Source organism: Amia ocellicauda, chromosome 2, assembly GCF_036373705.1.
Source record: "Amia ocellicauda isolate fAmiCal2 chromosome 2, fAmiCal2.hap1, whole genome shotgun sequence".
NCBI classification, from domain to species: domain Eukaryota; kingdom Metazoa; phylum Chordata; class Actinopteri; order Amiiformes; family Amiidae; genus Amia; species Amia ocellicauda.
In genome coordinates this window covers 9188507-9243419 of record NC_089851.1, presented here as the reverse complement: position 1 = coordinate 9243419, position 54913 = coordinate 9188507, and the positions used below count along the sequence as shown (strand labels likewise).

Here is a 54913-nt window from a genome sequence, read left to right as displayed (position 1 = left end):
ACACAGAGTCACCGATTACAGATTCATGGGGTGGTAGGACCATCTGGTGTTGGGTTCTACATCGCTGTCATTGGACACCTCCATGTCTTTCAAGGACTGGTTTATGGATCGAGGTCTTGACTGGGACTGCCTGAAAGTTTCTTAGATATTACCAGCTTTTTCAGACCACACAACATAAAAACGTCCATTCAGTGCTCTTACAGGACATTCGACAGCTATTGGGCAGCTGGGTCGACCAGCATAGCACAGAGTGACCAGCAAGGGACAAAACAGTTTGGGGACAGGATCAGCAGCCACGGGACATCTGCCTGTGAGAGGAGCTTCGTTTCCAGGAATGAAAACTGATGACGCACTCATTCAAACAGTAATTTGATCAATCGGGGTTACATTTTTTTCAACCTGTACCCGTGCTGAGTGATAAACAAATGGCAGATTTTGGAGAAATACCCTGGGCACTCGTGTATATTCAAGCACGTCATGCAGTATGAAAGTTGTTCCTTATTATGTTACCGTTCACAATGGCTTGTACTGCGTATGCAGTGCTGCTGTAGAAGTGACAGCTGTGCACACTGGAAGCGTTGTCAGCAACAGCAGTTTCCTGCTCTACTGAACCCAAGCTCTGTAGGAGTCCTGCAGTCCCAGCTCAGAAGCATGAGAAACCCTGCCTGCAGCCTTCCAGATGCACGATACTGTGATGACAAAGACAAGTTAGCAAGTGGGTGAAGCAGAGTTCACCACACCCAGTTCGCTGATAGATTGATTCGACACTAAAACTTCAAAGGTGATTAAATTTAAAAAACTGGGTTCAGCAAAATATATTAAGTTTAGGTTTTCAATTATTCCTTTTGTCCTTTTACTGATGTTCCAGCTGGAGTACTTTGGTTGGATTTGTACAACAGTGTTAACTGGACAGTTCTATAACGGTGCTGCTGCTAACTCCTCACCTAAGCCGGAGAGAGGGCCTGGCACTTTCCACACTAGTCAGTCTCTTTGTCTACCTGGGTCTCCCTTTTAATTGTTTCCACGTTTGAACAATGCCTCATACAAAAGAGGGCTCTCTCTGGAAGGTCCATTCAGAAACACTGCTGTCACAATAGCACCCACGTAAAAAGAGGAGCTGGAACGCAGTAGCAGTCTGCCACAACAAGACAGCTTAAGAGTCATAATAACACAGCTTGTTATCTGCAGTCAGTTAATGAGATGCCGTATTACAAATGTCAGTTGCACAAATTGGCTTTGTGGACTTCTATCATTCACCTGAAAGTAATGACCTCTTCACCAGCAGTTTTCTGGACTCAATTAACCTTCTTTATTTCCTACAAGAGAAATTCTCTCAGGATCGCTCTATAGATAGCATACATGTGCTACAATTAGAAGTGTTCAAGGAAAAAAGAGCAAAGGTTTAATAAGTCAAACAAGTGTGGGATATTAATTTAAACTCCACAATCATTAAACTGAATTATTGTCTTACAATAGATGACAAGCCACAGATGAATAGTATTTTCTAATTTTACATTTCATATTGTATTTAAATACTCTGGCAGGTAGCTCAGAGAAACACATGGCTTTAGATATAAATAACAGGAAGGGAGATATAAAAATGCTAAATTAGCAGACTCTCCTTTGATTCTTTTATTAATAAAAAAAAAAATGGGACAGGGTAAACAAAATGCAAAAGCCACTTTAGGCTGTGGAGTAAAATCTTCTCCAAAAGTGAAGACATAATGAAAACGTACTGTATTCTTGGAAGTGTGTTACATCCAAGGGAATTGAGCTTAATCACATTGCTTTATGGCAAAGAATGTGAAACCCATTGCTTCTTTAAAGGGGTTGAGATTTCCTTCTGTGCTCAAGCCCTCAAGAAAACCAGAATGCACTGCACAGCTTTATTCTGTAAAAATACTCAAATACCACCAGCCCACGCGCACACAGCCCACACACAACTGGTTGAGAGTGTGTGTATGTGTTCAGCTAAAATGGTGTTTTGAAGAGCTGCAGGTTCACCATCCGTGGGTGGCAATACGACTGCTAATCAGAAACCCACTGACCCTTCAGAGCTGGGCTGCCAGAGCCCACCAGATCACATACAGCCACACGGATAACATTGGCTACAGTCCCGATGGCAATCACATCCTATACCAGCCAGGAGTTACACAGGAGTTTCTGATTTTCTTTTTTTTCTTTTTTTGCTTCCGTTTTAATAAAATTCACAAGTACTTCCGTTGTCAATTCATCAGTTTGCTGCCTTTTAACCCAATACTTTTAATTATCTTCCAAAAGCCAATTACATCTCCCCTATTTCCCCACAGTGGTCTGCAGATCCCCAGGTGTCACTTCAGTACATACATAAGCAGTAGAAGATTACAAACACAAATAGAGAGATTATCATTCCATTGCTAGGATTATTTAACGCACATTTGTGTAATTTAGTATGACTTTTATTGCGCCCTGCAAACGCATTCTCTGATCTGCTGGCTTTCCTGCCCATATTACTGCTCTCACCAGATTGTTTAGTTGTAAGCAGCTTTCTGACACCTTTTCACACCAGCTTTTCTGTGGCTCGCCTACGCCAGGCATGCTACAGTAAAGATTACCTCTTTGGGGATGTCAGTGCTTTGCACAAATGCTGCACTTGTTAGAATTTCAAGTGGTAATTTAGAGTGATCAGTTTCAACATTCATAAGTGCCTGTTCATGGGAAGAAAAAAATAAATAACATAAAAAAATGGGCTCTGAGAATGCCTACTGCTCACTGTTGCATGAAATCCAGGAACGGAAGCAGGAAATCTAAAATACAATTCTACTGTAAAAACCACTTGTTGTTTTCCTGGAAAAACTGTGATTACTTTCACAAGACGTTCTTACAAGGGTCAGACCATCACTAAATCTACAAACACTGTATTTTGTTAATACAGTGGCATTTGGTAAACTATACAAACGGTCAGACAGAACGTCAAATTCACACACTGTTCTTCACCCTGAACAGGTTGAACAACCTGTGATTTAGGACTCCCAGCTGTTCAAACAAGCATTACAGCTGAACAGTTATGTAATATTTCACTCAGCGACAACAGCACTGTCTTCCACATAAATGCCTTTTATATAAAATTATTAACATGTAAATACTGTTTAGTGCATACAGTACGCAAACAATAAATACATGTTTCATTTTTACATGTAGCTCTGTATTTCAGTACTTATTAAGAGGTTCTGCACTAGGACGTGCCAGGGAAGAACTCCACAATTTTTAGAAAATGTGAGGCACAGTAAAAATGACAGGCTGAAGCTGCGAAATATCTCAAACACTGTAAAAAATCACATTAAAAGATTAACGAGAGGATGTATTTGGGAGTCCGGGGGGAGGGGGGCATGCTGCTCGGACTTACCTTTGCCTCCGGGTACATTTTATCCCTGTAGCTGCAGTAGCTCTTCCCTAGTTAATCTGCAACAAAAGACACGGCACCTATCCCTTCTCCTGCAGACAATTCCTCAGCTGAGCAGCGTCAAGTCTGACAGATTGGCAGGGAACCACGCTAGCACAGCACTACACCACACCACAGCAGCCTCCGTGCGGCCGAGCCTGGCAACTCTGTGGACTGCGCGGGGCTGTGACACACAGCAACGACAGAGCGCCGCTACTTCACATTGTCAGTTGTTGGCTGCTGGCTTAGAAAACACACATACACACACCAACACCTCCTGGCCATGCAGCCGTCTCCAACCCGGTTTTAATGAACTGCGTTATCCTCACAAAACACCCGTCCCACTGAAGAAGCGCCCCTCTACTTGCAGCGACCCTTCCCTTCCTTAGAAGGGATTAGGTAAATCCCAACATAAAAATAGGCATTATTCCTCCCCACAGAGGCTTGAGAGAAATCTATATAAATGTCAGCTTTAATCGCAGAAGCCAGTAAGGGGCCCTAAGGCTCATGGTTATTCCACCCTAGGAGTTAATCCCTTACATCTTCTCAGACCAACAAAGCTGGAACTAAATGAAGCCATGGCAGAGAGACTGATACACAGTGACCCGTCTGATTATTATGTGGGTGCATGGTGGGGGCTGGGCTACAAGGAGACTCAGCCATTTGCATCAACCCAGATTGTCTCAATGATAGCCATTCTTGGAATGAGCGGTCCAATAACCAATTTCGCCCATTAACATGACTGAGGTCAGACAGAGACGCACTACAGGGCCTGATTAAAAGGGTACACAAACACCCCAGCCAAGTTCAGAGGAAAGCACAGTCTTGATCTGGGAATCCTCTACACCAGTATTGCAAGGACTAGGACATGGTTTATGGAAGAGAGAAACAGTGCAACCACAAGTGAAACTGTCAGAGTGCATATTATTAAAATATTTAAATAAATGTGTTGCAGCCAAATTAAGATTGCAAAGATGACAAATGCTAAATTCAATATGGAATCTATTTTCAGTTTTAAAACTTAATTCACGTTTTAAATATAACCGGGCTTAAGTTCTGGTGGGAATTAAGAAGGATCACTGCATTCAACTGCAAATCAAAAGCCCTGCAGTTACCAAGGTAAAAATAAAAAATAAATCCTTATGACAACCCTCAGCTTATGTCAATCCAATTCAACAGTCAACTTAAAAGAGGATAATCTTTCGTTCTTTCACCTCTCCCAAAAGCAGTAATTTCACACAGCAAAAAAAATTAACCCTTAAGATGCTACTGCTTCACTGAATCTGGGGCCAATTTTTGTATTGTAAGTGCAGTACATAGACTTCAAGTAAAGAAAAGCAACCCAAGCATATAAACATTAACACAAGAGAGTCTTCCGTATTCTAGACCACACCTAAATTGTATCAGTATTACTTTAAGTGAGGCACTATAAAGCCTGATGGTTCATTAGAACAGAAGTATGAGTATTTGTATATTCTTGCATGACTAATTCTCTCTCAAAATGTGAGCCAGCAGAACATTTAATTACTGTATTAAAGTGCAGTTTTGCAACATGCAACAGTATTTGTTTCAGATTGTGGTAACACCCTCTATAAATGGATTATAGAGCTGTAAAGCATATGACTCGCGTGAGTACAGTAAAGATTTTAACCACTGAACTCCATGAACATTAGTAGTTTTAAATTAGGAGAGATTGGCATTAGCTAGAAACAATTGCAACCTGCAGTTTTATCCAGACAAATTTGCTTTGAGTTAAACTACAGTACAAACAGAAAATGCTATCATTAACAACTTCAAAGCAAAAGTTCTGTGCTTGGTCAATTTCAAAATATTTATTTAAGAGAAGTGACACCAAAAACACTTTGTAATCACAGCTTCAAATGTATTATTTCATCTTGTTTATTAACACAGAGCTAAGAAGCATTTTTCTTCACAAACAAATGACCCTGAATTATGTATAAGAACACTTGGTTTCTGCAGGAGCCAACCTTTGCTTGATTGCTCAAGACTGCAAACAAAGAAACGGTGTAGACTAACAGCAGAACCACCTCCAACCGAGCAGGTTAGGGAAAGTCTCAGGACCTTTCTTTTTCTGTACCCTAAATTGTTACCTGAACAATAACAGTGTGAAAAACTTTAAGAGCAGGCAAAGGATTCATTGTCAGTGTCTAGCCTGAGTCTATACGATACTTGTTTTGAACAGTGCCACAAATGCAGCCCAGAAAAGCCAGTGTTTTTCTGCCTCAAGGCACAACAAGTTCCCTAGGAGTGTCATCTTAAATATTCAGATTATGAAGGAGAATGACTCTGCACAAGTTTCCGTTTACTAGCGTTTGCTGGTCCCAAAAGCTTACCCATCACTCAAACATGCTGTTCAATGTTTTCTTTTTGACTTTGGAAGCAACAAGAAACGCCTCCAGGCCTTTCCATTATATTTTGTTTTAATCACTGTGAGAGGGGGGCAGATGGAAAAAAAATGCAGGGAAATGACAAAACAAATTAGCCATTGGCATTTCACTCCACACTAATCTTTACTGACAGAGAAAAGGTCTTCCTCCCACTCCTTTTGGTATTAACCAATACTCCAGCAACAACACTTTTCTTTTAGTTAATTATTTTACAATCACCAAATAAACAAATCAAAGATCAGCAAGTTCAGTAAAAGAGGGAAGTCACTGTGCAAGAGTATTCTGTCAGTTTGTGATCATTTTCTTAAGAACCAAGGAAGACTCCTAATGCTGCATTACATTAATCCAGCACCTGTCAGGGTTCAGTGAGTTTAACTGGAATGGAAAGAATACTGAATCCTGACTATTGGTTCCTTAAAACTACAGATTTACCCTCAATTCCTCAGAACAGACAAAGCTTGTGGTGGTTCAACAAAATCACATGGCACAGCTGTAGTAAACCTCCAGAGGCCGGTAAGGACTGAGGTACCACAGGAAATCCCAATTCACTAAGGTGGAGATCGACATATGCCCTCTCAACACATGGCAGTCCCAAGGAATTAACTTGCCGTATTGACGTTTTATGGAGGGTTCCATGCACACAATGACAAAAAGAGCCATTGCATTCAATCGCAACTGAACTCTAAAGAGGGAAACTGAAGCGAATACAGTCGCAGAAAGAAATCACAAATAACTTCTGAAACCACAAACCAGTTCCTGAACTGAATCACACAAGACACAGCGAGAATGTGGTGCAGGAATGACCTGCTCCTGACCAGACCTGAAATTTAACTAGCCGCGCTGTTCTGCTCTCATCCTCCACACATATTTCAACAACAAACAGCTGATGATGAGGTGGAAAAGAAAAGTGAACGCAGCAGCTCCAAAATACTAGGTTCAGATATAGCTAAGTATAAATGTTACTCTGGCAGGAATGTTACCTCAGATGACTACTGCTCTTACGACAGACAAATACCATTAGTGTCAGTCCTAAAAAATTAATTTCTGCAGCGGGGATAACCGTTGAGCTTAACTTTAATCATACAGGAAGTACACAAACTATAGGAAAAAAGGTAAATGAAGGTTAGAAAATGCAACCTTTATCAGGTAAGATACACGTGTATTTATAGTTAAAAGTATTGACTAAAGCAAGTCAAACTACCATTAAAGATCACCCTGCATTCTTCACAAGGGATGAAAAAATAACAGTATGCAAATTTTAAGTGTTTGAAAATATTGATTTTAAAGCCTACTGCTGTGGAACAAAATGAGACCCACAGTTGGTAGTAAAAGACTGCCAAAGGCACTGAACAAACACAGCAGTCGAAGAGAACTAGGTCACCATTTTCTACAAGCAGAAAAAATAAGATAAGAGAATTATACAATGTTGGTTACACTTCTCACTATTCGAATCAATTAACTTAGCCAGCTGGCACTGTGCCATAGCATGTAATTATAAATCCAAAAAGATAATGGTTTGCTCTCACATGGTAGAGACTAGAGCATTCAACCTTGTAGCCAGGAGAAGCAGGTAGAAGAAAAGGAAAATAACAGGCATTGCTGCTGTATTGTAGCAGCCTGTATTGAGGTACGAGCCCCCATTGTGAACCCTGAACGGGTCTCTCAGTGCTCCTCCACTAAATGGTCTCTGGGGCTGAATGGGAAGTGACCTCGCCTTCAGAGCACACAGGAAGTGCCTGGCTACAGAGTAGGCACCAGCCTCCCCTCACGAGCCAATAAAGACAGACGGCCGAAAATGACACTGTCGAGTGGCACTGCCTTACAGCTGCCCACGCTCCTCCCAGCTGGAGTGAGACTTTATAAACAAAAAATACAAAAAAAAAAACTCATAATTAAGCCTGCAGCTCTTCATATACAAGCCAACAAACCACTGTTTTTAGGCAGCACAAATCACAAGATCTAACTGTTCTACAGTCGAATTACTTGCAGATAAGGTGCATTACCCAAAAACCACACAGCCTATATGACTAACTATAGTAAGTATATAATAGACAGAATAGAATCTTCAGATGTTCCTCATAACTGTAATGAAACTGTTGCTAAATAATGCTAGGCCTATTAAACTTTTGTTTTTACAAATTTACAATCATAAATTCAGACCATTACTAAGAAAAACATTAAAAGCCCGGTGAAACTTTCTGGTGTTGCATTTGTTTATGAGAAAAGTTAAATACACAGTGAAAATGCACTACCTAAGCCAAAAAGACAGAGTGCTCCGACTCTCTTGTTTTGGGTACACTGCGCTGCCCGGCCACTGCTCAGCTGGGTGACCCTGGCAAGCCGTCCCCCGTCGGGACACAAAGAGCCGTTCTGTGGAGCTTTCTGAAGTTGTACTGAATGAAAGGTTCCTGTAGAATAAAACCTGCCTTGTGCCGACAGAAGTGCCAGTGAGGGACATCATGCTGCCCGGCACTGAGCTGCAACTGAAGCTGAGAGGAGCAGCTAAATGCAGCTTTCCCACAAGATGACACATGATGACAAATCCAAATAAAATTATTAATGTGTTGTTGTTTTCATATATAGATGATCAAAAACAAAACCATTCTGAACTAAATAGTTTTGTTATGAGGAAGGAATTAAATTCATTCACATTCACAAACTGAATGGATCTTGCAGGAAGTACAAGTTAGTAAATTACACATTACTACTTAACATACCTAAACGAACAACTGTATTCTTCATACTGGTGCAGCATGGGAAATAGCAAACAGGCAGAATAACCAAATACCGTTACAACTATAACAAATATTCAGTTCAGGAAAAGAATGAGAAAACCGAGCCTTTTCTGGTTATGATAAATGAGTCTCGCCAGGTGCTGTCTATAAAACAGGCTGTATCTCCTCCCTCAGGGTGCACAGGGGTGGTGAGATGGGGAAGTAATCTTTGGCATTGACTTTTTTTTCTTGTTGAAAGCGGATACGATGCTTTAACAAATTATGAAAGACGTTGGTTGCATTCCTATTTCACTCCTCATCCACCACATGGAAAAATACTCATCTTATAGGCACTCCCAGCCATTGAATATGATCGCATAAGCGCAACTTTTGCTTTATCACAATGATCAGTTCACCTAGGTTAGCAAAAGCCAGCTGATCTTGTTCAGCCTCTACAAAGCCAAAAAAATAAATAAAAAATATACATAAAACCGTGCAAAAACAAACAAAAATAAGTCAATATCATTCTGAGACATGGTACTCTAATCATTAATAGCACCTTTGTCTTCTTCAGCAAAGTCCTTTATAGCTGTACTGCACGTCCCCCCCACCACCCATTAACTTTCCAGGAGCCAAAATTCGACCAAAAAGCTGAAAACCGATTAAAAAAATCAGGGACAGAGCCGAGATTCATGACATTTTACATGAGTTAGTGTCTATGGTGAGCAATTAAAAACTAGATAATCTCATGTCTTGGGTCTAGCCAGTAATTCACTGATTTAGACCCATGCCGAATCCTCTGCTGATATGACCTAGATTCTATTCATTTTCTCTGGCTTTGTTCTACAGCAGCCGGTTCCTCGGTGCAGGGAACCAGAACAAAGCCACCACAATGGGTCTTAATAAGCAGGGGATGAGAATATGGCATACTTACTGCTGTAGAAACCATTTTGTATTACTTTGCACAACAGAAACTTACAAGGGACCAAAAATAAACTAGAATACGATCGCCTTAGAGCTTGAAGCAGATCTGGGATTTTCCACTTAATGTGGTACAGTGTAGCCGAGCACCAATGACAAAGCTGTAAATCTTATTAAAGGACAAGGCTCAATCATTAACTTTTAAATTTTCTACATACACATCATGGTCAGATGTCATATACGTACATATAAAGAAGGAAAATTATCTGTCTCTTGGTTAAAATTGTATGTTTACTAAAGTGAATTCATTATTTAATGATCATGCATCCTGATACTGTGGTATTCATGCCTAAATAGCTTTAATCTAAAACAAAATGCACAGGATTCAACCTATTTTTCATCCACCAAAAAAAAAAAAAAGTCTGTTGCTGGGCTCTGATGTAACCAAAAGGCTAAACATTTTTTTTTTTCCCCTAAGACATAAAATTTTTCATAAGCCTGTAATTATCTTAAAGAGCTCTAGAACAGAAACACTCCCCGAGGTCAGCTTTCTCACCGCACACACTCCCCAGGTGAACACAGCCCTCAAATGAACAAAGCTGGGCAGATTTCTGCACCCTGTCTGTGTTGCAGCAGGGAAGGGCAGCGTTACTCGGAGGCAGGTACTACTCAGCACTTGACACAGAGGCACAGACCGGGGAAATAAAGCACATTCCAAAGATAAGCCCATGGAAATATGTAAAAGTAACAATAATAATTCTATTCCTAGTATATGTTGGAGAGCAACATGAACTGGGCAATTATCCCTGCTGTTACAATAGAGATCTTTCAGGTAAATTCAACAAAATCTGATTTTACTTTTAGGAGCACATGCTGCAAACAGGGATCTAGAACTCCATTAAAACAAGACAGACATTGTTTTCATGAGCAGCAGTCAGACAGACAGAAGGGAAACTGGAAGGAGACCAGTGTGGGCCCAGCCACCCAATCTCAGCCTCAGTGCGGTTCATACCTGCATGTGCTCCGTGGAGCTGCTACTGAGGTCATCCCCCGACTCCGAGTCGTTGCGGTGCTGTTCAGAGCCCTCCCCCGCGGAGTCGCAGTGCGGGGGGGTCCGGTCAGCATCCAGGTCCAGCGGGGGCCTCCGTCCGATCATGGGAGACCTGCTGTGATTGGGCAGCCTTGGGGGTGGCGAATCAGCGCGCGCCCGCGGGAGAGTGGAGCCGGTGTTATTGTTCTGCAAGTGGTCGGCCAGGCTCTTGCTCTGCCCGGGGCTGCCCAAGTTCTGGTTGGCGTCCCTGGGAAGGGCCGGGGGCGTGATGTGCCCCGGGGGGTGGCGCCCGAAGCTTGACAGCTCCTGGGTTTTGGACAGATTCTCGTTGGACCTCTGCAGGGGCTTGATGTCCAACGCCTTGGGTTTGGTCTTCCCAGACCCTCTGGAGGGCAGGGGTTTCTGTGGAGGCATGAGCGCCTTGCGAACTTCCTTCACATACTGCGCCGGCACATAGAAGGGCTTGGCGTTTTCATCCTTCTTCACCTGCCACCAGTCGTCGTTGGTCTTCCTCACCAGGATGTAACAGTCCCCCTGCTTGATGGTGATGAACCGGTCTTTGGCCTTGTACTCATAGTCATACTCAACCTCGATGTAGACCTGCCCAGGGGCAATGGGCAACTCGCACTTGCTGTCCTTGTCGGCCATCTTCTTTTCAGCTTCCAGGTTCACTGTCTGAAGGAGGTAATAATCCACATGGCTTGTTTCACGAATGTGATTCTGTAACACAACATGAAGATGTTATTAAGCTAATAAGTTAGAATAGACAAAAAAACTATTACATTAAACATATACATTCTGTATGCATATAAAAAGGTAATTCCCAAGTTAAAAAAATAAATAAATTTGAGAATGCAAATTACAACAGTAGAAACATTAACAATATTTAATTAAAACCTCTAAAGGGTATCTTATCAATAAATACATTGACTGTTTAATTAAAACTTATCTTCTTGCACATATTTTCACTTCCTAGATCAACTCCAAAACAAATGTCATGTTCTCTCATGAGGTCACTAGCTGATCTGACTGGCATGAAAGGCAAAAAAATAAACCACTAGAAATGCCCAGTGACTTTTGATCTAATGGGTTCATGGGACAGATACTGTAACACCACCATCAGGAAGAACGCAATAAGAGAGAGAAAAACAGACCTGATACCAACGAGGGAAGCTGGGAGGAACATCAGATAACAAAAAGAAAATGACAATGTATGAGGAAATTGTGCTCTTGTGGCACGATGCGTCAGAGCTCTTTATATACCACCGACACAGAGAAGGTGGCACATGTGTATCTGCATATATGGAAATTAGACTCACTTGGTCTGAATGAAACATTTCAGGTTTGACAAGCTACAGACTCAAAAAATGTTGTTTAAAAAAAATGTATATAAAACATTGTGGATTTTGGAAATGTAATAAAAATCAGTAATAAGTCTTAGGTATAGTTTCAAATATAATAAATAAGGGAAATTCTGGGTGTAATTCCAGTCGCTCCTACCTTGAAGACATGTTTAATGGGAAATTGGGGAGAAACCCATTAGCACAGATATAATCGTCCAATGTTGTGTTTGGAGCTCAGAGAGCACATTTAGACAGAATATCTAAACCTGGAAACCGAGTAAAAAAACAATACATCTTTTTTGTGGAGCTTTATTTCCTTGATGCTGGGTTGTCCATTTACAATTTATAGTATCACACCATCTTTAAACACCTTTAATAGTGCAATTTAAACTTCAACACTAAGAAACCACTGATTATATTTGGTGGCACAATAAACTGGTATCAAAGCGGAACTGGTGTCTGTGTGTTGAGATTGTGGAAGACAGCAAGTTCCCACTCTGAAGCAAATTGCAGTGCTAACTCGTTGCTCTAGAGTGAGCTTTAAGTAGGATTTGGAAATGAATATAAGAGACAGAAATAAATTAATCATTTTATAAATAGGTCAACATCCATCTTCAAGTAAAGCCCATAAACTGCCATGCACCAGAAACTTACATTACAAAAATAAGCAGCAAATTAGAATAAATATGAAAGGGCAAGATTAATGTTGTACTACAGTGGGGGGTTTAAAGCGTGTGGCAATCTCAGTGATCAGATGGCAATGATCTGCTCAGCCTTTGCCCTTGTACATCACCGACTGCTACTTCTCAAAAGCCTTCCCACTGTGTTACTCACTGAGACACACTATACGTCACATGGGGTCCTATAGCATGTTTACATCCCCTCTGTAACCATTTAAATTGCTATTTTCCTGCTCATGCTATTCCACTTAAAAACGTTTCCTCTTCTTTGCCAATTTGTCATCACCAGACGCACAGTAAGAGCCACTTCTCCCTGATCCCTTTCTGTGAAGAATAATGAATAATGTCAATTTTCTGCCATCTACACTTCCAAATACTTATTCAGCTACTGATTTAGTTTTCCTGTAGCTTTAGAAACACAATAATACAGTTATACCCAAGCTGTCAAGCACAACCTTGTCCCAAATAACCTGCATTTAACATTTTTGTTTCTAAATCTGTATTTCACTCCCAATGAACTTCACTCTAAACGAATTACAAAACCTTGACAGAGGGCACAAGCTCCAACAATGGCTATAATAATTCAATGTCCTGGCTGAAAAATCAGATTAGCTCAATGGGTGTGTGTGCCTGGAAAAGAGCACCTCAGGTAAGGTTTGTATAATTCAGCTATATCGGAAAACGAGAGGCCAAATCACTGCTTTTGCTGGCAGGAGAGCACAACATTACTTTATCTCTAGACAAAGTGAATGAGGTTTGTGTTCACATCATTATCTTAGCCAGGTCATCAATCTCAGCACAACGGTTTCCACTGCACATCTTTGGATAATCCGTTTTATTTTAACAAAACAAGATACAGGAGTAAAAGAGTATTGAATTAACATCTTCACATTTAAGTCTTCATTTGGTAAACAAGCTCAATCACAGAACTCCAGATGAGCTTCTGTAACATGTCGTTTACACATTTTTTGACCATGTGTTGTTTCTTAATATGCTTTCCATTTTGCTAACCCTTGCATTCTTTTCTAACCGCTCATATATTCCCCCCCACACACACTGTAAAAACACCCTGTAGTAAAATGGTTTTAGACTTGGGACCAGTGCCTAATGATATATGAACCCCATCTTTAACACTTGAGGTAGCTAACCCCTCCCTGATTCAAAGAAATTCCGGTAAGGATTGTGGGGCCTAAAACTGATTTAGACAAGTCAATGACTACCACTTGCTGTTCTTCAATTCGGTAATATGGCTTTGGCAAATAACATGGGGAAAGAAACCACCAAGAAGTATTTTTTTTAATGCCTTTCATGTGCAACCTCTCTAAAATGTAAACTGATGTAAATTGAGTCCATGTGCCCAAGAATATTACCACCACGGAGGACACATCCAATTTTATGCAGTTATGTTACACCCAAGGTAAACTAAAGGTTTTCATTATAAGGGTTATTTAAATTAAACGTTTTTTTTTTCTTTTCGTTTTTTTAAATAAGAAGCTGTAATGTTTTTGTTTGTTAATTGTTTTACTTTATGAAATGCTTATATTTTTGGGGTGCTGTTCTATATGATATCAGTTGGAGATCAAAATCAATGACCGAAGCTAACCAAGTTTGAGACGAGAGGGAGAAAAAATGAACTGAATTGTTAAACCAATACAATCACAAAGAAAGGTGAAGGAAACTAGATGCTAGTCATAATGTGTGTTCTCCATTCCACAGAAAATCACAACATTAGCCTACATAGGAAAGGATACATTCAGCTAATCTTGATAGTCTTTTGTTTTTTTTCCCCAGTAGAGAATTAATCATAGGCTTTCATTCTGTGAAACCCAGAGAGCTATACCGCCTGGCTCTTTTTTCCTCAGCTCTGACAACTTTGTGCAGTAGCAAGACTGAACTAGAGTGCCTATAGAAAGTCTACACCGCCTTGAACTATTTTCACATTCCGTTGTGTCAGTGCTTCAAAGTTTCTTGCATGTAAATTAATTTTGTATTAAAAATACAAAACTGAAAGATCATAATTCGATAAGTCTCCACCCTACCGAGTTCATACCTGGTGGAAGCATCTTTGACAGCAATTGCAGCTGTGAGTCTGTTGTAATAGGTTTCTACGTCTACTTTGCACACCAAGATTTAAGAATAAACCTGTCGAAGCTCAAGTTCCTTGGGGAGCATTGAAAAAAAATATTACAATAAAAATAACACATTTTAAAACATCCTTGAGACTCTCTTAAGAGTACGCTCTGACAGCGTAAGTTGTTACCAGAGCAACACTTTTTTTTTCCCCCTTCTATTCAAACAATTTCACGTAACAACAAATTGCAGCCTTTTAACATGTTCACATACATAGGTCCATTAAACTATTTCATCTTTGAGAAAAGAACAGCTGCACATTATACATTAAAACACAAACTAGTACTGGAACAAACATTTATAGTAGTGCTTGTCATCTTCAAAACCAAAGTGTTGGAGGAAAACAGGAACACAATTTGCTACCATCAGCAAATGTCACTTTCTTCTGCCAGCAGAAAGCAGTTGTGATTCTACCAAAGAACAGGTCCCAACTTCTTGAATTTCATCAAACTCCCTCACAGCTCTGCAGCTGATCTTTATCTGTAGTGTCGGGCTACTTTACGAGGCCCTCGAAAAGATTCACTGTGCCAACCGTGAAGGTCTCCAATCATTTTGTTTTTGTTTTGCACCAAACTAAACCCAACATTAGACTGCACAAACACATGATAAACAGATTTAAATAACATGAATCTTGACACTTATTATTATCATTCACCTCTCCCTGGCTCCCAATACTATTCCTCCTCTTGCATACAAGACCGCAAATTAACACCAGTAGGCAAAACTGTTTTAGCTGCAAATTATCCGCAGTCAGCCATCCTAGACGTCTCAAATTAGTTTACAGCCCTCTCGATCAAGCAGGCTTAACACCAGCACCTACCCGTGCACAATTATGGCAGTTGCCTCTCTGAGCCCACGGCAGACAACTACTTTCATTTTCTTGGCACTTTGTATTCTCCAGTCTTCTATAGTATGTCAGTAAGTGTAAACACTAACCAAGATTTCCATTAATCTGAACAACTTACAACAGCTTCCAAATGCAGCCACCTGCTCTTCCTCCAAGTGAAATGGTAAATCCAAGTCCTGTGTCTGGCAGCAATTGTGTTGGTTGTGTAACTATTTATCAGTCAGACGTTGTATCAGGATGAAGTCAGTCGTAATCCTGTTGTTCTTTCAGTGACAACAGCTGCTAATCATCCTTACCTGAAAGGTCCATCTCAAGATACAATCTCTCCTTCAGTAGATTGCAAAGAGCATCTGTTCACATGTATACACAGACTACATGGATTTAAGAGGAATTCATTTTTTCCCTGATTCTGGAAGTAATATTTGTGTATCTGTGTGTGCTACTTATTGGCAAACATCTTTACCCCCCTATATATTTTTTGTTTATAGAAATGGCAGCGTTAGATGGTGAAATAAATAGCGTTGCCTCTGGAAGCAATTTCACAATTCATTTGAAAGCAATAAGCGGAGTGTGAGCCCTCAAAGCTCTGCAGAGACAGCAAACTTGCCTGTCAAAAAAGAGTCATAGTAGACGGGTGTCATAATCTTAAACAGGAACACAAGATGACCTTCCTAAGCAGCTGTACTAAAAATACCACATTTCCACCTACTAATCAGATCTTTCACTTTGTTAAACCATTGAATGGCCTATTTTCTTTTTGCTAAATCAAACACAACCAAAGGTGTATATTTTAACCATGATGGCATGCACAGCCGTTGAAAACCCCAGTTCACTACTTCTACACATCCCTCCCCCTTCCTGAAACCACACAGGTAAAGCAGACACCTTACATGGCCAGCAGAGAACACCTCCTTCAGGAACAGATCCCCATGCGTTACTCTTACAGCAGAGATTACAGACAGCACGTACAAGGAGTCAATGCCAATCGGTCTATCTATTACTAAACCGAGACTTACTCATTTCTAAAATACAAAGAGACAAATCGCCAGCTTCCTACCTACACCTGGGTCCTGCAGGGACTTGCCACAGCCCGCTCGGCGCTGCCTCTTGGGCGCAGGAATGCGGAGTGGTGCCGTTTACACGGGAGCGGGGCGCCAGCTGTTGTCACTCCGGATTTGCAACATCTGTCTACCCTACACTGAGCTACTGGGGATAGGCCTGTCACAGCTGGAATTAATTAGCCTAAAATAAGCAACTTCTGCATTTCATTTTAGACTACTACTGTAACATGTATTACTCAGCCTGGCTTTAAATCCTAATAGTAATAGATCATCATTTCATAAAGTCTCTCTTATTGCCAGTGTGTTGCAATGATATACATATAGTTTGATATATGCTAAACTGATTATCCTGAAGTGTTAAAACCCCAACACACAAGAGATCTCATCAGATAGAGGATGGTGGCACTATGAATAACAAAGGCAGTTCATCCTAAATGCAGGCTCTTTTTAAACAAAAATAGAAAATAAAAACACTGTGGATAAGTATTGTATTGTACAATATAAAAACCTCCAAGTTCCTTTTCACGGTGTCTTGCTGGATGCCGATGTAAGTGTCGGCTCGCTGTTTGCAGGAGCCGGAGCCTTTAGTCGTGAAACATCTGGATTTCACAGCGGCCACCCCGCTAATTGAAATACCCCCCACTATTCAAAACAGACGCCTGATCACAGAAACCTGGTCGAGCCCCCCGCCTCGATGCCAACACAAAGCGCGGCTCACCGGCCAGCACCCACCCATTCATCAGCCCCTCTCCGAGCCCTGGATCCGGGACCGTCCCCCCGCAGTGCCCCGCGTCTGTCCCAGAGGGGCTCGCTTGGGCCCACCACTTTAAACCCCAGTACAGCGCTGGCCAACCGCGCTGGCTGGTGCGCCGCGCACACACACACACGCATATACACACACATATACACACACACGCATATACACACACATATACACACACACACACACACGCATATACACACACACACACACACGCATATACACACACATATACACACACACACACACACGCATATACACACACATATACACACACACACACACACGCATATACACACACATATACACACACACACACACACGCATATACACACACATATACACACACACACACACACGCATATACACACACATATACACACACACACACACGCATATACACACACATATACACACACACACACACACGCATATACACACACATATACACACACGCATATACACGCATACACGCATATATATACACACACACACGCATATACACACACATATACACGCATACACACACACACACACGCATATACACACACACACACACGCATATACACACACATATACACACACATATACACACACACACACACACACACACGCATATACACACATACACACACGCATATACACACACACACATATACACGCACACACATATATACACACACACACATAAGTTGCACTTGCGCGTCTGCAAGTTGCCTGGATTGAAGCGGCGCGACGCGGTGGTTTCGCCGCGGATTAAACCGCATCCGCAGCTGAAGAGCCGCTCCGGGTCCGAGCGCCACGCACTGAAAACTTTCCCCGCAGCCGCAGCACCGTGACCCGCTCGACCCGCTCCGAAAAGCGGCGCAGAGACCGGCGTTGAAACGGCGCAGCTCTTTATGTCAGGTAATTGTTTTTCTGACCGCAAAAGGCATCGCTCCTCCCGCACGAAGGGCACATTCACACGGGCACAGTAAGAAAACACCGCCGGTCAAGTCTGAACCACAGAAGCAGGAAACAGCGGCTTCACCCCGGCACAGACAGCCCGGCTCGGCGGCTGGGAGCAGGTTCATTCCCGCAGAAACCCCGAGCTCTCCCATGCGCTCCGGAGCTCACAAACACGGCCGGCCGCTCCGTAATAAACCCGTACTATCACTCCACCAACCTGCTGTACGGCTCTCCGGTGTCCCCAGCTGCAGATACGCCGGCCTGCGGGCTGAGGCGAACTTTTTTCCGCCTGTTCTTCCCGGTCTCGTCGCTGCCGCACCGAGCCGAGCCAGTGCGCGTCCCCGGCCGAGCAAACAACCCGCGCCTCGCTCCCGCTGCCCCCCCGCGGACGCGCGGCTCGCCCCCGCCCCCGCGCGCCCCCGCCGCCGCGCCATCCCCTGTGTGCCCGCACGGCCGAGGACTTGGCACCATCTTGTGGCTTCGCTAGTGAGCTGTATCTGTGAGGAGAAGCAGGTCTGCTGGGGGTGGTTGGTATATAGGTTTGGCAGGGAGTGTGGGTCTAAGTGGGTCAGAAAGAATCCCTGTTGAGATCTGTCAGAAAAGAACTAGATGAAGTAACGCATGAGAAAGACCTAGGAGTCTATGTGGACTCCTCACTTTCTCCATCCAAACAGTGTGGGGGAGCAATAAAAAAGGCAAACATTATTGTCAAAAGTGTAGAATTGAGCACAAGGGCAGTAATGTTCAGACTGTACAATGCACTAGTTAGAGCTCATCTGGATACTGTGGACAGTTCTGGGCTCCACACTTCAAGAAGGATATCGCTGCTCTAGAGGCAGTTCAGAGGAGAGCAACCAGACTTATTCCAGGTCTGAACGGAAAGTCCTACTGAGAGACTGAGGAACTGAACCTTTTCACCCTGCAACAGAGGAGACTACGTGGGGACTTGATCCAAGTCTTCAAAATCATGAAGGGCATTGACCACATCAAACCAGAGGAGCTTTTCCAGATCAGCAGGGACACACGCACCCGGGGACACAAATGGAAATTGGGCTTCAAGGCATTCAAGACAGAAAACAGGAGACACTTCTTCACACAGAGAGGCATCACAATCTGAACAAACTCCCCAGCGATGTGGCTGAAGCTGAACATTTGGGAACATTTAAAATCGGACAGGATAGGATCCTTGGATCACTCAGTTATTAATGGACACCAAACGAGCACGAAGGGTCGAATGGCCTCCTCTCGTTTGTGAACTCTCTTATGTTCTTATTCGATTGACTCTTGCTTGTTTTTAATATGGGTGGGCTGGAGTAAGACGGAAGGGTGTCAGTAGATATACTCAAGCTCTTGTTTGCAGCCAAATTAAATGCTTAAGATTTCCCGGCCCTGGCACTCAGTAATAGATATCCGAATCCATGTCAGTGCCTTTAGGTTACTTATGGAGTGACCGTGTTGATCATGAATAAAATATAGTTACCAAAGTGGCCATCTGTCTCCTAACTGGCTGTAGAACATCTCCCTTCATGAGGACGGGTCATTAAATATGTATGCACCCTAGGAGATAAAACCAGTCCCATGTGGAAACGTACTGTGGAGTTTAGATTGAGCCACCATTTTGTCTTCTGCTATCATCATCATGTTTAATTGCTTTAAAATAAACAAATGAAGATGAACGTGAGCTTTATTGACTAGCAGATAACGGTGATGCTTAAGTGGTAGTGAAGATATTAATGAAAAGGTGGAACACCCAGTACTGGCTCCTGTGAAAGTAGCACACGGGTTTCCATATCTGTATTAATTCCAACTGGATTTTTTGTAGACATGGCAAGAAACATCACTTCTGGCTGCACCGCATTTTCCCCAGACTAATATAGGAACAGTTGAGACTGTTGGTTTTAAACAGCGACACAGACAGCTACACTTGTATTGAGGGAAAATGTAATAAATCCTAAACGAATTCAAGGGCCCACCGTCAAAAACCCTTGCATGGCTTGCCAGGCATCTTCAGATCAGACAGATGGCCGGTGCTGCCAAAGATTGGATAACATGGCTATAATACCACCATAATTATTTGGTCTGTGGCGCACTTTCAATATTGTCTGATGGATTATGCAGATTGCAAACAGTCCCAATTGTCTGCATGATACAGAAAACAGACATCTCAAGCAAAACTCGTGGCGGTAATAAATAATTGTGTGCTCTGAAAACGTGCCGTACAGTGCGTAATGCTGAAAAGCCTGTGGGTGGGAGTGAAGGCTGAACGCCACCCAGGTATGGGCTGATATAGTCATATAATCTCTGAAAATAGGAAAAAAGCATTTTCCACTACCTTTTAAAGTTAGATGTACATAAGAGAGTTGTAACTATTTATGTAAATTAGTATACATGAGAATTTGTATGATTGATTCCTACAATATATCTTTAAGGGAAACTTTTATTTGAGTTCCAGCCGTTAGATTTTTCTCATATTAAGCATTTGAAAGGGGTGACTACACCAAGGGAGCATGAAGTATTAGGAATCAGTAAATTGATCTTCCATATGAATTGCAGGCCTTTCTGTTTATTTGTGTCAGTATAATTGTCTTTGTTAAGCTCCGTGAGGTAGAAATGTATTATTTAATTGGTGAATATATGAATGTGAGGTAAGGACTAAGTGAACTGAATTTATTACACTGTAGAATTTAAGACTGGGTAGCATTTAGTCGCTGTGGTAGTTTAAGCATTCATTTTTCTGTCGACTAAAATTAAATTCAGATGAAGAAGAGGGTATAGGCAATGGAGTTTCAGTGTCATTTTAAGGACATCTTTTTTCTTTCTCAGAATGGGTTTATGTGCTGGGATATTTCTATATTTGTTTTTGTGACATTATTGAAGGATTGACCAATGTAGGGTTTGTCCAATGAATGGTTGAAGCCATTACACAGACTGTGAAGGGTAGTACATTTGTATGACCCCTTCTTTGTGATGCTGTGGTACTACGAAAACAATCACACCCAGACATTCCCTGTACAAATTGAGGAAAAGCCTGTTATTTACCACATGACTCTGACCTGCGTTTACTCAAGTTTCCAGTCAAAGGTTGCAGCTGACGTGTTTTATGGGTGAAAGAAAACAAAACTATCTGCCTTAATTCATACCATAGTCATACATTATCCCAGTGCTTTGACAATCCATTAAGTCATACGGTTCAAAGGACAACTGAGAGCTTGAGACAGGAACTGGGACTGGGTTCAATTAGCACCACCTTCTGGGTAGAGGTTTAATTCTGAAATGAGATTGTGCAATCGTGATTTATATACGCTTAAAACTTGTATTGATTAGTATTAATTATTACGGATTCATTCCAAGCACAAAACATCAAAGCGCTCAAGAGATGAAGAGGAGACACTAACACAGTCCCTTAGCCAGCTCCTCATTGGTTTCATTGTAGTTGGGTGGTTTGGTTTTTGTAACCCTGGTAATTCCACAGCCTTTCGTCTTTCATCTGTAGTCCTGTGCGTGTCGGAGGAGCCGCAGCGATCCGGCGCCCGTGTCTGTGCAGGCTGCGGACCGCGCGCCCTGCCCGGCTCAGCTGTGTACTCACCGGGGAGCGGCGGCCGCGCTTTGATGTTCCCCCCACTGGCTCTTGGCAGTCATTAGATCTCTGAAGGCTATTAAAGTTCCACCTTGTAAAACTAATAGTGGAAGAATTAGCGTCATTGTCAGAGCCTTTTCAAGCTGTAGTAACTATCTAGTTGCCATATAACATCCATCTGCCCCCCAGCCATTCAATCAAAGCTTTATGAGAATTCTCTGCCAGGACAACATCTGCTGGTTGGTTTTCTAATTAAGGTTGTTTTAACCCTGAAGAACCCAGTGTAACGTGTCTATTTCTCACACTTTCAACAGGCTTTAAAAATATAGATTCCCTCTATTTGGGACTTGTATGTCATGCTGGCCTTAAAGTGGTTAGTGCGGAGAGGTCTGCCCCCCAGCGTGATGCCTTATTCCCCTGGGTATGAAGTAGAGGTGTAGATTGCACATGGTTAATGGATACTGATATTTTAGGTTGTAATTATGTGAGGATTTTAATAGGTTTGTATTTGCTTTCAAAAATATTTTTGTTAGTCTATCCTACAGGCATCTAGGAGTCCCGATCTTTACCTCCCAATGCCAGAAAAAAAATGTGACCCAAAAAAAATAAATAGTGGGATAGAAGATTTATTTAATTTTGTTTGCTGTATTTTTCAAGTCAGCCAAACACGTCAAATGTCTCATTAGGTAAAGGTAGTCAATTCACTAATCTTAAGCCTCTGCAAACCAAAAGTACAATCTGGATAGATTTCCCAGTGGTAGATAGTATTATATGCTTTGTGTTTGAAAGACTTGTTTTTCTCGTTCACTTTTCTTGTAGTGTAGCAGCTACCAAGGAGGGATAAATGTATACAACAAAGCAAATCACATACTGCCTCTGCAGCTTAACATGAAATGATCTGTATTGCTTAACTCTTTTCTTTGATGGTTTTATACCATGTGCAACAGTGCCCTCCTCCGATGAAAGAGTAGATTGCAGGCAAACCCATCCTCATTTAACACAGGGAACCATTGGATTGTTTCAGTTTCTCTGGAATGCTCTTAACCATTCTAGTAATTTAAATTAATTACAAAGTTTGTTATTAGTTAAGTTTACAAAGCATTATTCAGTTCGAGGGTCACAGCAGTGGATTGCCAGCATTATTCCCAGCAGCGGTTTTAGCAGAATGTTCAACCGAGGGGGATGAGAACGACGAGAGAAAAATTGCCTTGATATTCTGAAATTTCAGCCTCTCAACCAAAGGGAGACTGTACTGTAGTTTAGAAAGTGACATTCAAACATAAATGACCTATAATCGAACTATGAATGATTGATTAGTTGAATTAGATTTACAGCACACAGATTGTGCAAGTTTCAGTCAGCGTTGCCACATCACCAACCTGACCAGAAAAGTAACCGCCAACCACCAGATACTCAACCGATACTTGGCCTTTGAGGAATTATGCTCTTCAGACAAGCAGATCACATGCCTGCTGTATAATATTTTAAGCTTGAAATAAATATTTACAATGTGGGTTCCGTTGAGTAAACTATGAGTGCAAATTCTAAGCTGGTGGAAGAACATTTGCCAACGTGATGTATGGGGGTGTGGTGTGTCCCAGTAATAGCACACTAGCACAATATTACTACTGAGATCTCCTGTTGCTTTACGTATATTTTCTAAACATACATAGACGTGTGCAAGCGTCTGGAGCCGTCGTAGCTTTTAAAAAATATACTTACATACATTTAAAAAACAGTCAATGGAAATTTACATTTTCGGTAGTACTTTAAACAAAAGTGTAGGAATAAAACCATTGCATTTTAGGATTGCTTACACTTTAAATCAGCGTCTTACTCAGATGAGCCAATCAAATTCTTAAATTTTAGACGATGGCAGAACCTAGACTTTCTAAATTTGACTGGGAATTTCAAAACCATTCCAACAGAAGTGCCTTCATGGCAAGAATATATTTACCCAGATTACAAAAGTTATGGACAAATATTTGCACACCTTTAAGACAAGATAGTGGCATTAACTAATTATAATACATAAAATGCTTATTAAACTAAATATCACTCTACACAATGTAGTGTTTTTTTTAAGTGCTAACATTTGCAAACCCCATGTTTTGGGAAGCATGTGCATATTTCTGTCCATCGCTGTATGAGGAACATGACAAGCACACACGTGACGGTCTGGTTTGTAAAGAAGCACAGCAGAATGCAAGGTTAGTCTCAAGAGAAGTTAATTTCAGATTGTATCATACAAAGGTTGTAATAATGAAAACATTTGCAGCCTGGTACATTACACTCTTAGATATGAACTTGCTTTACATTGGAAACAGTTTTATTTTTCACACACAGTCTTGCCTAGGACAGCCGAACCCGTTCACAAAGTTTTAACTTCACTGAATTTGAAGACAGGTTTTTTTTTTTTTTTTTTTTTTTTAATTTTATTTAATCACACATACATTTACAGCATGCAGTCAATCAGAAGTAGATGGTGGTGTCACCAAACCCCCCTCCGAGCCTTCAACTGTGCCCTTGCTCTCTAGGAATGATCCAGTACCATTGTCCATTGGTGGAGTCCTCACTGTCTATCAAAAATTTAGTTACTATTACACAGTAATAAATTTCAGCAGCTTTATTTTTAAATTAATGCAAATAATTTAGTCGATCACCATGAATAAATATTAGTCATCTTTTTTTAATGATTTGTGTTCAATTTCTAGGATAAAATCTGGGCAGACAAGCCTTCTTTAAAGATACACTGCGATGCATTTACCGTGTGAGCAGTACACAGAAGAGTACTTGGATACACACAGCATTGTCCTGTCCAAGTATTTTGCCACAGCCAAGAGCAATGTCTCCAAACAAGTCCAAAATGCAAATTGAAGGCATGACATGTAAACACGATTTTACACGTAATCATTTAATCCACATCAGAGTTCTCAACTCTCCATAAAAAGTATTTAATATAAACATTGGCCTTTATTCTAAGCAATCCTAGGAATCTAGCACTTAAAAAATAATAAATTGTGTGCCTATTTTAGGCAGATCCTAAGTGCAGGTTTGTCTGGAGGAGAGTTTTAAAGTGCTAAAGACTGAATGTAATCTCCACGCTGTATTACCAAGAACATGGGAGGTCATTTCAATCCACACAATGGTACTTTTGCAAATCAAAGGCTGGAGACGCATTTGATTAACTTCACTAAAGCAAAACTCATTCCTCGTCGATTCTTTACGCAAACCTTCAGGAAGCCTAATCAATATTGCACTTAAGAAATGTAAGTTGGGAGTTTTCAGTCGCACTAGGCTAAAACGAAGGAGTCGTGGCTTTACAAACTCATTGAAATTCAAATGTGGAGATGCCAGTACTGGATAGTTTTATTTCACTTCTGGAAAAAGACAAAACAAAATCTGTAAAACATGATATAAAAATGAAGCAATTGCTTTCAACTAAATTCAGCTTTAACCTTTAATAAATAACTCGTTCTTATGGTATAGAGTGACAGCGTGAAAAACAAGAGACAAACAACCATTTGTTAAAACTACCACATGCCCTCCAGGCTTCTGCTCATCTGACTAACTGATCAGCAGCAGAAGCAAGAAACCCTCTCCTGGAAACTGAGACGAAAGGCTGAAAATATTCAATTCAAAATATTCATCCTTCATAGGAGTGTTCACAACAGTAAATTAAAAGCCTCCTAATTAGCCAGTTGCACTCTTCAGCAAATGCCAAAGAAACAGCTAGGCACAGAAAATAAGAGTACATATATAAAAGGAAATGCAAAACATGGTCGCGATTGGTCTTAAAGCCAAAGGAAAAATATTAATCTTTTGATAAAACCCCAAAAGGTATACCAAACCCAAATTAACAAACTATTACACGAGAAAATGTCATTCTGCATGCTACCTTCCCAACATCGGCTTATGATGCCCCATTTGTAAAAGGTTGTGCATCGTTTGTACTGTGCACTCGTCAGACACTTTAGATAGAGGGAGAGACAAAAAACAAAACGCGCCTGTAACTCATGATCACTATCATAAAAAAAATAATTAAACTGAAAAGAAAGATCCCTATGGTCCTAAAGAACATCAATTCATAACATCACCGAGTAGGACAACTTAAAAGCACACAATGCTGCCAATAGACAATATCATGGACAGGACAAGCAAGTGTTCTGGTTCTGCCAACCAAAGGCATTTGTTTTTCTTCCTTTAAATATATATAGCATTCAGTAACAATGCATTTAACCATTTCTGTTATCATACAGTACATTAATTTATTGAAAACCTGGCAAAATGGTATGATTGTTAATTCCTAAGCAGCTGTTCAACTGGAATCTTTCCTTATGGTTTCATTTCTCTTTTCTCTCAAGTGTTCAAGGCCTTGGCTTCCACAGGCTTCGGTCATGAGTGCACTGTTCAGAACATCCTTATAGTACAGCATCTTTCATTTTCGGCCCCAAATCCAAATACTCACTTTAAGAAAACATGTACAGTGCTATGTCAAACTGTACAATGGGACAGTAGTGTATTTTTTTTTTTAAATCTTTTTAAATCTATTCAATTCAAAACTTTGAACAAGCTTATCAATTCTACTCAGAGAAAGTTTTACAATCCCTAAAACAATAAAATGTACACAAATTAGTCTAGGACGTTTCTGCTAGGATTTTTTTTTTCCCATTTTCATTTTTGAAAACCTGTTACATACATTCAACTTGGCACAGTGCAGACTAATCTTAAGACATGAATGACGACAAACTGTGCAATAAAACTGAGCTACACATTGAAGTCACATGTAGTTAATTTGCAAGACGCCTAGATTGCAATCAGTTTCTTTTGTTTGTGTGTGTGCGTGTGTGTGTGTGTGTGTTTTGTAAGGAAATCAATTTATTATAGGAAAAAAAAAAGATCAGGGTAGAACTGTACAAGCCAGGTATATTTTATATATATATTGAAAAAATCCCGTGAATCCTCACGGGAAGAGTTCACTGCAATGGAATGACAGGTTGTCTGGATGATATTGATCTTCGTCACAGATTATGTCGAGTCTTCAGCAACTGGAAGAAAAAGAAAAAAGGTTTTAGAAGTTTAATAATGATCACACAAAGCTTGATCAACTCCCACTGGGCATCATGGGCATTGTCCGAAACGCAATCCACTAAAAAGGCCTTCATAGAAATGAACAAATTCTCTGCCACTGATGCCAAGCCACTGCCAGCTCAATCCATCTCAACACAGAGTCTACCAGCTGAACACTACCAACACTAGTAAACTAGTAACTAAACATGGACCTAACGGCATGAAATGTACTCCGTAAGCAATAGATACAGACTGAAAAAGAGCAAAGGAAAACCGTATATACACCTCTACCCCGATATAACGTGAATTTGGATATAACACAGTAAAGCAAAAATGGTTTCTAAAATCTAAAACAAAGCCGAGCTCATTTACTGCATTTTTAAACTTTCAATCTGATCTTCATCACATAAAACTGTCTGCATTGACAGTTACAATCTTACACCCTTTTGTTAGCTTAATTTTACCCTTTCCAATAAGTTAAAAACTCCCATCTCCACAATGGTTTTCAAACTATTTAATATTAAATAATATTTAAAGATTACCAAGTTCATATTACTTATTTTATGTAAAAAATGTTAAAATACGAAAATCATTTTACAAACAAATGTAAGGATGTGTAATTAAAAGAGTTTTCTGTTATTTTATAATGTTTTAATTTTCCTAAGCCTAGCACACAGGCCAAACGACTGATGTCGGAGCCCACATGGCTGCAGTGTTGTTAATACAGTACCTTAAAGTTATAAAATAATTGTAATTAAAGAAAGGTGCAATTTAACCGTTGTAGAGCAAATGCATTTACTGCTCAAAGCAAAAATAAGTTTCACCTTAACTGCGTTATAGCGGGATAGAGCTGTATTAAAATCAATCAACAAGATCAAAAACCAAAAAAATTCTATGATGTGCACTATTTAAATGTTATGAATGTTAATACTCCACACCATTTACCATGCATATGAGCAAGACTAATTCAGTTACAATCACTTATCATTCCTGTAATAACCATTTAAGCATATTTACAATTACAAAAAACAAAGCGCAACTTGGACTAGATATAAAGCCGAGGCTACACTACAATAAAAGCTTTAGATGAAGACTGGGAGGTCAGAGCAATGGGGAGAACCAGAAATATTCACCCAGTCAATCTCTCAGAGAACCCCATAATGTGTTAAGAGGAGAATTTAAACAGGAGGAGAGAAAAACAAAGAGAAAGGTAGTGAATGGGAGAGATGAGTTTAGATCAGTGGGACTGAACAGCCAAGATCTGTCCATAGAGATTACATCTTAAGGTGGGCAAAATGAAAACAAGACCACCATTTAAATGCTTCACTCAGTTTATTACAGAGGAATGCATTTGTGTTACCGATAAAAGTGGAATAGACAAGACTTCCCAACGGGAAAATGCAGAAAATGACTAGTGGTCCGATTGAGAAAACGTTGCCAAAATGAATATAGTCAACCAAGCGAGAGAATAACGGGACTGCAGGAGTGTTTCTGCTTTTCCAATCTTTCTTTCAGAGAAATTCCCCTCGGACCAGACAGACAGGTGCAGCGTGAAATCCGTCTGTACCGGCCCGAGCCGTTCCACAACTGCCTTCACGTGGCTACTCCACACGGCCCTTGAGTATCTTAAAAATAAAAATACTTTCAGTGCCATCATACGGTTCTGTGACTAACAGCAAAGGCAATTAGAAAAATTGCTTGCTAATTGTGGACGAAATTAACTGGTATTGTGCGTTTGAATAGTAGCGCAAATTCATTCATTCATGCAATCAGCAGGTCTATTGCTTTTATTGTGCAAGGCCTCCATAATTAGGCATGTGTTTAAGCTTAAGCAGCAGCAAGCTCAGCTAGGAAGCATTATTTAAAATGTTTACCGTCATATAATGAGCTCAATGGTCAAGAGATAAAGAGCATTTAACAAAAATGTGCTTGCAGGCTACAAAGTCAGCTGCACTACGGATCATTCGTAGGTCACAATACCAGCTTGTTTAGCACAGCTGCATACATGACCAGGGCCTACTACCACTGGAGCTTACTTTACCTGTGCTGAAACCGGAGCACCGGAGACCAATGTCTCCATCAGCCGCAGCGCTAGGTATCCCTCCACTGACACTACAGGGAATTCAGGGTTTTAGTTCAGCACCGGTAAGTTAAAGCTTACTAACTGCTACCAAAGTTTAATCATCTCTATGTAGGGAAGACGACAAACCACAAGATGAAATGGAATAGGAGGCTAGAGTGGAGAGAGGAACAACAGTGCAGCACTGAATTAGGATTATCTTTGAATGTTAAAAAAAACTAATTAAGGGGAATTCCTGAAAAGCGTCTCATCCAAGACCTAATACAGTGAATAAAAAAGGTAAACTACTAAAAATATAATCCAGCTCAAATGAGGCTTCCACATAACACATGAAATTGTACAAATTTAAACAAAAACATGACAGAGTACTTTAAAAGGGCCAATAGGATCTATACTGACTTCTTATCCTGTTTCATTCCTCCACCTCCACGGATCGCCACGGTCTGGCTGTTCTGGTAGAAGCTCCCTCCGCTGCGGTTGACATTTGGGTGAGTCGGGGAAGCCACCGGAGGCTGGCCCGGGCGAATAGGTTTGGCTGCAAAAAGTTTCAGTTTGTTTATTATAAGGACCAGCAAAGAGCATTCCAGGGAACATCAATCAAATATTTTGCTTTGGATCATTAGAAAGAAAAACTGAAAATAGTCCAGTGTTGTCAACTGTAAGTGTGGACAAGGACATATTGCTGAAAGGTTAATACCTGAGGGAAATCTCAGTTTTGAGAAATGCCAGCTAGGATTAAAACCATGAGAAATACTAAGAACCCACATTAATGCCTCACAGTTGCTGGTTTATGGAATAAACTGCTGGGTACAGAATCTGGGATCTTTCGAGAAACAGCTTGCTGCGATTCTTGGCGATCAGAGGAGCAAAGTGGGCCCAGTGGACTCCTCATTTATACCAATAATACAGCATTCAAACATTTGGACACCAGCCATATTTAATTAAATGGGTTTAACTGGAAACCATATAGATTTTTCGATTAATACACATTTTTGTTGTTATTATTTAAAGGCCACAGTATCAGCAAGAGTAAGATATGAGTCTCCTTTTGACATTCCTATTATTGTTCACTAGATGTATGGTTACTTGTTGAAGATGTGCAAAATAAGGCTTGTCATCGTGTGACAAACTGTCGCTATGTTTCCACTGTGGTATAACCAAGGACAGATGCAAATAGAGGTACGTATCCAGACACAGGTGACTGCGGAAAGGAGTGCCTCACCGATCTGTGCGGAGTGGCCCCTCCTGGCCATGTTCTTGGCCCTCACAGCCTCCTTGATGCGGTCCACCTCTTGCTGGTAGCGCTTGCGGTCGCGAGCCGCGTTCTCTTTGGCTTCCTTCAGTGCCGACTCCAGGGCCTTAACTCTCTCAGCTGTAGCCCGAAGACGTTTTTCCAGTTTAGGAAGCTCACAACGCAGATCTGCATTGTCACGTACCAGCTATAGGGGGAAAAAAAAAAAATTGATCACACACACACACACACACACACACAATGGTGCTTGGAAAGAAATGCACAGCTTGTCTCCATGTCTTCTGACTGATCTGCCAAGAACGTTTACCCTGGCCTGTGCTCTAGAGACAAAGGCTGGTTTCACAGACCCAGATTAGCACTAGTCTTGGATCCAGTGTTATTTTAGGTAGACTAGTGCTAGAGTTTATGGCCATTCCTACAGTGAAACAATAGATGGCAGGTGTTTTAACTATGAAGTTCTAGACTTACAGATTTCCCTTGCAAATATTAGAAAACCATCAGTATGATGCTTTTGGGGGCAGGGCTAAGCTTTTACAGATCTGTCTTTCTTTTCACTCCCGTAAAGGCTAAATTCTTGTAGAAAGGCATTATTTTTCTGGATACTGTTAAAAAGGTCTTGAAGAGTATTCCTTACAGGTATACCGTGTCAGTTAAAGGTTCACGCAAGATGTAAACTGAGAATTCAGTGCTTGTGGTTTTCTTACCTGTTTATGGACCTTGGTGAGCTGTTCCAGGTTGTTCTCAAGAAAGGAGATTTTCTGTTTCTGAGCAGCGCTGCCCCCGGTGTCGTCAGAGTCCATCTCAGCACTCTGCAAAAGCCAAGGCCACTGGGTCAGTCACAGCTGTGTGGAGCGAGTCGCCTCACACAGCAAACACAGCCTCTCAGAAAACACATCGCCTGTTACCATTATCACTGCCATATTAGACCTACAGCATCAGTACCGCAGAGGGAATGATGTAATGTGACTGTAATGATCAAAGCAGGTCACAAAAATCAAAAGATAAAAGCAGTGAGACGAGGAGTAACAGTGCATCTGAGACCGGATGGATTTCGCTGCCATTACCTTCTTAACTCTGGTTGCCAAATCCTGAACAAACAATTTCCTAAGATTGTGCAGAGTCTGGAGCTCCTTTGCCTACAAGGAAAAACAAACAACAGTGTGTATAAAGGGGTTTAAACAGCCATTAAACATAGAAGTATGTAAAAAGACTTCTAATGCCATGGAAATAAGCACTTACCACCGTCTCCTCCAACCCTTTGAGATCCTGCCTGGCCTGCTCTCTTCTGTCCTGCATAACCCTGCAAGAAGAAACATTTCCAGTGTTTTCTCCCAAAACTGCTTAAAAGATCTGATATTTACAACAAATATAAAATGTCTTCTGTGCAGTGATGGTGAACACACTAAATAAACCCTCTGACTTATTTTGTACTCCTAGAGGCTGAAAAGATGACAGCCGTGTTATTGCACTGCTTTGCGACACAGCAGGACATACGTGAGCTCATGCAGCTTGCGGCTCTTCTCCTGGTCTGTGGACTTGAGCTTTTCGTGCTCCACGCGCAGGCGCTCCTGCTCCAGCATGATTTTCTGGTTCAAACTGAGGAACAGAGAACAGTGAGGCAGAGCCAGGACAGACTTCACAATGAATGACAACTACATACCATGGCGGTAGGATGATGTATTTATGAGGTGAAGACATTAAGGGTGCATCTCTGTACTTTCAATATAATAGGGTGGGGCTCAAAGTGGACTTTCCCCATCAACAACTTTATACCCACTTATCCATCTGGGGAAGGCAGCCATGAAATCAAAAATTGTTAAAATCGAACATTAAGAGAGTGGGGAGATAGCAGATGGTCATCTTACTCCTGGAGTTCGGTGATGAGCTTCTCCTTCTTGTCCAACTCGTCCCGCAGGCTGCTGATCTGCTTGTGATGGGCCTCCCGGTGACTCTGGATCTGCTGCTCTACGGCCTCCTGTCCCGGCAGGGAAAGGACGCCCCATTAGCACCACTACGGCACCCCCAGTTCACCAGACCACACACACAAACCCACTGCACTCCTCTCTCTGTTCTGCATGGCCAGAGGATTTCAAAATATCATGAGTGAAATGGTACTAAGGGCCTGCTCTCTCGTGTGTGTAGAGACATAAGTCAAGGGATCAACAATTTCAGGAACTATTAAGATAAAACTGTTCTGGAACTTACTAAAGGTTCTATGAAAATCAGAAATTCTGAACTGTGGCATTTGAAAATAAAACTGCACTAATTCCTAGTCTACAACTCCAGTCCGATTAGTATTTTTGTTATTGAGAAGGTCTTTCACACACTTTAAATACCTGAACTTTAGTGACAACTTGAACTGTTCTCTAGGAGATTTACAGAGCTGGTCATACCTTGACTTCATTGGCCGTCTGGATTTCATTCTCCTTTTCCATGGCATGGACTTTCTCTGTAAACACACACACATTTATTGTTAACCTATTTAGTTTTTTAGCAGTTGGAGGCTCCATTAAGCAACGCATAGTAAAAGTCCTGAAGCAAACATTCCTCAAGGGAGTTGCCTATGCCGTAACATGCAATTATAGGCTTAAAACGTTTATCCCATAAAACTTCATAGAAAGTTCAGATAAATTTGCTGATCCGTTAAGCTTTTTTTTTTTTTTCCCTTTATGCTTACCTACTAAGACACAACTACAATCTACAAGAACTAGCTTGACAAGTGCCCGGCTAAATCTTTCACTGCTGGCAAAGTAATTCCTATAAAACCCAGCTGTGAAACTCTTAAGCTCGTGCTGTAAGGACACGTACCCTGTGCATTGATCTTCACCAGCTCCTCGTTGAGAGAGTCCACCGACTCCTCCAGGTGCCTCTTCTTCTGCTCCACGTTCTGCAGGTACTCCGTCAGAGACTTGATCTTGGCTTCATGCTGTCAGAGAACAGGTTCTACTGTGAGACACATTCATGCCATGGACAATGCAGATAATACCGTTCCCAACGGGTACAAATCTACAATGGAGTGCACATGTTTGAGGGGAAGACTTATTTCTGGAACCGGAATAAAATCTAATATTTTCTTCCAAGAGATCAGACATTATCAGCCGCTTTTCACAGACCCTGATTAGCACTAGTCTTGCACTACTCTACCAAAGAAAAGATTGTGCTCTTCTGGGTCGGTGAGAGCAGCCCTAAAGCAAAGCAACAGAGCCGGGTATACATCGTCACCAGGAGGTCAGAGGCAGGCGATGCTCCTGTACCTGCGAGATGCGGAGCTGACAGGCCGCCAGCTCTTTCTCATTCTCATCCATCTTCTTGTTGCTCTCGGCCTGGGTGCCCTCCAGCTGCTTGCAGCGCTTCACCATGGACTTCACCTCCGATTTCATTTTGCTGATGTACAGGCGGGCCACAGTAAACTCCTCGTCGATCAGGCCACTGCCCTCATGTTGCTGTTGGAGGAGAGAGGTGACAGACACTCAGCAAAGGGTGAACCGAGTCTGAACTCCTGTAGGATGCAAGCTTAACTGAATAATGGTTCTTGTAAAAGCAGTGACTTAAACATTGAGAAGTTTGAGCCACTCAGGGCTCTGGTTAACACGCAGTAGAGCAGACCAGAGGCGTCTTACCTTGATATCATTACTGCCAACTGCAATGCCTATTTCGGTCAGATCTTTGAGCAGAGAGGACATCATTTCGGTGACTCTCTTCTTTTGGTGGTTTGTCATTTCCTTAAGTTTCTGAAGCTCAGAGTCAATTGATGCCAGAATGGTCTAGATAAAGAAGGGTCAACAAAGAGCAGTGAGGAGACATTTCTTCTACTTAGTGTGGGAATTCTTCAACAGCGTTACATTATAGGGATGAACTGAATGAATGAGAACTTTAACACTAGAGCATCAGAAACAGACAAGGCCGGCTAGCACAGGTGCTGCCGCTCCCTACCGATTTCTGGTTCAGCTCCTCGCTAAGCATCTCGAACTCCTTGGTCTTGTCCTCCACCTCCTGGGACTTCTGATCGTAGTTGACCGCTAGCTCTTCCAGGGCCTGCAGCACCTCCTTCACCTCCTCCTTAGAGGCCTCGTTCTCGGACTGCAGCCGGTTCAGCTCGGCCTGTAGGTTGTCGTGGTCGCGTCGGGAGGAGGCCAGGAGCTGTGGACAGGACAGCACAACACAGGGGTCAAACCAGGCCCTCGTGTCACTTGCCTCTCTTCAACAGGATGCTCCAAAAGCAGAAACTTGATCTTAATAAATCACTGTCAGACAGTTCATCTTTTTAAAAACGATTATTTCGACCAGAACTCCGTTTGCAGAATACATCAAAGTCATGGTTTTCAACGATCCACAGAATTGTAAACAAACCAGATAGAAAACAAATGGCAGATCAGGAGGCATTATCTGATCAAGCTGAACGGATGCTGTGCTGCACAGGGGAGAGATGAGGCTGGTACACCGTACACAACACAACCAGGCCTCCAGCTCGTCCAGACTGGAATGCACATGTTGCTCATGCTTTTAAACTGCAAATAAGCTGCGTGTAAACAGCATGTGCAGCCCTGTTTTACACACAGCCCAACGGGAATCCTACCTCCTCCTGATCCAGCATCTGTTGCTTCAGTTTCTCTGCCAACTGGCTCTGTTGGTTGATCTCGTCATCCTGTTGAACAAACAGAAGCAGAAAGCAGAAGTGCGGGCGTTACAGCCTGTAGAGTTTCAGTAACAAAACCCAAACCGAAAAACAACAATCAAAAGTTCAGAGGGTTCTTTATTGAGCCAGTTCATTCTTTATCAACAGACAATCAAATTCAAAAGTAAGAACCAAATACAACAGCGATCTCATTCACCACAAATTTATAACCGTGTTGTAAATGAAATGCTAATTAGGAAAAGGGTCACACTTTAGGTACGCAGCTTCAAATCTGCATGTAAATTAGGTTTATAGATTAATGTTTACACACAATGTAAACATCTCTCATATTTTACACTTGAAGGGATCTGATAAAGGCAAAATCCTACAAAATGATCAAACCCCTTCACTGGAAGGGATCAAGGCTGATCTCAAGCCAAACGTACCTTGTCATCCAACTGTTTGTACAGTTTTGCGATCTCGACTTCACACTTGGCTCTCTCGGCATCGGTGAGCTTCACCCCTGGGATCCCGGGCGAGGGAGCCGGCTTCTCATTGTTGACCACATTGTCCAGAGCCAGGAACTCTGCATTGGCCTTCTCCTTGTCAAACTGCTCGTCAACGGGCACGCTTTCACCTGGAAACGAAGAGCACAACGTTCAAAGGGAAGAATACATGACACCCACTATAGAAGGGAATTCGTATTTCTACATGTAGTATGTAGTAAATGGACAAATCTGTATCTTATCCTTACAATGATTAGCAAACCTCACAACCGACAGAAGCCGCGGGCATGCGTGGTGCACTGAGGCCAGGGACTTACCGTTACGCCATCTGTTGAGCTCGTTCTCAAGCCACTGAATGGTGTTCCTTAAGGTCTTGTTCTTCTCCTTCTCTCTTTCATACTTCTTCTTCCACTGTTCTGCTGTGAGCTCCACATTGACACACACAGTGTTCTTAATGGTCTTGGCTCTGTCCATGAATACAAACGAAATTAAACTTGGCACAGTCGTACTGCACATACACTAGAGCCCAAGACACTTGACTGTCTATCCCCCCCTTGAGCTTATAATGGCAACTGATCATACCTCTGGCCAAACATCAGCGTTGACTTGGTCTCCGCTTCATTGTAGGAGGATGGGGAGCAGCAGATGACGATGGTGGTCCTGCAGTTTCCGCCGAGGGAATCTTGAAGAATTCGTGTCATTTTACTGTCTCTGTACGGAATATATGTCTGAGAAAACAAAAGCATACGTACAATAATGTAAGTTCGCGCAAGATAAAACTGCAGCCATTTTATTTCTCTGCACATTATCTATCACACATGTAATAAACACTCGCTGTCTTGAGAAGGTTTCAAAGATATACTTACAGTGCCTTCCGCCAGGGCCGAGATGACATTTCCAAGCGATGACAAAGACTTATTGATGTTTTTCGCTTCGTCGAGCACAGCTCCTTCTGCTCCGGTTTTACTGACCTGCACAGACGCACACAGGAATACTTTAGCAGTGTAGTTTCCCCAAACCACAGTCGATCAATAATTGAAGGGCTGTGGCGTATCTAATCAAATGTCACAAACAAAATAAAGCCAAGAGCTTTTAGAACAGTTTAAAACAGAATACAACAGTGATGGCCTATCACCTGCACAGTATAATGACTTCACAAAAAGACGTTCTGTAATTACTTCTTAGTCTCCGGTGAGAGACCAAAATGTAACAATACAATACAAAATACAAAACATCTTCACATTGAAGTCTTCATAAACAGTTTCTGCTGTCATATTGATCTGCCGCTACAGATGCAAAAAGGAAAATCCGATGAGAGGCTCTTTGAAACATAGAAATTTCAATAAGTGCATCACTGACTTTGAGAAAAGCTGCCCAAAGGGTGAGCGTCTGAAGAACATTAACCAGTTACAATAAATTTACCTTTTCACTACCCGCCAAATCTACCAAGTAAAGCTTTCCACTTAGTTTCTGCTCAGTCTGAGTGTTTTCCTGTTTGACGTTAATCAGAAAGATGCTGTGACTTCTGGAGCTGTGTTCATTCATATCTGAAAGATAAATTAAAATAAAAACATTTGCAAAAACGAATCAATGGAGCGTTAACATTTTCATGATCTATTTGGGGAACGTTACTCTTGATAAGCTTTACCTCAATACCTTATGCCGGGGTCACACTACACGAGTTCTACAATCCGACCCGATATTGTGAACAGTGGGCAGCTCACACTTAACGACTATTTTGCACCGAACGCATGTCTTCTGTGTCGTGAAGGAGCGCACAACTACACGATCGCTTAAGTACAGGGGGTCACACACTTCACGACTGAACTGAAATCCTTTGTTGTGGGGATCTGCGTCACAGCCTCCAAACTCCCCACATCTCTCAGAAACACGTGATCCATCCAGAGAAAAGGTAAACAAACACGGACGTGCACATGTACAGGTCACGTCTGTGTAGCGCAGATCTGCGCTGCTCCACAAATGGGATCAGTGGATTTCTGCAGATCTGTGCAAAACTGTGGAAAGAACGCGACCACAAACTGCTGTTGCTGTTTGTGTTCGTCTGTGCGGACAAACACACAAAGCAGAGAGAAAAGAGGATGTGTGTGAAGACATGGCTGGGGAAGCGAGGGCAATATTGTGATACTCTGTGTGAGAGTTAGAGGTGAGCAACAGTAGGGATCGATATTTTGCACAGACCTGGGTCAATTACAGATACTTATTGGTATTTGCATTTGAAAATATTATTTTCCCTGTATTATACAAACAACCATTGGTAGTTGAAGTATTTTAATAAATACATATGAAAATCTTCTCCTGTCAAGTTTATTCTTCCCGTTTCTTTTCTCTTCTTCAATCAGCTCAGCTCTCTTTGGCTGCTGATCACGCCACCCTCCACAATCGGTGCCGATTGAGTCGTAAATATTAAACATGTTTAATAAAATCGTCTCACACTACTCAACCAACGGTAGCGGGGACACGCCTCGACCAGTATGCTTGTCGTGACGATCAGTGCCGATTTGTCGTGAGGGTCAAATCGGGGCTGAAATCCTGTAGTGTGACCCCAGCATTAGACAACCTATGAAAAGAAGTCCCCTACAATTGCTTTACAATTGCGCTTTTAGAGTGCTGTACTTCCGTTAATCACAGGTCAGAGCTGTGTGCCTCGTCTCTTTCCATTTTCCTAATAGCAAGTACATATTTACATGCAACGAAAACTATGGTTTCTGTCATTTAAACAATATACGCAGAGATCATATGATTATTTTTGTTATTCTATCTTTCTAGGTGTAGGAGAAAGGGGCTTTGTAGCAGACAATTGCTTCTGGGCACCAGAGCTCTGGAGGTCAATAAGTAAATATTTCCCACTTTTCATGGCCCACAATAACCCTGATTTAATGAAAACTGAATGAGAGATTAATCAGCTAACATGTTCAGTAGTTTACATACAAATGTGTATCTCAGACTTTTTATTAGAAGGTCTTAAAGGTCAGTAGAAATTATCTGCATAAATCAATAGCCACTTACTTGTTACGGCTACATGCCTATTGGATTTTCCTTCATCGATAGTGTCCATGACCTCATCTGGGCTACAGACGAATCGCTCAGTGCAACCCTAAAGGATTGAGGTAGATTCAGATTGTTACTCAAAATCAATCTGCTTCACAACGGAGAGCACAATATGCCTTTTTCTGGCCAACCTGAATAAAGGTAGAGGTTTACAATAAAGTGGGGAAGTGAATATATTCATACATTTTGTATTATCGGGGAAACCTATACAAGAATACTGGGTAAGACCATTATTTTTAGGAACGCTAAATCTCTGCAAAAGGTGTTTTACAATTAATCTGACATTAATAATATAATGTGTATCCTGTTATAAGGATTTCAATTGCTTCTGTATCCTACGAACTAAAGAGTTGGTTGTTTTGCTTGACAACAGAGTGGAGTCTCACCTTGACATAAGGAACTCTGTTTTTGTCTTCATGTACAGACAGATTAGTCTTTGAAACTGAAAAAGAAAATTGATTGTCAAAATGACAAACGTATTATAAAAGGTCAATTGTCAAGCATTTTAACAAAAATAAACATACATACCTATATATAAACACACAGATTATATAGACAGATATACAGCTATCTATATAAAAAATAAGATTACATTTTCCATAGCAACATTTCTCTTACACTGTACATCAGTTCTAATATTAGACGCATAATGTTTTTACTGTCACTTACATCTAAATCAGCATCTGATCCGTGTGCAATTTGTTCTATGTGCACTCAATGGAAATGTAATATGCATGTTAAGTAACACTAAAGAGTGGTATGAGCAACATTTCCGAGTGCTATGCTTAGTGAAACATAAAAAAAAAATACTAAAGTAATTAAACAAAAATCAGTGATGCAGGTGGTGAAATTAATTGTGTTGTTGCAGAAAGATTACAATCAGGCATTGTATTAATATTTTTGCAACAGCAATAGTCAAATCAAGACTTCTATAACAATGTCCTGTAAGTTTACTTCTGCATTAGTGCCTGCTGCCAGATTCTTCTGAACAGACATTAAGATATAAGCTGCTGTTTTAAAATATGAAATCCATGTAATAGAGAAGCCATTAGTGGTGACAAAAAATTTACATCTCTAGTCATAAACTGCAGGAATTGGGCAGGGCTTTTTCTTCATCTCTTTCAGTTCTGAACAATAGCAGTTTTGCAGACAAGATCAACAGCCCAGACCTAGATCTGTGCTGCAAGCCACATATTTGCTAGACCTTTGAAATGTAACTACATTAATATAATTTCAATCTAAAACATAGACAAACTGCAAGATAATAGAATAAGTAACATGTTAAATACCAAGGGACCTAACAGACATACGGAATGCATTTGTTCTTTATGGTCTTCTCAACATTGTCCAAGGGGGAAATAAAAGCAAGTGAAAATGGTAAAATAGACTGCCCTTATAAACTATATACGATGGGCAGTCTACAATACTAAATAACAGCACCCCTGCACATGTCTACCGCAGCCTTTGGTACAGACTGGGCTTGTGTCCAAAGAGATGAACTCAAGACTAAAGTGTTTCCAGATAAAACCACTAAATCTAGGCACCCACACCAATGAAGCAGGCTCAGAAAGAATGAGATATGAAGCACAAAACATTACAGACCAATGGAAAGTCAATCCAATAAGGACAGCATTGAGAGAAACTGCAGAGCAACAACCATGTAATGCATGCAACTGAGGTCATCCATGTCCTGAAAGATAATCTTCCTCATCCTTCTCCGACAGGAGCAAGTCATTTTCACAAAGCTTGGATCTCTGAATGCTACAAATACGGCCTGAGGTGTCTCCTAATCTTCATAACCACCTCTGGTTCTAGGTTCTTAAGCTGTGATAAACAGCTTGCCTTGTTTACCAAGCTTTGAATTTAAACATTTGTGAATGTATTTATGAAACTTACCATCCAAAAGGTCCCTAATCTTGTCCAAATAAATTTCAAAATATGAAACCTGCAAAAAACAAACACACAATATCAGTAAAAAGTTCCTTATAGAGAACTCAGCAAAGCTCTCAGATACAGTCAGGGATGTTATACCTTGATATGAAACTCCAAGTTTTCATCCATGGAGTAAATGTAATTGAAAATGTCTTGGACTATTCTTGGGATGATCCCCATTTCATCTGGATCGTGGAGAACACCCTGAAAAATCAAGCACTTTGTTACAATTTGAAACAAACCTCAAAACAAGACAAAACTGCAGACAAACAGAGCAACAATTAAACAAAACTATGTTCATTTTCTTAGGTCTGATTGTTTTGAATATTATATCAAACTACAGCATTTTCACTCCAAATAATATGAAATGTGAAGCGTATACATGTCGACAACATCTTGACAATTTGATTTTGATATTAGAAAATTAACTCAAAGGCATTTTTATTTTTGTGAGGTTAAATGAGAAATGAGACCCCATTACAAAGAATGTAAGTTAAATATTTTTCCTACAGGAAGGTGCTCTCCTGCACTTGGTACTTGCCTCCATTGTGTGTGTTTTACCAGAAGACGTCTGTCCATAGGCAAATATTGTTCCGTTATATCCTTCAAGAACATCTAACAAAAAAAAAAAAGCAGATATCAGCGATTAGGAACGAGGCAGATCAGGCCTGCTGAAGACTTCTCTGAGATGAATGAGTTGGAGAAGAAGATTCTGGTGCCCTGTGAATTTCACAATCCCTCAGGCTGGAGAATCACAGACAGCCAGCTACAACCACTGCCCCTGGTTATGGTTATGGGTTATTAAGCACGACAACAAGAGAGGAGCACGGAAAACACAAGAGGGCAGTCAACCAGTAAGAAAATGAATCATTACAATGGCAACGCTTTCTTTCAGTGTAACCTAGGACATCAACAGTTGTAATGAGGTACATTCATAATTATTTCAGAGGTGAAAGAAAAGTACCACTTCCTATACTCCTTACCAGTGGTGTTATTACAAAAATACGCAAAACAAAACTAATAGTAGGATTTGATCTTAGACATATCTAACCATCCCATTTTAGAAGTTGAGTTATTAAGGCCCAGATACATGATTTTGAAGTAACTTAATCGTTTGGCATCGATGAAATGGTTATTGACACCTCACTATTGCACCATGAATCTAATGTCCATGTGAGCCTCAACCAGGATATATATACAGTACAGTGCAACAGTTTTAGGCAGGTAAGAAAAAATGCTGTAAAGTAAGAATGCTTTCAAAAATAGACATTATATTTATCAATGAACTAAATGCAAAGTGAGTGAATAGAAGAAAAATCTAAATCAAATCCATATTAGGTGTGACCAACCTTTGCCTTCAAAACAGCATCAATTCTTCTAGGTAAACTTGCACACAGTTTTTGAAGGAACTCAGCAGGTAGGTTGGCCCAAACATCTTGTAGAACTAACCACGGCTCTTCTGTGGATTTAGGCAGCCTCATTTGCTTCTCTCTCTTCATGTAATCCCAGACAGACTCGATGATGTTGAGATCGGGGCTCTGTGGGGGCCATACCATCACTTCCAGGACTCCTTGTTCTTCTTTACGTTTAAGATAGTTCTTAATGACTGTCGCTGTATGTTTGGGGTCACTGTCTTGCTGCAGAATACATTTGCATGATGGATAAGTATCCGTCTGTACTTCTCAGCATTGAGGAAATCATTAATTCTGACCAAATCCCCAACTCCATTTGCAGAAATGCAGCCCCAAACTTGCAAGGAACCTCCACCATGCTTCACCGTTGCCTGCAGACATTCATTCGTGTACTGCTCTCCAGCCCTTTGGCCAACGAACTGCCTTCTGCTACACACAAATATTTCAAATTTTGACTCATGACCTGCTGCCATTTTTCTGCTCCCCAGTTCCTGTGTTTTCATGTATAGTTGAGTCGCTTGACCTTGTTGCCACATCGGAGGTATGGCTTTTTGTCTTTGTCTTTTAAGTCTTCCATGAAGGCCACTTCTGACCAGACTTCTCCGGACAGTAGATGAGTGTACCAGGGTCCCACTGTTTTCTGCCAATTCTGAGCTGATGGCACTGCTGGACATCTTCCGATTGCGAAGGGAAGTAAGCATGATGGGTCTCATCTGCTTCAGTAAGTTTCCTTGGCTGACCACTGCGTCTACGGTCCTCAACATTGCCCATTTCTTTGTGCTTCTTCAAAAGAGCTTGGACAGCACATCTGGAAACCCCTGTCTGCCTTGAAATGTCTGCCTGGGAGAGACCTTGCTGATGCAGTATAACTACCTTGTGTCTTGTTGCTGTGCTCAGTCTTGCCATGGTGTCTGACTTTTGACAGTAAACTGTCTTCAGCAGCCTCACCTTGTTAGCTGAGCTTGGCTGTTCCTCACCCAGTTTTATTCCTCCTACACAGCTGTTTCTGTTTCAGTCAATGATTGTGTTTCAACCTACATATTGAATTGATGATCATTAGCACCTGTTTGGTATAATTGTTTAATCAGACACCTGACTATATGCCTACAAAATCCCTGACTTTGTGCAAGTGTACCTAGAAGAATTGATGCTGTTTTGAATGCAAAGGGTGGTCACACCAAATATGGATTTGATTTAGATTTTAATTCTGTTCAGTCACTTTGCATTTATTTCATTGATAAATATAATCTATTAACATGTCTATTTTTGAAAGCACTGCTTTGAAAGCACACCTGCCTAAAACTTTTGCACAGTACCATATATATATAAAAAGTATAAAATGACTATGCCAACATAACTTAATTTTATTATATTTAGATATACGCGTTACCTTGGAAATTGTATTCATCATTTAAAGAAAAAAAAAAAATACAATGCAAGACCACTTTAAGTTTGTCATTGACAGGGAAGATTAGAAAACCATGGATACCCATTTTTATATTTCACCTCGCTGCCAAAACCTTTTGCAGGAAGACTGTTAGCAGATTGCCTCATTACGTTGCACAGCATTTCACCTCAGATGACTGGCGGAGATGGCTAGCATTTTACCGAAAATCCAATGAGATGTAATTGCATACAATCGATTGTAAATCGATAGTGTGTCGAGGCCTTAAAGCAGACTGTCCACTGAGGTGAGAATTTCTACTTTAAAACAAGTTAAGATGCCTTCAATAAAGATTAAGGAGTATGTGTGAATAAACTAAAAATAAAGGTTCTAAGAGACATTGATTTCCTGTAACATCTTTTAAAAACATGCAAAAATGGAAGTTAAACCATGCTTAACCATAATCCCTTAAATCAGCATCTGTTCACAATTAACTACTGTTAGCAAGCACTATGGATTACATATATTCATATATGAGACTATGAGTACAGGGGGTGTAATTTATTGGGCGGCAGAAGCCAGTCAATACACTCCAGCCTTTTTGTGAAACGACACAGCATCATCAAAGACCCTCTTAATATTCTTGTCACCGTAGCAGTGAATACAAATTGCAAGCACCATGGAAATGCTGAGTATTAAAATCCCTTACCTTTGACAATCTTCTGGGCACATGCATTGTACACTTGCTCTTGTGTAGTACTTGACTGGAAGACTCGATCAAACATATATGGTTTACCCTAGGAGAGGAAAGAGTTACGTTAATTAAATGGGGGGGGAAATTGATAATTAATTCAGTTTCTATTCACAAACAATCATGGACATGGTCTATTTTCATCAGATGACTTTGTTCTAGGTAAATCTATAATTTGTTACTGGATAGGTCAGTTATACAGTTTATGGACAGGTCATGGTTTCCTTCACTCTTCTAAACTGGGCACAAGCAGAACTAATATAAACCAATCTATCAAGTTTTAAGTTTTAAATGTATGAATTTAACAATGGTATGCTGGTATGCTTCTGTCAGGTCAATGGCATATCATGTTTACTGCTTGCAGATTTTCTAACAAATTCAATGCCACAATTTATCTCAATAGAAAGTTGTCTTTACGGCTAACCCCGCCCCCCCACCCCTTCATGCTCATGTGGCTGTTCCCTTGAGCTGCATACAGTCACACACTGCAGAATGCAAACAAGGCAGGTCATCCCAGTGGCAAAGCCCTGCTTTCGGTTTTAGGAGACAAAGGCGCCATTTAAACGAAGGAGAGTGACATTTTAAATTCAAGTGTCGCATCCCGTCATTTTGAAAACTAATCAACCTAAAGTTAAACTAACTATTTAGTCATGCCACTACACCTACATGTGGCATCAACGGAAATCCCTTACAGCACAGCAGCAGTGGCATACACCCTTAGGGATGAGGACATACTGGCCATTTGCAAAGGAAAGTACAAAAACAGATGTGCTTTGAGGCTGTGCAGACCTCATGCAGCTCAGCTGTCCGACACCAGCAGCAACACACTAACAGCCTCCGCTTTGTGAACCATGCAAAAAAAGAAGAAAAATCCATTCCCACTTCCAGACATGATATTATTCCCGTAAATGAGAAGATGCACAATCTTGCAGCTCGGCCCTTTAATTAACTTTTCTCCAGTGGATACAAATGAATCACAGAACAGTAACACTATCAAAAAGGATAGTTACTTTACGCGACACTGTAGATCGCCCTAGGAAAGCTCAGGTCAAGGGAGGTAATAGGATATGGAAAACACAAACCTATCTCCTAAGAATATTTATATAAGCTATGTATTGTCTAATGATTTAACAAACAGATAAATAGTTAGAGATAACGCAGGTATTCTTATCAATACAGCATGTGAATAAAGTTGTAAAATAATTATGAAAGGAAAAATAAAATACAAGTAGGCCTATATATTTTTAGAAGCTATGGTTTAAAAGGTGGATCAGCAAAAGAGTGGGTGGAAGTGACATTTTACAGATTATGCTGTATTGCACTGCAGGGGGCTCACTTATCCTGCTACAGGTTTCCTGGAACTTGCCTCAGAATTAGAAATACAAGACAAGTACAAATACAAGTCTGATTGGTCATGGAGGAAACCTGCAAGCAGCTTTCAATGGTTATTGTCAGTGAAAGACTTGCATTTCCTCAAATCCCTCAAAGTTGACTTTTTTTTTTTTTTATTGCATTATAAAATCTCCCTACTAGCTTAAAAAAAAAAAAAAAAAAACATTAGCATAGAACAGAAACTAATCTGATTGCTGGTACTCAATTTTCTATCAGTGTGGGTTCAGAAATATGCCAGCATTGCCAGTAAAGTGATTTTGGGAGGTTGCCTGCAGTTCATGGGAAAATGACAACTTCCTGCCAGTGTTCAGATTCAAAGCCTTCTCTTGAAATCTCCGCCAGATTGCTAAAAAGAAGGAAATGCACATCCCCATGTTTAGGAGCATGAAGAATGTCCTGAATGTGAGCGCACACACTACCGTTGAGTGGGGAGAATAAACCAATTGATTTACATTGTTTTGCAAGGATTTGAACTCCAATAGCGTGACCTGGCTAATATTGTTTTTGTTTTACTTAAATACAAGTGGCACATCATTTAAAAATACAGAACACCAACATTATAACTGCTAATTAGTAAAAGTATTAATTTTATTGCTGCTTGAGTATCCAAAAACTGAACATTTTGGACATGTTTACATGTTGCTTTCCCAAGTACAGTATACAATTCAGATTTAATCATTTTCTTTTAAAATCACACACACACACTTGAAAGTTGATATTGGATAGAAGCAAATACATCAGCAGCATGGCTAACCGATTAACGTCTGCATTATAAATTTCAACATGGCATCGATCACTGAAACAGACTATTTTTCTAATCCCATCCCTTCCTACCCCAAAGACTCCTCTTCTACTTCAGCCTTGCTCCAGCATGATTTAATCCAATTTTCACACAAAAAATATAAATAAATCATAATCCTGCATTGGAGAAATTTATTTCCAAACCTAGTAGTGGTAATCTTTCAATTTTTAATTCCTGAAGTCTGGGGGGGGGTTGATATTTAACCAGCATTAATTCAATCATGCGAGCCATATTAACAGTTAAATAAACCTAGGGTAAATATTGTGTTGTGAAGTTGGGAACATAACAGATCAAATATGTTTGAAATTTCAATAATACCAATTTCAACTGCACACTTTATTGGCACATGGGATGTCCTTGTAAATTTACATTTGATTGAGCAAGTAATATTTTATGGGTTAACTATTAACTTTAGTTGGATCCTGAACAAAGGCTAAATCAGAAAGTAGGAGCCACATTTTCATATAAGATAATACCCCCAATGTTTAACCTGAACAGACTAATACTCAGAAAGTCACATCTATATGACTCAAACAACCAAAAAGTTAAAACATTTTCAGATTACTGGTTGTCAGCATGTTAGAGTGCCATCATTTTTGTGTGATCCAGCAGATTTCCATTAACTGAACTTTTGCACATTCGTTCCAGCCCCCAGCCAAGTACATTTCATCTCCTAAAAATGATCTCATTAGGTAGATTTAAATATTGCATCAAATAACCCATTTAATAATTTCAAATATAAATTGCATATCTAAGATGGTACATGAATTTGAACATATTCAATCACATTTAAGAATCCTTGATTTCTTTTGAAAACGGTTGCTATTGCTCATGTGTTTAAAACATTAAAACGCTATTTCAAAACTAACTAGAGTGAAAGCAACACAATGCCATAGTGTTTTATGATAAATGGGTTCTTACAAACTGATACATTATGAGTTTAATGAAAGCTAAGAGGTCAGAGGACAAAGAATGGTAATTCACTAGGCTTTACCAAGTGTTATTCAAAACATTCTTCCAGCATTAATATGAATGTCCAGAATATTGCCTCAATACTGGGAACCTTACTTCATCTTTGAAAATATAAAAATCTAGAAAACACTTAATGCTTAAAATGAATATATATAAAAACATTAGTCAAATCAATTAACTGTGGATACCTGAAAACCAAGGTAATAGCTGACATGAATTAAATGTCCTTTTTTACGTCAAACAACTGACATCTCTAATTTATTTGTCATAGGATTTAGCAGACCTTTACATCACCCCAAGGCAATTCAGCTGATATGGTGCAAACAAGCATATGACCCATTCAGAATATAAGGATAAACTTGAGTCACAATTCATGAAGCAGTTTTGGATGTCAGGCCATGAAGGACAGAAATAATACAGCACTCTGATCATGCTCAAGCGATTGTTACATTGGTTAGGATGCTCTGAAAGTAACATCTATTAATTTTCATAAATTAATTTATTCTGGGATTCTCTCACAAAAACTCCAATACAGGAAAAAAAAGATCTGCCACAGAGAGAAGTCCCAAGGAGGAAAAAAGATTTTCCCGTCTCAATGACGCACTGAATATGAAATGTATAACCTTAAGTGGAGGACTGCACCATGTCAGGGGGTTTCGTTTTTAGCTGGAGCTGAAGTAGTCAAATCATGCTAAAGCTGGCCATGCAGCTAACCAAGTCAGACTACTTAAATGGAAACGTGGCTATTTTCTCTGAGAGCTGACCAGACCTCGTGTATGAGTAATGGGTCTGGAGACAGAAATAATGCACCCTTGCTTTTGCTATTTTAGCAAACCGGAGTGGTCTTAAAATATAAACATGAAAGCTTTTGCTTATACTCTGCCTCTTGTATTTTAATGCAGACAGTCCCTGTATACTTTGATTTAAATGTTTCAAACACTGGAATTCAGTATGCAGAGGTGTCTTTACTTACTGAAACAGCCCCATATTTTTTCTTCTTGTGATCTTCTGTATTTTAGGATGTGCATAAGCTTGAACGAATGTAATGATGTAACTTGTACAGAAGTTAGTAATTTTCAAAAACAATATTTAAACTAGATGCAATTAATCAATAGTAAAGTTATTATTTTAAACACTCACATGAAAAACTATATAATTGCTGAGAAATGCAGCACTCCTGAAACCTTGAGGACATTGTATGGATGCAGATGTTCTTGCACAGATTATGTACACTATATGCAATTAATAAATAGTAAAGTCTTTAGAATACTCAGATGCTAAATTAAATAATACTATAAAGAAATGCAGCACTCTGTCCTTTTTAGATTTTCCACACTACTTGCATACAGGTTGCAAATGCATTAGCAGATTATAATAAGTCAGAGAAGGCAGCTCCACTATTTCCATATTGCAAGTTGCATAGATAACACCAGAATGTGTCTTCCAATGCACTCTCTTTAAAGGGGGAAAGACACACAGTGCAAAGACACACACAGTAGGGGTCAGATCAGTGGATTCCCAGTTTCTCATGTTAAAATAGAAATTCCACTAGTTACTATGAAAACCCAAGTGCATCTCCAAAGGCATCACCTAGAAAACTACTCCATAAATAAAGTGCCTCTTTGGCCACTGTAAAAGTAAACGCTGAGAAATGGCTGAATTTAATTTTGAACTGCCGGATTAGCAGCCACACATAAGCATCAATAGTATTTCAATTTGAATCTGGTTGGTTCATGCTAGTTATCCGTTGCCAGGAGAAACAGCAAGGGATTACCATGCAAAACCTGCCCACTGCTCTCAGGCCCAGGGGTTACAGAGGTGTTATTAAAATAGGGGCAGCAGTTACCCAACACTGTGACAACAAAAGGAGCCCAGACACTGTGAAACACGACAGAGGCACAACACTATTCCAGCTACAGCGAACACTGCTCAAAAACGGCACTGTCCAAATCCGTGGGTAAAAAATAGTACCAATAGTACAAGGGTTACATTACCATTACAAAAACATATATAGGCTACACAATGAGCACACAAATTGTAGGGACAAATAACTGCTGAACCAAGTATTGCCTCACTATCCACTGCTAGGTGCTCAGTAAAACCAAGCACAGATAACCTAGATTCTTACACCGCCCACATTTAAGGCGTGTTCAATTTGATCATGAGATACTTCAAAGTTCAGAACAATACATTTAATATTTAACTTGCTCTGTCAGTATAATTCATATTACTTTAAGCAGTTTGTTTAATTTGGTGAAATATGGAAGAGGCAAGGAAGTTTCTTTTGACAGCTACAAAGCAGCATTATGTAACTGTAAAATCAGGTCGTGTTTAATGAGACAGAAGTGACTAATAATTGAAAGTTACTAAAATTGTTTAAAGAAACAAACATAGTAGTCATCAATTCCTGTGGAAGAACCTGCTTTGTACTAAACAGACATTTAAGAAAATCAACAATAACAGCCAGCACAGATTTCATTCCCATTAGAACTGGAGAGACCGCAAACTCACTTATTTTGGTTACTAGTTAGACTAGAGCTTCAACCAACCCATCAGAATCATGTATTCATCATGTATCAGGTACTGTAACCTGTAAAACCATACAACAATAGGGTGTTTTGCTGCTGATGGAAGCAGATGTCATCACTTGGCCAAAAAACAGCAGCAGCTCTGGCTCAAGTAAAGGCATTTCCTTTATTTGAAGTAGCGGGGCGGTGCCTAAATTTACCAGCTTCAGACCATATTAAACACATTCACATTAGTATAGATGCTAAAACTCAACACTTACTTAAAAGAGAAGACAAAATAAATGAACACGGCAGAGCTGGTTACACAAAGCAAACAGCAAACCCTTCTTACTGGGCTAAAACACTCCTCCTTTGTCCATTGAAGGCTACATTTTTATAGCATAAAAGAAGGACAACAAAACGAGATGTCAAGCAACACAAAAATCCACAGGTTAAACAGCTGTCTGTGAGTAGCAGTGGTAGCAGTTTTCTCTCTTCAGAGCAATAGCTGAACTATTTTTTCAAAAACTAAATACAAGTGTAAGTCCTAAGAAAATAACATTTTTAATGACTGAATAAATATCATGAGCGCATTAAGACAGCATACAGTCCTCCAGGGCAGGAATGTTCTATTTTCTGGTCTTCACAACATAATATAAATGATTTACTTAATTCTAGTCCTTAAGGTAGGGAGGTGTATGTATGCAGGATGCAGTCCCTGATTTAAACCGCAATAGCTCATACACGTTTAGGTAGGAAGATAAATCACAGAGTATTTGTGACTCTGCCTTTGCTTGTCATAATTTCTCTTTCAGGATGCCTGAATCTCCTTCAAATCAGAGTTACACACTAGATTAATCAAGATGCCTTCCAGTAGTGAATGTCTGGAAATTATTTTCAAGAACCAAAACTGTTGCTATAGAAATCTGAAACCTGTTTGCAGCAGGGGAAGTTTTATTCAAATTTCAATCAGACTTGAATGTAAGCTGTGGTCACTCCAGCAGAAAGTGGAACCATTGTGTTTTGTCTCGATATGTTCCAGAAATAAATAAATCTGATCACTTAAGACACACTCAAGAAGCTTTCATGACATAAATAACTTAACAGTATTGATCGTTACTTGGGGCACAATGCTCATGAATAATTGGTTAAAATATATGAGACATTACATTATTGAAACCCATTTTTGTTCTATGGCTAAACCAAAGAATTAGACACTGGTCTTGATGAGATTGGGTTGTTATATATCTGACAAAAATCAGCCCTTTGCAAATTTAGGTTCAAATCCAAAAACAAATGCATTTAAATATGTGCAAGAATTCAGTCACTTTTCAATTGCCTACTCCATTTCACCCAATTAGAATCTAACTGCAGACGATTTCTATTTAAGGTAGACATGTACAATTTTCCACAATCGTGGGATAAGCCGATGCATTTAAAAAGGGATAGTCTATCGTTTATATTATTTTAAAGTTGTATTAGAAATATGACTAATGTGCGTTGTAGGGCATTCAGAACCACGATTATTCAAAAGCTCACAGTGCACAGCCTGACTGAGTCAGGTGTCAATCTAAGGTTTCTAACTTAGTACCTTTAGCCTTCTATATATGCATCGGTTTTAAGGGGGAAATCGTCAACAATATCAGGTTTGCTGCTCAGCAAATATAGGGCGTATTGCACGCTATGAACATTGTCTTTGACTTCATGACACTTATGCACATTAACACTGACTGGTGTGTTTCCTCCCACTTCTTGCTATACAGTCATTTAAAGCTCCAGGCTGATCACACTTTAGGTGGATGTTAAGCATATTGTGAATTGTGACATCACTAGGAGAGATGAAATCAGTGAAAATCTTCAGTCAATCAGACTGATTCAAGCCACCAACACGCATCACCCAAAATCCAAATCCTAAAATCTAAAAGAGCTGAAATATTTCCAGAAAGATCTGACTTCAGCCAGCTGTTTACATTGTGTCAGGCTGGGTAAGGCATCACGCTGTGCTGTCAAAGCGGCTGTAGGGCTTTCGGCCTCTCACTGGACTTAACCGCAACATTTCGTCTCAACAAGCAGCACATGGTCGGGCCGATTCTGTAGCCTATTCAATGCCAGCGCAACTGCAAAGTCCCCAGTACTGTGAACGGGCCTAGTGACACTTTCGGCCATTAAAAGCAATGTGACAGCTGACAGCTAGAGCTACTGCACTGCTCGCACAGAAGCGCCTGGCCACCGATGCGGGGCTCAGGTTGAGGTGCGGCTGTGCGGACATGCAGGGACAGGGATGTGACCCTCTCTGGTTCACTGCGCTGCTCGCTGCTGGATGCGAGTGTGCATTTTGTTTTTAACCACTTTTACATTCATAACACATTGGCATTTCATTTGGGTGGGGAGGTGGGTGAAATCAGACGGTTCTCGTTTGCAGTTCATCCTAATATTAGCAGTGCCAACTCCTAGGCTTAAAATGAAAAGATAATGGCCAAAGAATCGTACATCTATACATCTATACACCCTGCCACCCAGTCCCGTCACCTGTTACACAGCCGCCGCCGCGCCGCCGTGTCGTGACGCTGCCGGGCCCGGCGAGCAGGGCCTCCGACTCGGCCGCCTCATCCAATTAGCAGCCCGCACGGCGGACCGGTCGGATTGACGTAGCAAGAGCGTTACGTGCACAATATACATACATATACATACACTGCAATTAAACAATGTGCTCAAAAGCACTTTTTAATATCAAATCTCCTCCGATATACCCTTCCGCTCCACTACCTTACTGCTGCCTTTGTTTGCACAGCACAGTGAGACACGATTAGGCTCATTGTCTGACCCAACCCTATGTGTGTAAGTAGCCAACTTCCATTAAACTCACAGATCAAGGATACAATACTCGTTATACAATATACCGACGTTATAGCGTGCATTTTAAATACGAGAACATCTACTGGTGCTACAAATGGGAAATAAATAGGATGCAAAGGACGTGTTGTTGGGATAATTACAGGATGCATGTCCAATACTTATATAAACTCGCCTTTCAATGTACAGCGTTTGCAAGTGAAGTGGCATGTCCTGATTGCCGGGGTGTCAGTGTGGGAGGACAGCACAGACGCTGCCCTTGGCTTTTAACCCCCTTAATAATAATACAGCCATTTCTCTGTCCCTCCCGTCTGGTGTCTCCGCCGTGTCCCCCACCTCCACCTCCACCTCCACCTCCACCACTTACCGCGATGACAACGTTGTCTTCCCCTTGAAACTTGGGGATGTATTTGTCTCCCCTCATCACCTCGGATCCATTCAAGGGCCTGAAACGGCACATCACTTTGATGGTGCACTCCGCCGGGTCCGCCATCTTCCCCTCTCTGCGCTCACACCGACAACACTAGCGAGCAGATCCTGCTCCCGCAGCCGCCCTGGGATAGGAAAACGGAGGCCGCACCCCTCAACCTTCGCCGAGTGTCGTAAGATCACTCCGTTCGTCGGTAGTCAAAGCAAAATGCCCCCTTTTCTTAGGCGGATAGGAATCACTTCCTCTCCAACATGGCAGCCATGACACCGGCGCCTCTCTCTCCCTCAGTCGGTCGGGCTGGGGTGGCTGGTGACGTCACCTCTGCAGAGAGCGCCGCCGCGATCAGCGCCCCGCAGCCGGCGGCGGGTCCGGGCGGCCCCTGCAAGAGCCACGGAGGGCCAGCGATCCGGGGAGCAGCGGTGCACACCTGTGCCAAAGGAGAAAGTTTTAGCAGAGGATGCACGTCAACATGTGAAACCCAAAAATATCTGTTTCGTCAATACCAGCTAGCATACTTGTATTACACACAGCTCTGTCGTTGGCTTGTTTAGTTTAAAGAGCTACTAAAACATAAATAAAGTATGTTTAATATCGCAAGCGTGCATGCATATATAGGAGAGTTTGCAGATCTGGCCCCTGCTGTGTCCGATTATGTGCTGCGCTGGGAATGAAAGGGTGTTTCTAAGGCTGAACAGCTGGTCTGACTGAAGTGGAGACAATGATGTCACTGTAACATATGGTTATTATCACGGCCCGGCAGCCGCTGGGTCCTGAAATGTTAAAATAGGAATATGATGATGGCACGTGTTTCTTTTGAGGCATGCATGCCACCACCCTTTCCCTTTCTTTCTTAGAAAGTAGAAAGTCTAAAAACTAAACCTCAGCATACATTCTGTCAATCCACACTGTTGCATTGAGGTATCCAAATGAATAGTGTGCATGGGTAGTGGACATATTTCACTCTGGTATATTCCGGATTGTTCATTTATTATCAAAATATTGTAATCACTGTGAATTTAAACCTGTTCGAGATGTGTGTGTGTGTATTGGGGGAGAAGCTATGAGTAGATGGCAGCAGATGATCAAAGCACTTCCTAAAATAATACATTAATAATTCATTAAGTAAAACAAGGAGGGCACTGTTTAGAAACACCCTCTGAAAGTGTGTTTAGTTCTTTGTGTTTTCAAGAAGCAAACATCCCATTCTGTTGTTACGAGCGCATAATTCAGTGTAATATCATGACCTTTGATGTTACACTTTCTCCTAGGTGGCAGCACCCAGGCTCTCTCTCTCATTTTACTTTGCCCTGAACCTGTTGTGGGCAGCAAGGTGACCACGTGAGTTTTTGGTGCTCCAGTTTCCTCCTATATTGCCAAGGCAAGCTCTAGATCGCCCTGTGAGTGTGAGTGTGCTACCCTGCAATGCACAGGCACTGGGTTTGGCTCCAGCTCACGGTGCCCCCATACTGGCTAAAGCGGTTACTGAAGGCATATCAATGGAAAAACATTGTTGTGCTTAGTGCTTTCCAAAACTAATAGCACCAATGGACTAATGAGAAGTGTGAGACATCAGTGCCAAGTCTGCAATGCTGTTAACCATAGACCAACCCAAGATGAGTTCACTGGAGAAACCAACATGTTACCGCTTGTGAACTCTTTGATCGCAGGACGGGAGTGCCATTGATGAGATTCCTGGATGTGTTACTGTTCCAAAAATTACTCCTGAGATGTTCCTCTATCTCAGTGAATTGAATGAAGTCAGTCATATAGATGTTTGTGGTTAAATGTGTTTTTTAGCTGAACATGCTTCACCTAATATGGGCATTACATTTCCAGCCAGTAAGAAAATTTAATTCAGCAAGATATTGAATACAGATAGAAATAATTTGATTATCTTATTTTTCCATGTCCATTGTGTTCCTGGGTCCTCGTGTCTTTGTTGCTCTAGAAGAGATCCTCTGGATTGATATGGTTGGTACACTTTTGCATGTCTGGATCAAGTTTCCCCCATGGTCTTCTCTGTTC

At 40.9% G+C, this 54913-nt stretch overlaps 2 protein-coding genes across 13 annotated transcripts in view; both read right to left on the bottom strand.

Annotated features, from left to right (window-relative positions):
- The window catches only part of arhgap12b (Rho GTPase activating protein 12b), a 73905-nt gene extending 55068 nt beyond the window's left edge, over positions 1–18837 (bottom strand). For 9 of the 12 annotated variants that reach the window (XM_066717773.1, XM_066717775.1, XM_066717780.1 and 6 more), the window contains exons 1-2: positions 18502–18837; positions 10477–11235 (exon numbers count right to left, since the gene is read on the bottom strand). In XM_066717773.1, the coding sequence (XP_066573870.1) occupies positions 10477–11163 (687 nt within the window). In that variant the 5' untranslated portion in view covers positions 11164–11235; positions 18502–18837. The remainder of the gene's footprint in view (positions 1–10476; positions 11236–18501) is intronic. The other 3 variants (XM_066717772.1, XM_066717774.1, XM_066717778.1) reach the window with 1 other exon arrangement.
- A 5431-nt stretch (positions 18838–24268) lies between these two features.
- LOC136763633 (kinesin-1 heavy chain) lies at positions 24269–53188 on the bottom strand. Its single transcript, XM_066717767.1, has 26 exons — positions 52826–53188; positions 43891–43978; positions 40927–41000; positions 40485–40589; positions 40350–40398; positions 38840–38895; positions 38412–38499; positions 36807–36931; positions 36251–36355; positions 35967–36112; positions 35702–35850; positions 35325–35515; positions 34840–34908; positions 34197–34403; positions 33884–34027; positions 33518–33706; positions 33072–33189; positions 32657–32712; positions 32129–32238; positions 31758–31859; positions 31503–31563; positions 31328–31399; positions 30968–31072; positions 30234–30450; positions 29411–29546; positions 24269–26909 (listed from the first exon to the last, which is right to left on the bottom strand). The coding sequence occupies exons 1-26, from the start codon at positions 52949–52951 to the stop codon at positions 26903–26905; spliced, it is 2895 nt and encodes a 964-aa protein (XP_066573864.1). The 5' UTR covers positions 52952–53188; the 3' UTR covers positions 24269–26902.
- Positions 53189–54913: the final 1725 nt, after the last annotated feature.

What these genes read in the sequence shown, in the direction of transcription:
- LOC136763633 (XM_066717767.1), bottom strand. Translation starts at nt 52,951, where the DNA reads ATGGCGGACCCGGCGGAGTGCACCATCAAAGTGATGTGCCGTTTCAGG. An exon ending in GGTGAAGATCAATGCACAGG is followed by an intron (nt 32,713 to 33,071) that starts GTACGTGTCCTT and finishes GTGTGTTTACAG; the next exon opens with AGAAAGTCCATGCCATGGAA. An exon ending in TCACCAAGGTCCATAAACAG is followed by an intron (nt 30,451 to 30,967) that starts GTAAGAAAACCA and finishes TTCCCCCTATAG; the next exon opens with CTGGTACGTGACAATGCAGA.